Source organism: Excalfactoria chinensis, chromosome 7 (genome assembly GCF_039878825.1).
Source record: "Excalfactoria chinensis isolate bCotChi1 chromosome 7, bCotChi1.hap2, whole genome shotgun sequence".
Classification (NCBI taxonomy): Eukaryota; Metazoa; Chordata; class Aves; order Galliformes; family Phasianidae; genus Excalfactoria; species Excalfactoria chinensis.
In genome coordinates, this window is record NC_092831.1 from 13,178,977 (window position 1) to 13,251,065 (window position 72,089).

At 41.4% G+C, this 72,089-nt stretch overlaps 1 long non-coding RNA gene across 1 annotated transcript; it reads right to left on the minus strand.

The window, feature by feature from the left end:
- Positions 1–10,942: 10,942 nt before the first annotated feature.
- Positions 10,943–31,024, minus strand: LOC140255192 (uncharacterized). Its single transcript, XR_011904427.1, has 3 exons — positions 30,982–31,024; positions 12,354–12,400; positions 10,943–11,052 (listed from the first exon to the last, which is right to left on the minus strand). It is a non-coding gene; the product is annotated as an uncharacterized lncRNA (long non-coding RNA).
- Positions 31,025–72,089: the final 41,065 nt, after the last annotated feature.

The following is a 72,089-nucleotide window of genomic DNA, read 5'->3' on the forward strand; positions in this document are numbered from 1 at the left end:
CTGCACCACGTACCAGATAGACTGCAGCAAAGCAATGTGCCACGATACAAAGTCATCATCTTTTTGGCAGTTCCAAAGAAAAGAATTTCATCTCAACCATAACAAGAGAAAGGGAAGTGATCGAGGCAAGCCTGAAAAGTCCTGCACCATTACTGTTGTTGCCACAGGGCCACATATGACTGAGCTTAATATGAGGGTAGATAACACATTAGGGTCTCTATTAAGATTTTTCTTTTGCAGCATCACCAAACTAAGTTCTGTTCCATTATGCAGGGACACCTAGCCAAAGCATAGAGATAACCACTGTTTTTCCAGCTTATAAAAATAAGCTCATAATACTGCTAAAGTCCACATAAATGTCTGCTTAATAGGTAAAAGAGACAGTTTTTTTTCAGAGAGATAGAAGCAATCTCTCAGCGTTTCCAGATAATCTACCTGGAAACAATCTACACATTGCCACCATAAGAAGTCCTTATCTTGATGTAAAATAGGAGCTACACATTTCAAGGCACACACAGTTGCCCTAACTTTAAAATCATTGCAATATTCAGACACTTTGAGGGAAAAGTTGCTGAAGAAAAGATGAAGTTTACAACAGGAAAGTTGATTAGGTTGGTGCTGGTCTTTGTCCCCTAGTACCCAATTATTGCCTATGAGATACTGAAGACTTGTCATCGGCAGGGTGCAGATTAAATTATAATTATAGATATGTGTATTTTGTGACACACCAAGAAACTCCTCTGAGTTATGACTTTAGATATACAGTAGAATTATGGACTTTAACTTTCCAGCAAAGATTTCTAGGGTATTTTGTAAGTCTCTCTGGAGGATCAGGGCCAAGAAGCCAGACATGTAGCATCAGGAAGTAGTTATAGTTGGAAAATCTCCCCTTCTCCGGACAGATCTAGTCTCAGTGATCTCCTTTTGCCATCACATCCATAGCAACACTACTAGCAAAAGATGAAAGATGTCTGACAACTTTGTTCCCCTGGAACCACAGAGCTTTCTACCATAAGGATAACTTTCAGGCGAAAGAGACACAGAACTTTTTCCGGGAGTGGGTCCAACACTTTGAAACAAATCCTCACAAGACAGAAGAACCATCCCAAACCTCACCACCTTCAGGTCCATTTACACGTCAAGTGATTTCCTTCTTGCCTCCTGCAGTGTAAACATGAGGAAATGCATGCATATTTATTTAAGCCTTCCCCAGCTATGATGTTCCACTACTCCCATTCCTTCTGCTCTTTGCAATGTTTAATACATAACTGGAAAGCATGCCAGCACTTGCAGAATCAAGAGTATAAGAATAGAGAGTAGACAACAGAAATATGTTCTCTTAACTCAACTGATGGCAAGAGAATAGAGAGGGAGAGAGTAAGGAAAAGAAGGATGAAGGGAGACAGACTTCAAGGTGCACCAAGTCATGAATGAAAAAGTATAACCAATGTGAGTCTGAAGTTTGGTGCAACAGGTTCATACACAGATCAAGCACTCAGAATTGACCCTACCACAAAAGAAAGAGCAAGACTGATACTTTTTAGTAAACCACTGCACAAAAGCTGACAAGAGCCCCTTCTTGCTTTGACAAAGAAGAGAAACAAAAACCATAAGTTGGCAAAAACAGGCCCTTGAAAAAGGCACTGGGTTTGAGACCAGGTAAAATGAAGTTAGTAATTAATTCAGCTCCTACTCTTCTGCTGACCAAAGATACACAAATGTCTTCTGAAATTACTTACTCCGGTGAGTAGTTACATGGAGAAGGTCTGATTCTCCTTGTTTTTCTCCTTTCCTGTTTGTGGAGTGTTTGAGAGCTTGTTTTACCATTCAGAAAATAATCCAGACAGTTTGTGCATCTACAGTCCAGTCTCTGGATATCCAAAACCTGGTCACCGTAAGTACACTTCATTCACAATTTTCTCTCCTGAACAGTTTTAGAAGAGAATTCCTAGAGCATCAACAGCAGCAGCCTTTAAGGAAATACATGCACACAGACATATGAAACTCTTGCTAGCTACAACAGTCCTGGCTTGCAGTGGAGATTGCTAGAAGGAACCATTGGGAAACATCTGGAATGACCACCATTCAAAGAGGTTTTAATCCAGTCACACTTACTCAACATTGGAGTCAGGTTGGAAGAACCCCATTAGGACTTCTGCTATCTGTTCTTTCCCAACTCTGCTCATATCACAACCAGTTTGGTTATTCCTGGAGGTAGTTTTTCTTTCTTTTTTTTTTTCTTTTTCTTTTTTTCTTTTTTTTTTTTCTACCTGAGTGGGCACAGCTCCACCTCATGTCATCAAAACTTTTTTTCCCATTGGCAGCCCTTCCCTCTCTCATCACCGGTGCCAGCGCAAGGGTGATGTACATCAGCCCTATGATTTAAGCGAGCTGTAACTGACAACAGGGCAGGGATGAGTGTCTGGTACAGGCAGGAGATGTCTATGCTGCACTTATCCTAAGAAGCTGAGTGCTGGGACGCTGCAGATAGGAGCCGGGAAGTGCTGAGTGACTGTGCAGCTGAGAGAGAACAGGCCCTGCCTTATCCTGGAGGGGGAAGTTCAACCAAAAGGGATTTTGCTGTTTCAAATTACAAGCTGGTGGCTCCAGACAAATCTGGAGGGGGCTGCCACCTCCTGAAATAGCAGCAGCAGCGAGAGCTGCATGCTGAGATCAGGAGCAGTAGGATGACATTTGGGAGTGAGGGTTACTGCAAGATGGCCTTTGGGTGCCAAGGTCACAGCCCATCGGGATGCACCTCAACACAGTCTGACTGATTCCTTTATCCTCTTCCCACCTATGCCAGGACCTAGAGGACAGCATGCAGGGGTTGAGCCCCATTGCACTGAGAAATAAATCAAACCCTGTGGTCAGAAGCCATTCCCTCCCAGCCACCCCCTTTTTCCTCACTGAACACAAAGTCTTTGGCCATGCGGGAGATTAAATATTTTGTTGCCACCCTGATCACTTACAAGAATGCAGCCACTGACCCTAATGCTTTAATCCTCTCATTGTCTTTTAAGACTTTTTACATTGTCACCAATAAAGATCTCCTGTCTCAAAGATTTTCCTGCTTCTCTGGCTGGGTTATGGTGGTGTGGTGGGGGTAGAAGAAAGCGGGTAGAGGAAGGGGGGCATGGTGAAGGGAAGAGGCTGGAACATTGCCAGGCTTTAAAAGGCTGCTTAGGCATTTTTCTGTGGCTTGCAGGGTTTTACTCAGCAAAGTCTCCCAAGCCACAGAATGTGCCCTTACTTGTATAACATTACAAAGCCAAGATGATTACAGTACAAGCCTCAGCCCTCCAAACGCTGCCCTTTTGTCTCTGGGGTGTAATGATACATTATTTGTCCTTGTCTAGTTCTTATCTCATTAATGCACTGCATTATTTCTGCTCTCCCTCACTTCTCTGCTCCTGTACGTACATCTCCCTTCATCTCTACTTCAGTTAATGGAACCGGTGTGTGTCTTTAATCCTTCCCAAAGCTGAGGTCTGTAATAGGGCGTGTGGGTGCTCTGCACATGCACGTTGGAATTAAGCCTTCTCTCTTCTCGCCTTCCCCGCTCAACTTGGCACACTAGGACTTGCAGAATACCCCAGTACTCCAGTCTGTGCCCCCCTGGACAGTACCATATTAGCTCAGGGCTCAAACACTGCTTGTCCACAGCGCACAGATCTGCCAACAGCATATTTCATTTGCTCTTTCTTACCTTCACACCTCCATTTCAAAAGCATCATTCTGCTGCCCTTGGAGTTGCCTCCATCTTGCAGCATGTTCTTCTGATCCAGCAGAGAGGGTTTCCCTCCTACACCTGTGGCTACCAGAATGAACCATAAAGAACCAAGCTGAGGACAGCAGTAGGTGACCTTCCTGTGTTTTCATGCACATGAGAATGACTTGCAAAGGTTTGGAAAAAGATGTGTTGTCCAAATAGGAGTCACCAGGATAAGCCAGGAAAAGTCCACAGAGGCTGACCTGGAGAAATGGCTCCAGTTGGACTGAAAATGGGAATCTTCAAAGATTCATAGAATCTGAACACTGCAGTTAAAAGAAATCCCAGGATGTAAGAAAGGGAGGAAATTCACTTTGGAGTCAAAGCTAAGAGGAGTGAGGGTATCCAGACTCCACTTTTAGCTCTCCCAATGGCTTTTATTATATCTCTGTGAACATCACATCCTGCTCAGTACGATGTTGAGCAATGTCCAACATGTAGTTCCCTGGTTTGTACTTACTCCCCCCCATTTATCCATAGAATATCTTAACCCTTGCCTTCTACTTCAATCATAACTCCCTGAGACATGGTCTGTCTTCTTCCTTTGGCATTTCTTCAGCATCTGACACAGAATGGTTATCATTCCCCCAGGTGCTATATGAATTCAGACTAGCCACTGTGATAAATAACTCTGCAGTGAAACAATGGAGATTAGAATGTTAACTTTTTTTCACCATGCTTCAGGTCCCAGCAGCTAAACTAGAAAAGGAATATAGCAGCCTGGCTGCTAGTGGGCAGCAACGTGTGGATGTCTGCAGGGTTTGCTGACTGGGTGAAATGCTCCAGCATCACTTACTAGAAGCGCTGGGAGTCACAGCATTTGCAGACTACAAAGAGATACTAGATCATGCTGCTGTCCTCACTTCAGTCCCTCCCAGATGCTCCTTCTGATCTTTAGCGGTGGCTTCCCTATTATTTGACTCCCAGAATTTCCAGGGCTCAGTGTGGGGCCTGCAAACAAGGCTTTGATTGGTATCATTAACATTTCTGAGGAAGCACGGCTGATTCCTGGCAATATACCCCCCCAGAGCACCTCAGTGGGAAGAGTAAAAAGGATGGGATGGCGTTTCACTTTACAGGCATGCAAGAGAGGACAGAATGAGGCTGTTTGTAACAGCCTCGCTTTAAAGCACACCATAGGAACACACCATAGGAACACACTCCAGTGCAGGAAAGTGAAAAAAATTTGTCACCTGATGAAAAAGCGAAATTCAATCAGAGTTAACCAAAGGAATCCATCCCACAAAGTGCTTTCCTGGGGCTGCTCAGTGCTCTCTCTGTAGTAACTGAACACCATTGGCAGGGATCTCCTAGCAGTCTCTCTCTTCCTCTTCCAGGAACTATCACCCCCTTCCTGATTTCATTAGAAATTACAGTATTTATTTTGTCCTGACTGGGGAGGAGGGAGGAGAGGAAGAAGAAATGCTCTGATTTTACCCACTAAGCAAAAGATTCTTTTTTTTCTCTTTCCCCTTCCACTCCCCTAGAAGTTATCCCCCACAGTTTCCTCATTCCCCCCTCTCTTCCTCCAGTTAGTAACCGCAGTGGCTTGGAGCCTGGGCAAGGGGCATGCTGTAACCCCAGGCAGACACTGAAATCTGCTCAGTCAAAATCTCAAAGCCTGCTGTTTTACTGCAGAGTCTCCTTTAAGACCTTTGGGGTAGGTTATAAGAGCACACCAGTGTCACCAAGACTCAATAGAAAAGAAAAGAAAAGAAAAGAAAAGAAAAGAAAAGAAAAGAAAAGAAAAGAAAAGAAAAGAAAAGAAAAGAAAAGAAAAGAAAAGAAAAGAAAAGAAAAGAAAAGAAAAGAAAAGAAAAGGATAAACTTTATCTGGGTTCCTCCCTTTAGCTTCAATGGACAGACAATGTCTAACACGCCCATTTTTCTGAGACAATTTGCTGTCAGAATTTCAAATGGTAGCAACACACAATCTTGTTGCACAAAGCAAAATGGTGCAGAGAAGGAGGCAAGAGGAAAAGTAAAGCCTGAACGGACTGCCAGTACCAGCTTTAAGCTTACGTCAGGCAAAGATTTTTCTTCTCTTCCATAAAACGTCTGTAAGCTGATTTTTTGTACCATTCTGATATTTGTGAAGGTGAGAGTACACACAACCAAGAATAACTCTGGGTGATCACATCTGGTTTTGAAGGTCATTAAAGCTTTCAGACAGGCAATTAACACTGCAATTACTCTAACGTTTGCATGATGTGCAGTAAAAGTAGACAGCTTATGTCCAATTTTGTGGGCTTTTTTTTTTCTTCTTTCAGATGTCTGCAAAGTATCCATGGAAAAATAAGTCTTGCAATTTTCAAATATTTGACTTCTGAACATTTGTAAATGTTTGAGTTGCACACATCACTTGGTAGCAAAAATATTCCTGCTACCAACTTATGCTACAACACTTGCCGTTAGGGTTTATGGAAGGGGTGACAAACAAGATCCTGATTTCCCATATGGGAAAACTGAGGCCAGAAGGGACACGTGCACGATTATCCCAAGTGCACGTAGCCATAGGAAGAGTTAGGAACAGAGTCATGATTTTTGAAGGCTAGGTCTGTGTTTTACTCACGACCTCTGTATACTGTGGCTGTCCCCAGAGACTTTGCAATGAAAAGTAATTCCTCACCTGCAAGTCTCATTGAAATTCCCAGCATTTCCGCACTTCTCTCAAGAGAAACCCCTAAGTCTCAGTTACAGACCCCAACCCGCAAAACCATTCCTGCCAGCCACCCCTGGTTCCATGACTGAAAGCTATTTACGTCATCAATGGCTTAATACCATTAGCAGCTTTATCTGCTGAATTATTACATACATTTGCTATTGTTTAATCCATAATCTGAGCATCGAGAAGAAGGATAGAAGGATTTAAGCAACACAGCAGAAAATACAGCCTGACTGCTGAGTGCAAAAGGGATACTGGGACCTGAGCATGTAACAGGCTCATATTTGTCTGGACGTTGCCTACTGTGGTATGCAAACTGAAGGCAAGTGACTCGGGCCCGGACTAGCCTGTTTGCAAAAGGGAGCAGACTCACACAAAAGTGTGATGTAAGTGTGGGCTGACAGCACCTGCTTTTGCTCAAGGTAAGAAACTCCAAAGCTGTTCCATAAAAGTAAACAAACAAACATGTAAATAAGTATCTCAGAAGAGACCACAGAAGTCCACTGGGCACAAAAGCTTTTGCATCAAGCACTCAACCCTGTCATCAGCACAAGTCCTCCCAGAGACCTATTGTGTGTGTGTGTGTATTCGGTTGCTTAGACAATAAAGGACAGATTTCCTGGCACTCACAAAGAGGGGTGATGCTGAGCTATGCTAATAGGCATCATCTGGTGAGCCTGCCCTCCCTGGCTATTTGAATGAAATCCCAGTGGGTTTGCCAAGTGCCATACTCCATGTGGGACAGTCTGGTTTCAAACTGGTTGCCTTGCTGCAGCCTGAGTTCTGGTTGGCATCCAGTTGTGGATCTTGCCAAGAATTCTCTCTTCCTTTAGTGCATTTTTCCCCAGCTCCAAAATGAAAATCTCACAGAGGGAGAGTGGGGGGATCTTTTACACCAGGGCTGAGCAAAACGTTTCAGGCTGTCTGCTGTCAATGGCATAGAACTGCAGCTTGCACTTAGCAGTGCTTGAAGCATTCCTGATAGTTTCCCTGTCTTGAGGCAGGTATAGGAAGCAATTCTTGCCTGTTGCACAGGCAGGAGAGCAACCTACAACTTCCAGCTAGCTGTAAAATACATCTGTAGGCTGTGTTAAATACCACCCCTGCTTCTCAGTACCTATGAAAACCACTATCACAACCACATAATTCATTTATATTAATGGGAGAGATGGGTAATAAGGTACAAGGACTTAATTAACCGCTTGTCAAATGCTAAAATTAATTCTCCTGCAAGGCAGCTCTCTGTAATCCAGACCTTCTGGGATCAGTAAGCAACACTAAGTCCTTCTTTGCCAGAGGGAGAGATGTATTTTGCCAGCCTGGCCTGCTGACATCTGCTGCAGACCAAACTCCAGTTTCTGGGAAGGCCAAAATGGAGGGTATGTATAGGAGAGCCCATCTCCCTCTGAGCTGCCTGTGAGCAGCAATGCAGCATGTGCTGTGAGGGCTCAACACAGCATGCCTGAGAGGAACCAGCAAATGCACATGGACAGCATCTGCTCCCTCCCCTTTCTGCCTTTGTGTTCTTTCCTCCTCACTTTGGGCAGACTTTTGTCTCTATTCCCTTCCATCTTCCTGCTGGAAGCTGCTGGCTTATGTGCAAGGAGTGAGGATGGCTGCCTGGCTGCCAGGACAGTGGGAGCTGACTTCACAGACGAGGCTGCTGAGCTCCATGCTGATCTAAATCCCAGTGATAAATAACACTATCATGCCTCCAAAAGACAAAGAATGAAGCAAACCAAGGCTACACAAATACCACACCTAATGAGAAACATCATCCTAAAATCCATTAGCAACAGGTAACAAGGACTGGACTGCAGACATGCAAAAGTTACATCCCTTGCAGATGCATTGACAAACTGTGTAAGACTGATGGAAAATCTGATTATATTTGACTGTATTTTGAGTACACCTTTGTCATTTCCCTAATTAGAAATGTTTCATGCACGGCAATGCAAGAAAACCTTGTGTAATTACACACAGTACTGGGAGTTATCAAGCCTCTCTGTGACACACAAACGTGTGAGTACAGACTGAGTTTGCTGTTGCTTTGTCTCTTGTAAAAAGGGATGGCAAATTGCAAAGGCAGAATCCAACTGTAAGACAACACTTGTCTGCTTTGGGGAAGGATGAGTGATAGGACAGAGTGGGTGAAAATCTTCTGTTACTTGGGCTGGCTCCTTCTGGAGGAAATCACCTGTGATCAGCTGAAGGCCCAGGAAGGGATGGATGCCTGACAGTTCTGTCAGCAGAAGAGACAAGAAGAGCAGATGGGGCCACACAAGCACTGTAAATTCTCTTGGCTTTCCTGGAATGTGGGGCTCAGATCTGGAGCACCTAGTGGAGGTGCAGGTGCTCTCACTCCCCCACATCCTGGGGTAGGATTCAGGGTTGTACCCATGACTCTCTCTTGTGCTGCTTGATGAAACAGATTGGTTTGAGGCAGTGAGTGAACCACCACACTGGCACAAGAGACACATCAGGACATCGGATGGTTGCAAGCTACAGTCCTGGGCTGACCTAAGAGTCTGGAAATAGCCTTCATGCTTCAAGAGCTGCCTTGAGGCAACAGGTCACCTTCACAAGTGCTAAAACCGCTTCGAGCTCCAGCATGCAGCCAGGCCAAGCCAGCTTTGAAACAAATGAGCCACAGAGACAAACATTTCCCGCTCAGTCCCAGAGATAAACTCTTCTTAGCCATCAAGTGGAAAAACACTGGCTTGCCTTTCACCTGAATCTCAGAAATCAATTTGGGAGTTGCAGCAGAAATGGGTGTATCCCTTTGTTTTCCTTTTTTAACTTGGGTCACTGGATAATGCCAACTTTTCCCTCAGGGGAGGGAACCCTTCAAATCAAAACATGGGATGCAAATCTCCTGGCAATGGGTGCCAAGCTCTTCTTTCCAGAATCCTTCCAAGGGGTGGCACAAGGGGGAAAATAAATGAGAAGCAGATGGCAGGAGACGTGTCCCAGAGGAACGATGGATATTTCTGCTGTGACCCACCAGGGAAAGGTTTGGAAGCGCTGACACTTTTATGGCATTCTGTTTTATTGTGCAGAGCATTTTTTTCTTGTTAGTTATATTTTGGCTTCTCTGGATAACATATTTTTAAATGGCAAGAGACGCGTACCCTACGTACCCATCTGCAGCAACAGACACACAGCTAGCTGGCAAGGACTGAGCTGGGCATTACCTGGCCTAGATCACTACCAACACAGAAAGTATCAGTCTTATGCTAGGAAAAAATCTTTCCCACCACAACAAAGTCCCAAGATTCTCCATTTTCACTGCACGGGCTTATCTATGATAAAAGACAGGCAAGCCCACATGCTACCAGCTTCTTGCTCTTCTAATAGCAAAACAAAATGGGGAAGTTTGTTCTTACTAAACACTGGCAGATTCTCCTATCTTCATTAGATGTGGAGTATACCTCAGTTTCCTCTCTAACTGGCTAGATGGCCTTTTGTGAACCAAGTCATCTACTTGTAAATTTGTGACTTTCCCAGGGACTTGCTTCTAATTTCTTCTCTCAGCCTGCTGCAAGAAGCCATTTATCTGAAGACATCCAACAAGCAGCCATCCTCTTCATCTAATTTCAGATTGTCACAGAATAAGAAAGAACTCAGATATACCCTTGGCCTCTCTTCCCTTAATCTCTTTTAGTGCAACCTACAACCTTTACATCTGGACTAGGAGTCCCAGGACTGTTCAGATCAGGAAAAACGATAAAGCAGGGCAGGGGTACCCTTTACTTGAAGTTACAAATGCTATTAAAACCCAGCACAGGATATAGATGTCATGAGACATCTGCAGAAATGAGAAGAGAGATGTACAAAAAAGCCCTGAAATTTAGGGTGTGGAACACCTGTGGAACAAAGCACAACAGTAAAGAGCTCAGGGCAGGGGAAGAGTCCTAACATACACCCCACAGCCAGCATATGCCAATGACTTGGTTAATTCATCAAAACAGCCAGATGAAAGCCAGGGACTAGCTTCACTGTACACGGTGATTTAGCAGCTATCTGAAGAGAACAGAATAAACATAACCACTACCTTTCAAAGCTGTTCTGGCTTTTCTCCTTACAAAAATGATAAGGCCTGCAGGATACCAGCAGAGATTCATGCCTTCCCATTTCTTTTAAATAAAAATTATATGCCCATAACATGAACTACTGGATAGAGGGAGTAAGAACAGATTAACGTTTTCATCTTCCCTTTTTCCCCACAGGATATTTTGCTTTGCTGCAGCAGGATCCTGCACAGTTTCCAAAGTAGATGAATTTGGAGATACTAGCTTAGAACTCACCCTTTCTCTACCATCACCAGCAGCACTTGAGCTCTAGCAATGTGGATGCTATTATAGATGCCCATCTATTCTGGTGCTGTACAGAAGACAAAGTCTCCAGAAGGTACCCTTCAGGATGCTTGGTGTTGTAGTGAGATGCTAGAAATCTTGATGGCCATCACTTTCACAGAGGAAAAGCTTAAAAAGACTAAGGCACCGAACAAATGCATGAAGGCCTAGTGCAAGTGTGTCTATCAGCTGCTTTTCTCAGCAGCCAAGGGATAAGCCTGGACTTCATGAAAGTCAAAGTCATTCTCTCTTCTTCAATGCTGATTCACATGGTTTAGAGCAGCATTTTAACAAAGTTATGCAAAAGAAAAAGAGAAGAAAAAAAAAAATCAACATTTTCCCACTACAGAATAGCAAAATGCTCCCAATACTTAGGTTTCAACTTTGGAATTCAGGTTTCTTTGGTTTTAAAACTAAACTGACTCTAGAATAAAGCTGAGCCAGTTACCAAGGCTTCCTGTGAGTAGCTGATGACCCACAATAGCCTTTTGGAGACACTCTCCAGCATGCAGTACATATTCCTTTTCTCCTAAATCACTGAAAGCTGTTCTAAATCTGACAATGCAGAGGCTTTCTAAAATAAAGTTCTTTTCACCAAGGATGGGGAATAATTACAGTCACTGGTACTTGCTTTCCATTTCTGCAGGATCTTGTTCTTGTTGAAGGCCTTCCCATAGCTATCAGAAAGGCACCTTGATATTTTTTGTGCACAAACATAACAAATAAGATCAGTAAATAAACAATCTTAAGGGCTGCACTGTGACTACCAGTCAGTTACTGTAGGGTTGACCAGTCATAACTTCCGTTATTATCTCTGACAAAGGACACAACAGTGAACATGTCGCTTTTGTGTTGGATTATTGTGTATGTGCTTTAGCATTTTCTGACGAAGAACAACAAGAACTTTACAAAGAGATACAGCTATAGCAAAACAAGCTTGTTGGATACAGTCTGAACCTTTCCAATCTCACCATCATTCCTTTCTGGAGAACCAGAGCTTCAGCCCTGATTGAGTGCTAAATCCAGCCCCCAACAGCCAAATATGACAGAGCAAACACTGAACTTGCACTTGAAAAATACCGAATTATACAGCAATCAGGATGTGAACACAGGGGGAAATGTGCCAGAGGATATGTATCCCTAGTCCATTAGTTTATTTGAAAGTATTTTACATTTTATTAAAGTAAAGCAGACAGGATATAAGCACTATAAACTTTCCCCTGTAAGTGAGCATTGCTGGCATTCCACTTGCTTAAATTATTACCTTTTCAAGGGCTGGTTAATCCTTGCCCCTCTTAGTTAACAGAGGAAATAGTATGTTGGGTGTTTCACTTCCCGGGCCAAAGCATAACGGTGCTTCTGCAAGACTAGCTCTGTCTTTCACTATTTTTTTTTTCCCCTTTGGGAATCTATCTCTGTGTTCCTGGCACACAACTACATTTTCTTCCATGGGTAATATCTCTTGCTTGAAATCTCTTCTGACAACAGTCACATTTTCTGAGATGCATGATTAAAGAGACTAGCTTAAGCTTTTTACTAGAGAAATTGAAATGCAACTTACTTGTTTCCAATGAACTGGAGGGGAAAATAGTCTCCTTACAGAGGAATCTGCAATTTTATACAAAAAATGAACAGGTCAATAATCAGAAAAGATGAAGTGGAAAGGAATATGAGTATTTTTTCATTTGCAAATGCCATCTTGTCAAAACAGACTTGTTTTGCAGGAATATGTTTTTAGCAAGAGTAAATCATTCTGAAACTAGACTTGGACTACCTTGGACCATTTCATTGAGCTTGTCATTGAGCTGAATAATTTTCATACACGTTAAAGCATCCAGATACTGTTAAAACTACTTCTTAAATCATTTACATGTCCTTATATGGAATGTATAGATTGTTGCTCAGACTACAACAAAATGTTAAGTCCCACTCACATAGTCATTTTGGTATTTCAGAAGTCAATATCTTGAAGTAGTTTCATTCTAAGTATCAGATGAGTTTTTAATTATTTGTATCAATCTATGATGATCTATTTTAATCCTCTCTGAATATCTGACAGAACATGAAATTCTTTCTTGATAGCCTTACCATTAATGTTCAGCTCGAGATTGATTCCAAACCAAAGCACTGCAGCAGACTATCAGTTTGGTCTTTCATTCAATGTCATTGCTGAAAAGCTCTTCAGCTTAGTTCTTTTCAGAAGCAAAAACCTGCCCAAAGTCACTGCTATGCTGCTAAGTCTTTTCTCCCATAGTTTGAAAGTTTGGGCCCATTTTCCTCTTTGCCAGGAGACCTATCCAATTGAAAGTTATTGGAGACAGAAATCTACCTTTGCAACCTTTCCCAGTTGGCAAAGACACTGAGGCTTGGATACAGGTGCAAATATGGGGACAGGCAGAAGAAGAGAGGTGCAGAAGGAGGTATGGAGAGACAGGGCAATCTCTCCTACAGATCTGAGCAATGTTTTTGAGGCTAGAAGTATTAAGGCACCACAGAAAAATTAGTCATTACTAGTAAATTGTACTCCTGCCCTACACATCAGCTACACACAAGGTCAGCCCAAGACAAAGGCAGAAGAACACATGCTAGCTACTGTATCTCAGCATAGTCACCACAGTTTTAAAACTGGGCCTTTTAATATTGTGGGGGGGCTAACAGAATGACTTCTATTGAATAACTCTGAGTTTAGAATAAGAGACATCCTCTTCCCCATCTCCTTTGCTGCTTGCAGTGCAGGTGCAAGCTGACAGCTCCATGACTACAAATTGCTGCTGGAGCCATTGAAGCCTTCTCTTCAAAGCAGATGCTCGCCTTTTCTGCATGAGTAGCAAAACATGTGCCCTGACCGTCACCAGCTATTTTTAAAGGATGGATTTCTTCATTGCTTGTTTATAGCTTTATGTGTTGGAAAAAAAGAAATAAAAGAGGAAAAAAATGTCTGTGAGGCAACATGCATCCTTTGGAGGCACTGGTGAGATCTGGAATTAGAAATTATCTGTTTTACAGTATGAAACTAGAAAGCCAAAGTGCTAAAAGCATAGAATATTACAGAGACCTTTGAGTTAAAAGTAAAGAAGTACGCCAACAGAAAAGAAGCTTCCCCATTAAAAAGTTTCAGGCCATTATCCTGCAGCTGCAAGTTTCCTGACAGCAGTCAACGTCACATGCTTTCCAGCTATGAAGGAGCTCACTCCTTCCCAGGTCACTCAAGGATAACATCCTGAGACTCTGGACTCTGTTTTAAGTAATAATTTCACAGGCACTGTCCTTTCTACCGCAGACTCATTCCTCCAGATTGCTTGTGAAGACTCCCCAAGTTTTACATCTGTAAGGAACAAAATGAAAACCAGAGAATGCCCCCATCAATGGCCTGTCATGAAACAGGAAGCTGATGCAAATAGCAGCTCTGCAATGAAAGAATGACAAAAATACAGTTGGAGTTGGATAAATTCATGTTGCTTTTCAGCTCACTCACTGAAGAGGGAGGAAATATGTGACAGTGCAGTATAATTATTCTTTTTCCACTGTCAGAGACGCAGGACAACCACATTACTCATGCAGAGCCATGAGCAAAGCTGCACGGATCCTCCCAAAACAAGTGGCAATAGAAGGTTTTTCCTAATCATGCCATCCACAGAGTTGATGACACATTTTTACTTGCTTCCCTTCAGACTCACATAGGTTCCTAGGCCTCTCTTCCCTTTCTTTGATGTTGATCATAGAAAAAATGATGTTACTCTTGACCAAAGGTTGGCACCAGGCACAAGCGCAATATCAAGTGAATTTCATCAGTAATTAATGACATGCTTGCAGTGCATGCTTCAAGAGTGCAAGAACTAGTGCCCAGAACAATTGCATTTGATTCATTTATTCTCTTTCCTAATCAGTCCCATGTTGCCACCTGTCCCCTTGATCAATCTTGTTCAGTTCTATTCCCATCTGACATATAAGAGGACAAAAGTCCTCTACACATCCACTGTTTCACAGTGTCAGATAGATGAAAGAAATCTTGTCTCTAGGTTCCTGCTTATCTGTCCAGATAGTAAAGTAAAAAGAGATTATCATAGAATCGTTGAGGTTGCATAGACCAGTAAGATCATCCTGTTCAACCATCAACTCATGCCTGTGAACTCCCTAGACCATGGTACCACTTCTACTCTTTTCTTGAACACTCTAGGGATGGTGACTCCACCACCTCCCTGGGCAGCCTGTTCCAATGCCTCACCACCCTTTCTGAGAATAAGTTTTTCCTAATATCCAACCGGGATCTCCCCTGAAGCAACTTAAGACCATTCCCTCCTGTTCTACCGCTGTTACCCAGGAGAAGTGGCCAACCTCCACATTGTTAAAACCTCCTTTCAGGCAGTTGTAGAGAGTAATAAGGCCTCCCCTGAGCCTCCTCTTCTTCAGTCCCAGACAATCCCAGTTCCCTCAGACACTCCTTGTAAGACTTAAACTCCAGACCCTTTACCAGCTTTGTTGTCTTTCTCTGGACATGCTCCAGAGCCTCACTGTCCCAAAACTGAACAAAGGATCCAAGCTGAGTCCTTACCAGTGCCAAGCACAGGGGAAAGATCACCTCCTTGGTCCCGCTGACTGCACTATTTCCAATACAGACAGAATGCCACTGGTTTTCTTGGCCACCTGGGGCAAGATTTGGAAATATTCTTGATGTTCAGACCATTTGAATGCAACCATCAATATATAACTCTGCTCCTACTGCCAGCTTCTGTATTAAGGTTCATTATGTCACAATTTACTAGGAAAACCATTATAGTACCTAATACAAACCTTTTGAAAAGCTGTGAGCTCCCCTCTACCAAAGGTATAGAGATCTCAGCATTACTGTAGCATAAAGGAACTTTAATTGATCACTGCCCCTGCATCCCCCTAGCACTGATTGTCTGGGCACTTGCCCAGAAGTTTGCCCTTAAAGCAAAAGAAAAGAAAGATGAGTTCTGGGTGAATCCTGGTGTTACCAGGATGGCCAAAAGCACAGAGGAGAGGTCCCAAGGCAACATCCAAGCAGCAGTGCACACACCTGCATCCCCTCAGCGCCCCGAACGCACTGCCTGCACCCAATAGCCACTGCCCAGCAGCTCCAGGCCTCAGTCACTTCAGCTCTCTGGATGGGGGCCAAGGGGTTGTCACACCACCACAACTCTGCTGTGCAAGACATGTTTCTTTCCCTGTGCCAGCTTTATCTCACAGCTTTCTTTTATTTTTCCCCTGTATATATTTGCAGTGATTTAAGGAGTCAAATGACAAGAAGGTGCAGGAGCTGGAGTACTCCTGCATCCTGCATGCAAGGATCAGTGGATAAGAACTGCATGAAGGAAGTGAGCTATCCACCCACACACAATTTGATTTCATGGCTTTTATCTTTTCTTTTTGCCATTGCAATGAGACATTTTTGCCCTGATCCCTCTCCCCTCCACTGTGTGTGTGTATCCATGTGGCCGGTTCCCTCCAGTGTTTATTCGGCTGCAGAGAAGTGAAACGATTTCTGGGCAGGATGTCCAAAGATAAATCTGGCTTGTGGTGAGAGTTAAAAAGATTACAGTAAGGCCTTGTTTACAAAAGAGAAGGATCAGCTGCTGTTCTTGGAGTTTGTTTAAAAATTCTTTTTTTAACCATCCCTTTTTGTGTTTAGGTTTGTTTCTCTTGTTAAATAAATAGCCTCTAAAGTCTCCATTGATCACCTCTGTGTTGTGTGCAAGGAGAGGAGAGAGATTTTCATATTGGGTCATCAGCTTCCTAGAAAAGATTACTAAGCATCAGAGAGGGGCAGCATCAAATGCAACCTGGGGCTGAACCATGTGTCCTAGCTGTGACCAGGCATCAGCTGCAATATCAAGGCTCTGAAAGATGGGGTGGGGTCACTTATGATAACATGAGGATTTTCACACTCAATACACAACTGAGCACATCACTGTGATGCTCTGGATTCCTATAGCACAGCACCTAACAACCTGAACTGCCCGTTTCCACCTCAGCAGCAGTAATACCGGACAACCAGAGCAGCAGCAAGGCCTCTGGCACATAAAACAGCTCATCCAAACACATGCATTTTCCAGCCTCTTCAGCCTTGTCACCCTGAAGGGCTGGTGAAACTTCATGCAGAAAAAGTGGATGAAGAGGAAGCTAATGCTGACCTCTGTTGACAAATTAATAGAAGAAAAAGTCAGCTTCTTGCTCACTAAGTCCATACTCTGTGGAGTCCATACACTTCACAGTGTAGCTTTCTAATCTCCAGCATGGAAGATCACAGAAAAGACCTAGAAGATCATCCAGTCCAACCATTACCAATACTTCTTAGCTAAATCATATCCCTGCTTCTCCTTCCCTAAGTTCACACACTGCCGAGGCTGACACCGTGACTAGTGTTTCTCTGGCTCACACTGAGCATTTATCAGAGTTCCCTCCATGAGCACAGCTCTCCCATTCATTGCTTTTGGCTGGCTGGGGAAGACAGAGTCACAGACTGGTGTTCAGTCCAGGTTCAGAGGGCTACTTCAAAATGCAGTTCATTGGACTCTATTTCCCTCCCCAGTGCAGAAAGCCTTATTTCTTATAACACACAAAGGAGGTGCACGTGAATTCAGACAATTAGATCTACAAACTTATATGGGAGAGAAGAAACTGAATCTCAGTGCACCCTCCTTGAAAGAAAACAGTACTTTGCTTAGCTTGGACTTCCCAAAATAAAATAAAAGCAGACAACAAGGGAGAAGATGAGTAGAACTCATTTTAGGAGAAGAGCAATAATGCATTTGAAGTTGATACTGTTTTTCAAGAAAGCAATGATGTGTTTCAGGTTCTTGAAGGCTGGTTCATTGTTAAAGCCACAATTAACTGCAGAGACCTGAATGTATTCATCAGTATATATTACCTCTTCACAAATGTTTACGAGGAATTACTAAGAACCAGGGTGCAGGTCCTAAATAAAACAAAAGCTGCCAACATTCAGATTTCTCTCTGGAACAAGAACTCCACCTTCAACAGAGGGCCTCATTTTGCAATGTCTCTTAAAAAATAGCAAGGCAAAATATACACTAATCTATACAGAGCTGCCATGCAGCACTCTTTTTGCAAGCTAAGATAAAAATCTGGGAAGACTGGGAAAATCTTATACAAAATTATCATGTCTCATATCGAGACACAATCTGTATGACTGACAGTTTAAGTTATGAGCGTTAACATACTTCAGCCAAGAGCTTCTGTCATTTTCAGTTAATATATTTGTTCAATCAACCAACCAATTTGTTCAATTATTCAAGTATTCAGCGACTGCAGCAGTTATATGCTATGTAAATTTATGCAAATGATTGTGTTAACTAACAGTTTCTGGCTGAGGATGTAGAGGAATGGTCAAATACCCAAATATCACCCATTCCTCATGTGGCCTACAGATATTTCTTTTTCTGTTCTACCACATCCTTGTCTTTTCCACAGTGGTCAAATCAAGACATCCTAAATTGCTCATTTAAAGTCACAACACAAGACTTAGGAACAACAACAACAAAAAAACACTTTCTCAGTTAGCCTAACTGAAGCTTAATTCCATTTTTATTTCCCAAGCTGCCAGATCTGAATTCATGCAGAGGTTTTAGAAATACCGATGCAATTTGTTTGCCTGATGCCAGCTCTTTACCCAAGGATAACATCAATCCCTAGATTTCCTCATTCAGTGCCAACAGTGACCAATCAATCCTCTACTTATGATCTTTCAAAGTATTGCCAAACAGTTCTTGCACAACTACGAATGAGGCCAGTTAAAAATATGGTCACTTAGTTGTTGTTTTTTTACCTCTCTTCCTCCATTCTTTCTCCCCACTGGTTGGAACAAGCATGGGAGGGAGGCAGAGAAGTTTTGAGCACTTTCTAGTTTCCTATCACTAATGACACTATAATGAAGCTGACAGAACCGTTAGGATTAGTTTGATGGTGGAATTAAGCATCTGGACAAAAATTGGATATGACGGATTTTCCCCATTAAGGTTTTTGGTCTAAGCTCAAGATAAAATGATTACCAATGCAATTACAAGGCAATTATGCTAAGTTAATTAATGGTATGTAGATTTATTTACAACATATTCCCTTTCCCCAAAGATTCAGAGCTCCTTCCCCTCCCTATCCTCTCCTTCCTTAAGCATTATATTTCTGCTGAAACACTGACAAGATCTGGAGGATTTAATCAGCCGCTTACTCTCAGAAGCTACATGCAGATGTATTGATTTGAGGACTCACTACTTTAGCTTCTGATCTAGAAACCAGTGGTTCTATATCAGCTCAGAGCACCTGAGGATATCACCTTGAAGTATTTCTCATGATTTGGAGCTGGTCAGCATGTGAAGCTTAATGCAGCTGCAATGGTGATGTCGACAGAGATGTCATGACCCAGTCTCCCATTCCCTTTCATATGAAAGAGCTTGAATAGCCCAAGGCCAAGAGAAGAGATCTGAATGTATCACAAAATGAAGGCACCCTGCTCCTCAGGAAGCCTGTCATTAGTATTAAATATGAAGGGAATAAAACAGATGTGTAAACCAAGGTGCCCAAGAGGGAATGAAAAGAAAAAAAAAAAAAAAAAAAAAAAAAAAAGTAAAACAAAATGAGAAATCCATGAATAAAACCCTGCTGAGGTCACGTTTCAAAACTCTCTGGATAATGAGGCCAGTACTGTCATGCAAATTAAGTCTGAAGGACAGTTTCTTGCTTGTGTCATCTCTGTCCACCAGGACATCTTGCACAAAAGAAGGGAACATCTTTCACAGATGAGGAGGCTAAAGGTATGTGTGCTTCTGACCTTGGAGAGCCATATCCCAAATGAATACACTCAGAGGAGGTAACAAGAATCCTGTATGCACCGTGTCACTGAGGGGTGACAGGAAACCTGGTAGTTCTGAGTGACTACGGATGAGATCAGAGCCTGGGCTGTGGAGGTAACCTCTTAATCATGCAATAGTCTTCACACTCCTTATATCAGGACAGATAATGTTAAAAGACACAAATTAAAAAGGCCATTCTCACAAAAAAAATGCTTCTTCTCCCTATATTTTGACAGCACAGGTTGCACTTTCAGGCTCTGCCATGTGTGAACAGGAGATCTGAGTTTGATGTTCTCTAGACACTGACTTCATCCCTCTGCAGGTCTTGGTGGACCTCCTGCCTCTTTTCAGTTCCTAAAGGCTAAAAGCAATCATACATTTTCATACACCACAGATATAAATCTTTGCCTAGTTTTGCTAAGGAAACAGTGCTTACGTGATTAAATTTTGCCCCCTTTGGTCAGTTACTAGAGACATGAAAAAGCTAAAACTCATAAGCAGAGGTCTCAAAACACTTTAAACTGAATACAAATAGATGACCCATTAGAAAAGAGTTACTTAGTCAATGCTAAAAAATGTAAGCGTTACGCTGTATTGGGCACCAGAAAAGCCACTTGCACAGTGTTCAAGTTTGCAAAAGAGATTATATCATGAGTCATGACTTCTTCACCATGCATATTTCCTAGTATCTAATAAGGGAGGTTGGCAGCATATCACTGCTTAGTTCTTAAGGGAAAACAAGCATCAGATAAAAAGTATTAAAAAATAAGCCTTGCTGGAGGTTCATCAAAAGATCCTGTCTTATAAAAGTCACTGAGGTGACTTCAGGCCTTCAGTCAGGTCAGTCTATCGTGCTTCCCTTGCAAAGGTGTCAAGCTTCCTCCTTTGTTTAGAAAGTCTCATCTTATGGCCTTTGGGCTTCTATTTTGCAAATCCTTTCCATCAGCTGTCCACAAAGCAAGCCAGTTCCCACTTTAAATGGGTGGGGACACTGCCATTTTGAGCTATGCTCCATCTTTCTTTATTAAATGCTTCTGAAAGTCTTGGCCTAAATGACTTGCCTGCATCTGTGGCAAAATGAGGAGTCCCAGGAGTCCTATCTGAATGCCTGCCCTTTAAAATCATCCTTCCTCTATGAAGGTCAGCAAATCCCTTTCCTATGCTCCAGAAATGATGGTATATTCCATTAGCCTTTGCATTACCCAGCAACCATCAGAAAAAAAAAAGAAGAAATCATTAAAAATCATAATCTTGATTCCAGTTCAAACATGAAGATGCAGTGCCTGCATCATCCCCAGTCATTCTACCACAATTACGCTATCTCACTTCCCTGTTAGAGTACTGTTCACACTCCAGCCTGCAGACATTCACCTATATGATTCCTTCTGTCTTTGGGGAGAAACCTGGATGTTTCCACAGAGCAAAAGGAAAGCACAGCCCAAAGGCAAAGGAGAAATGATGTACCATACTGCACACCCTTTCCAGGATGCAAAGACCCTGAAGGCCTCTAGCTTCTGGGAACACGCAGGGGGAATTATACCTCTTGTCACCTTGTGTTAGGAAAACCTCAAGCATGCGGTTCTTCCAGAGATTACTGGAAATTGTGCTCAGTGGCGCTGAACACAAGGAAGGAGCACAAATCTCTGAGCCAGGAATTGTGGCATTAAAGCTGAGGGAATTAATGTGTGAAGAAAGGAAGAGACATTCACAAACATATCCCAGACAGTGCAAATCCTGTATCTTAAGTGTCCTTAAGCCTGGGCAGGGGGAGGAAAAAAAAAAGAAAAAAAAGAAAAAAAAGCATTTATCCTTTTAGAATAAAAAGCAGAGCTTTATGTCAGTCAGAGGAACTAACTCATTTCCAGCATATGAGTATCTGGCTTGATTTTTTTATGTTCGATTCATTCTATTCATACTCCTGGGTTGAGATCTGTTGTTCTGTATCATTCCTGTCTCACACAGAGCATCTAGAAACTATTAAAGCTAGATGAAAGAGGGGCATAACACAAAGGCAGACGAAGAGCTGGATGGGTGTGGGCAGGTAAATTGGAACACAGGAGAAGTGAGAGCCCTCAGGGCTTGGGCTTTGACTGGATAACCATGATTCATGGAATATTTATTTGGATACATCAGATTCCTGCAGGGTAGATGATGGAAACTTTGGGAAAAAAAAAAGAAGAATCTGTGTCAGTTCAAGGGCTACAGGAGATGCTTCACCTCTCTGGATATCTACATACATACCCAGTATCAAACATAACTCTTGGATGATATTAAGCTAGAGCAAATGGCAAAGTCTCTCATGATCAGAGGATGAAAGTAGACTTCTTTCTCTATAAATGTGAAACACAGAAAAGTAACCTGTTTCTACCTGACTTTTTCACTGCCTAACTTCATCCTCACCCTTAACTACTTTTCTGTCTCAGCCATATAGGTGGGAGATGTTTGAAAGAAAAGGACTGGTTCATATCATGTGTATGCTTCAGATTTTGTCTTCAAAAAACTCAGGTGAAATAAATTTGTCTTTACAGAATTAAGTTGCAAAAAGGTTAAAAAAGCCAAACATTTCTTAAGAGCTTTGATAGGTGTCTCTAGAAGAGGCTATAAAAGTTTTAATGGTACACAATATTCTGATCTGTATTCACCTGGATGTTCTTACTAATCAGAAGTGCTACTTCAAACCTTTAAAAACTTGAAGAATCTGGCTAGATAAGTGCATAAGAAAGTATAAGTGATAAGTAAACCAATTTTAACTATGCCTTTTCCTATGTTCAATGAATGATTCCTTAATTCATTGCAGGTGGCATACAGTATCTTAGATATTCTCTTTCGTCCTTGAGCAGGACTAGCACTTGAATTCAGAGGCTGAAAAGACAAGGCTATCTAACCTCAGTGCATGTCAGCCTCTAAGAATGCACCTGAAAGTTTGGACCTGAAAGACTTGCAAGCACTACAACAACAGGTTTACCAAAGAGTTGGGATTTTATGTTATTTGTCACATGTCCAGAGCTGTCTTTCTTCCTCCCAGGACTCAGGAGAATAATTATCAAAGCTCATATGTTAATAGAGCCATGATGATGGACCACAGTAGAGCTGCTAGGATCAGAGAAATCATGGCCCCAATGAACCTCGGGAGGTCACTACCACTAGCACTCTTCAGCCTGTGGCCCACAGTCTGGCAGGCATCAGGCAGTAGCCCAGAAACATCACAACTTAATTTGCCAGCACACGCACTCATTTCCATTTGTGGGACTAAGTAAGGAAGCTAGGGAAAGGGCTGACATTGGTTCAGTTTGCAGCAGGCTGGAAGTGCAATCTATTGTAGAATACTGTACTAGGTGGACTGTGGTTCCTCCCAGATCAGCAAGGTGAAGTCATCCTTGGAAGAACCGAGAGAGGGTAAATAGGGGCTGAGGAACCAGTTGAGTCTGATCCTCTGTCCTAAGGCAGGATTAAGCTCTATTGAAGCATTTCTGCCAAATACTTCTCTAACTTCTTCTTAAAAATCTCTAATAACACAGATTACACCCCTTCCCTAGGCAATGTATTCCAGTATTTAACTATTGTGACTGAGAAAAAGCATTTCCTAATGCCTAATCTGATTCTCTTAGTGCAATTTAATCCTTTTACTTCTTACGGAACTTATAGGAGAGCCAGAAGACAGTTTATTCCCTTTCTTAGCCTCAGGCAGCACAAGGTAAAACACATTAGAATATACTTCACTAACAGTGTACAGTATAGAGAAGCCGAGTCTTCAGCCCATGGAAAGCTGTTCTGTGGGGAACAGAGAACAACATGCTTCTCCTCCTCAGCAATGAGAATATACAAGATCAGAATTAATAGGGGTAAACTACAAATCCCAAGGCTTCCTTGATTTATCCTACACAACCTTCCTTGGGGAAAACAACAATGCCTACTTGTCCCCAGACAAGCTCATATTATAACAAACAAACAAAAACTGAAAGCAAAGTTTTCCCAAGAGGATCCCACTGTCTCTAGAGTTCTCTTCCCCCTTTGCTGTGCCAAGGTATCAGAAGGCCCAATAAAAAGAGGGGAGAGGAAAAAAAAAAAAAAAAAAGCATTAAGGCATTAAGAAAGGAATCTTTGTGAGCAGCTGTTAAAAGAAGGCTGGGCACTTTTATTTATTTATTTTTCTTTGGGTAGTATTGATGGGAAGAGAGAACAACAAAGAATTGCTTTTGGAGTAGCCCAAAAGCTCCCTGCTGACAGGTCAGTCCCACCCCCCTACCTCCCTAGCACACAAGGACCCTTTTCAAAGAGAATCACCTGGCCCATAAATTCCAATTTATGTTAATTTAAGAAAACAAATGACCAACTCCAACCTTTGAGAGTGTTTAGGAATGGCAGGATTAAGCAGGGTGATTAAAACTGAAAGGCCTCTCCTTGGCACACTACTTTGCAGGTGGGGTTTCCTCCAGTCCTCATTTTGTGGCTTCACTGTCCAAAGCCTCCAAGAGGTTAAACTGGAATAGCCCAGGCATTTGAAACAACTATGTAGACTGGAGAAAGGATAAGAGGAAATTCAGCGACTTCTTTCTTTTTCACCTTCCTTTCTCCAGTTATCTGTACAAAACCCTCAGAGCACCTATATTTAGACTAGGATATATAAAGAGACACAGATGCACACTTGACCCAGGATCATTTCCCATTTTCTATTAAATTGAATCATTTTTAGCTTCTGTGGTGCTTTCTTCAATGATCTGGGATCTGGCCAAGGACAAGGATGAAGAAGAAAGAAAGGCTTTTTAGGACCACTTTCTGAATAAAGATCTTGCCTGAGACTTAATTACAAATGTGGCGTACCAATTTAAATAGGCAGCATTACTGGATTCAGCAGGGAGATGGTTCAGAAGTCAAGGCCAAACACTTCGGCTTTGTGAAGCAGAGGAAAAGAAAGTATGGATTCATTATATCCCTTTAGCCCAAACAAACTGAACTGCAGCACTCCTGGGCCAGCAAGTCTCCTGCTAACAAGCTTGTTCTCTTTGCATAGAGAGGAAAGTTCCACTTGAGGGCAAGCTGGGATACTTACCCCTACTCCTCTTTATGGGAGGTCAGAAATCTCTTTGCAAGTATACTGAACAACCCCTTCCTTGCCAGTTTTAGTTTGTTCCTCCCCACGTTTATCTTTGTGTGTTCCAGTATGAAACTTTTCCATCTTAAATAGCTCTCTCCCCTCTTCTGGCATCTTAACTCTCTTCAACCTCAGCACTGACAGTTGGACCAGATGATCTTAGAGAACTTTTCCTACCTTAATGATTCTATGATTCTGCAGTAGTCATGAAAACTTACGCCATTCTTTCTTGATCTCCTTCTTCCTAGAAAAAGCCAAGTTCCCTCCCTTCCCTTATGAAACAAGGTCTCCTATGCCATTTTCCTTCTTGAGACATACTTTTTTATTCCTGTGCTAACCTCAGTGCCTAATGTATATAGAAATAGGCTGCAAGTCTAATCATAAAGCAGAAAGTTCTGGCTACAAGTACACATGCGACAGCATAAAGGCAGAATTCACCAGGATTTGGTGTGGGGATGATTAGACAGAGAGACCTGAAGGGCAAAAGCTCAGAAAAGATTCCTCCTGGCTATGCCAGAAGTACTTTTCATGTTTCTACAGAAAAGAACAGTACTCTGAGATTGTCAGCTCTCAGATGTATGTCCATGCCTCTCTTTCAAGCCTCCATGATGTGGAACCCTATGAAATCCCTGCCTCATCCTTTCATGTTAACAGCAAAAAGACTCCTCAAGTAAGGAAATCCCATGGCAGATGCTCAACAGATGTGCACAGGACAGGTGCAAGGCTGCTTTCTCCGCAAATGGAAATGACAAAAGCTTCTCACATTATCCAGCCTGATTTTTGGGCCATGCAATCTCCACATCTCAGAAGGGTTCACTGAACGCACTTAGCAAGCAGTAGGTTGGGCAGAACAGAGGTAACAAGATCAGTGCTTCTGGGTGCTGCTGTAACTATGGTGACAAGGGAAGTGTCTATTTCTCTGAGTTTAGAAACCTAGCAAATGGTGAGGACGGACAGCACTGTTTGTACACCGATGGCTAACTAAGCTCCAACACATCACACTCATTTTCCCCTCCTCAAAGGAACGAGGAGAAAATATGATAAGGTTAGAGATAAGGACAGGAATATCACTCTCCAGTTATCATCAGAGTCAAAACAGATTCAGCATAGGAAGATAAAATTAATTTATTTCATACTAGAAGAGAAAACATAACTAGAAAAACCCTTCTTCCTCTTGCACCTGAGCATCAGGGGAACAAGGAATGGGGGCTGTGGTAAGTTCATTATGTTTTCTTTTAGTCACTCCTCCATACTCACTCTCTGCCCCTGCTCTAGTGTGGAGTCTCTCCCATGGGATGCTGTCCTTCACAAAGTGATCCTACATGGGCTTCCCACAGGCTGCAGCTCCTGAAGAGCTGCTCCAATGTGGGTCCATACCATAGGGCCCATCCTACAGGAGCTGCTCCAGCACAGGAGTTTTTCCCTTTCTTAAATTTGCTCTCACAGAAGTGCATCCAGTGTAGCTCATTGGCTCAGCTTTGGCCAGCATCGGGTTGCTTTTGGAATAGCTGGAGCTGGCTATTATCTAACATGGAGCAGCTTCTAGATTCACAAAGGTCAGCCTTGAAGCCTTCCCATTACCAAAACCTTGCCACATAAATCTGACACAGTATGATGGAAAGCACAATCCAGCCAAAGCTTAGCTTGGTGATAGAAAAACCCTAACATCATTTCCATTACATTCCCATTATCATTTCCAAATACAATTCTCTTTCTCTGGAAGAAAGAGTTAAACACATAATATTTTAATTTCCCATCTGAAATTTCTCTGGGTTTTCCTAGAAACTGAAGAGATGAGAGATCTGATTGCTTGATTGATTACTACATTCATTTCTTTGTTTTTCTTCTCTTTAAATTTCCTTCCTTCAACCCCAAAAAATGGATGACTTTTTCCTTTCTTTCCTCTTTCCCCACCCAGCTCTGTTTGAACTCTATTTCCTGAGGCTTTGGTAAGGATTCCAGATGCCCAACTAAGCTGATATGAATTGAGTCTCTTTTCCAGAAGAGAAATATACAGCATTTCTTGAAAACTAGTTCTTTCCTCTCAAAGATCTCCTATATTTATGCTTCCATAACAGAAAGAGCCAAAAGCTTCAGTAACTTCAGAAAATATTGGTCATTATCTTTGCATGGTGAAGACAGCAATTTGAGCTTTCAAACAAAAAAAGTCATTCTTTTAAAAAAAAAAAAAAGTGGGAAATGCCAGCATATTTATTCCTAAACAAAACTTTTCTAGCACAACCCTGGGCTTCCCAACAAGCAGTTCTGTGAGTGAACTTCATAGTATGACATCAGTGAACAGATGGCAGGCAAAGCTGTTGGCAGGGTGATGAGAAAGCTGGCCATTTATAATGGAAAATGTCCTGATAAAAAGGAATGTGCTTATTTTATTCCATGCTAATGTTTATAAAATTCCTTTCCTGAGGCTTCCTCGAGGATCTTTTCATCATTATTGTATTATTATTAATAATAAAGGAAATAAAGGGAAAAAATGTGCACAGCAAATGACATTTTAAGTGCCCCAGAAAGGTTTTCAGCACTGGTGGCGTTGATTACGCTGTGATGATTTGTTACAAGCTTTACAGTTACAAGCCACAATGGTGCGGACACTTCTCCCAACAGGGTTAATTGTATAATAATACTCAGTAACTGGCAGCCCTTCACCTTTCAATGGGAGGACTTTGGAGTGTGAAGACATGCACTGATGCTGCCAAATTTCTGCACCTTGAGAATCTCTGAATGCTAATGTGCCTCCAATCTTTCAAAGGCTGACTTTCAGCTGGATGCAATTCAGGGTGGATCCATTATGTAAGAGGTGAGGAACAAAGCTGGGCTTTTGAGAAAAAAAGATATCATGAGGAGTAGTTTATGCCTTGAAAAGTCAAATCCAGGTGTTTTAAGAACTATTTCTTAATTTAAGTAACATTCACCCTAATAATACTTTCTGGAAAATGTAGAGATGGGGCAGGACACAAAAGCAAGCAGGAAGAGGTTCCTCTAATGGATTACCACTGGAAATTCTGCACTGGCACAGGACAGGAGGAAACACATCATGAATTGCCTCTTCCACCAGAGAGAGTTCAAAACGTGGGATGAAAACAGCATCCCAGAAGGACTCATCAGGCCCGACCTCCCTCAGGGAGGTATGTGCACCACAAATCACTGGTGAATGAGGTAGCAACAACATTTCTCAGCTGGGTCCTAAGCAGTCACCTTCCTGAACAAACAGAAGATGCTAACCATAGACGTCAGGAGATATAAAAGAGCTCAAACTCTCCTGGGTCCAGGCCGTCCTGCAGAATCACCAGCAGCTGGAGGCAAAGGCAGTCTCCTAGATGAGGGCTAAGTCTGGGGCATCTTATTTTGTGTTGAACTCCTCAACATGTTGCACTGCCAAGTCACAGCATGGAGAAAGGATACATTTCCTCACACTCTTCCATTTTCCCCGTACTTCCCTTATTTCCAGGGACTCAAAACCAACCGTGCCCTGCTGAGCTGGTAACTTCTTACAAAAATCACTTTACTTTGATAAAGCAGTAGGAAGACTTGTACTTTGGATTAGTCCCAGCACAATCACTTCACACAGAGCCCCACTGAAGAGAGGGAAAAAAAAGTGACTAGAGACAGCTGAAAAGCAAATAAAGTAGGAGAGCAATTAATAATAATTGAAAGATTATTATCAGATAGTCCTTATCTCCCTGCTGCTTATAAAGGCAGCTGATATCAGTATTGCCATTACAGGGACAGTGAAACTGAAGTCTAGGGAGGTCAAACCATTCACCTCTGGTTGGCTAGCCAGACAGCCACATAAGTAAAGAGAAATCCTAGCCGTTCAGTCTTTACCTGATGCATTGTGTCCACCAGAACAAAAATCTGACAAAACAGAATCTGTCTCAGAAAGAAGGAATCAATATTTCTATCTTTCAGAACAACAACAACAACAACAACAACAAAAGAACTGAGTAGCCAGACTGTCTTTCTGATGTATTTAGCAATAAAAAGATGGAGAGGGCAGCTGTGGTCCCCTGGTATCCACCCACAACCAACAGGCAGTGACCTCCTGCCACGCTACAGCAACATAGCTAAACAAACAATTTGCTGTTCCCTTGGGACAAATTCCTTGGTGGGGACAGTCTGTTTTCAACATTTCCATATCTGGATGCTATTACATCCACCTATGCCTACATTCAGCCACCATAAGCATATCTAAAGCCTCTATCTCATCCTGAACACCATGCCAGAGACCAAAAGTGCTGGAGAGAACTTGTTTTCTCATAGAATCACAGGCTAAAACTTCATAGATGAAGAAGACTGGGTCAATCTCAACTAGATGCTGAATTCAGAACAAATTCCAGGGTGACGCTTGAAATCCAGCATCTTTTGCATTTCTTCCCACTTCCCCCTTTCCTTGGTTATGAGATGTCCTCAATTTACCCAATGATACATTAAGAAAACTCTTATCTTTTAGGCAAAAATCTCAACTTGGAAAAGCTACAGGAGTTATAAACTATACATCATCAAACTGCCTTAAGCTCTCCAGCTCACTGTGGTTTGATAGCCTGCCTAGTGGACCATTCCTAGCCCTTAAATTAATTTACAAAATATACTTTTTTTTTTTTTTTAGTTTCTTTCCATCTGCAGCATATTCTGTTCCATCTTCCCTGTACAGTTTTGCTGCCCTGGAACAACAATTGTAACAAAAACAATAAAAACTAACAGCAACAACAGTGTGTTTAATTTCAGGCTCCACTGTGGTCACTTCCCTGCCGAACATAGTAGGGAGACATGGATGAAGGCACTGGGTTCCATCTCTCTCCTGCCGAGGATCCAATATCCTGTCCTCAGCTCATACATTTCAGATCTGCCACTGTTTCTGCCAAGAAAGCTTCATTTTACGGGAGGGGAATGAGAAAAAAAAAATAAGAAAGGAAGAAGATGAGAAAGGAAGATTTTTAAAGGGCAGCCAAGATAATTCCTTCTGGATGTTTTGATCTTTTTAAATAACTTATTTTTCCTGAAAAAAGAAAAAAGAAAAAAAACCAACAACTATATTCTGGTGGCCCTCTGCAGGAGATTGCCTACTGGAACAAAATCCCTTCACCACGGGAAGGAAGAAGGTGCAAGATAATATTATTCTTTTCTAACTCTAAGGACAAAAGAACTGTTGGATGAGAAATTGCCACTAGGAACAAGAGGAGATGAATCCTCTTTCAGGTTTGTTGCAGTGTTATTGTTCCCTCTCAGATACAGACAAATGTATAGGCCATGATTTCACACATCAAAAACTGGCTCTAGTGAAACAAATCACAGCTGAATCCAGAACCAAACACTGAAAGTCATTCTCCAAGCAGTTTCCAGATGCTTTTATTCCCCACTACTGGAAGTCATGCCTTTAGTTCAAGGTGCTGCAGGGACCTTGCCTCTTTTGTCTACTAGCTCAGATCCAGTACCAAAGAGCCCATACTCATGTCTAAAAACACCCTTGCACATTGCCTAGATACAGCTAATGGTTCTTCAGCAGCACAGCCCTCTTCTCCTGTCTCCTTTTTGCTGGTGTGGGTGTGAAGCTTTAGTGCTCAATCAATAAAGTCTACACTTTCAACAAGGAAGACCATTCAAGGCCACAGCTGTCATTTAGCTCAAAGTATTCCCAGGCCCTCCTAATTTGTGTCAGTGTTAGGGTGCTACCCTGGGATGCATAGTGAGTGCTTTGAGATGCATCATTCTGAGATCCAACTAAAAATCACCACAAAGTCTCTTTAAGAACAAGACACTCATGCAATAGGCCCAGGTTTCCACTAGGGCTAATAGGCGCAGAATTAGACTATTTGATTCCTGCATTTGCTTCAAGTTCAAGCTCCTGAGTTTGTATCCTACAAAAGCCTTGGGCTTCTCAGTGCTGTTTTCTGTACAGCTCTGTTATTGTCTCCACTTTGGTAGGACTGTTCTCTAGAAGACAGTTTCTGTCTGAATTGGTTTGTTACTGTTCTCCTCGCTCTGTTTTTGGTGTGGGTTTTTTGTTTTTTGGTCTTGTTTCTTTGTTGACTTTTTTTTTTTCCAAAGCACACTGTCTCAAACTGTGAAATTCATTTTGGGTTTTGTAAAACTCAATACATTCTAGGAGAGTAACAGGCCTTTATGATGCTATAACACAACTGAAAGCACAACAATGGCAACACAGTAGCAAAGCCCCAGACTGCAGCAAGTGAGAATATATGCAAACATGACAGCTGTAGATACAGAGACAAAGAAAACAAGCTGCTTACCTTTGGAAAGCCTCAGGTAGACAGGGTTCCCCATTGAGATCCCCTCACCTCCAACTGCCAACCATTAAATGAGGTCTGGGAAGGGATAGATTCTGGCTCCACCTTTTCTGATCACTCAATGCATTGCATGCACCTGAGCTCTCCTGGGTTGGCCCTGCCATCCCACCAGGTGCTCATTGATTGCTTCAAGCTGTGACTCAGCATTTCCACTATCACCTTCTATCCACATTTCCACCTGAAGTGATTATGCTGAGGCTTAAATATGGATTTGACTTCCACTGCAATGACGGGAGGCTTGGAATGAAATATCAGGTGTGAAACACAAGGATTTTTTACCTTTGCTGAAACAGGGAAATAAAGCTCTGTTCAGTAAAGTGCTTGGATAGAATTCTGCAGCAGCCTCCATATCCACAGGCTCTCAGCCCTGGTTACCAATCAGTTATCTTTCAAAGATCCCCACTTTTACATAGGATTGGAGTACATTGACTAAAAACCTTTATCATTTTAAGGTTGCCTTTTCTTTCTTCCTTTCTTTCTTTTTTTTGGCATCAGATTTAAGAATGCTCATTCAGAAAATTAATCTAATCTTCAGAGATTATTATTTTATTTTTTTTTTTTTTTTTAAATCAAAACAGCAGCTCAAGAGCTTCTAATCTGGCCATCAAATCCTGAAACTGAAAAAGAAGCAGAGGTGTGATTTGATCACGTTACTGTGACAACTAAGCCAGTAACCAGAAATGCAGGAATTGGTATAAAATGATGCCACTCAACTATGAAATTCAACTGCTCTGCTTTTGACATTACATGCAATTTTGATCTGAAAAGAAATAAAATGCCTTCAGTCACTTAGAATGTACTTTACATCCCTGTTATCATTCCAGTGGTGTTGATATCTGTACATGCATCTTTCTTGTCAATAATATTAAGAAAAAAAAATCTATTTACAGATTTCCCCTATTAAAAAACAAAGCACAAAGACTGAGTTGTTTGGTTAGGATGATAATACACGCAGCTCTACAGATGCTTTTTTTGCAAGCAAAAACATGATTTATCACATCTCATTTCCTCCAGTTTTCCTCCATCTTCTACCTAGACCTAATTCGTTCCCAGCTCCTGTGGTAAGGTGATTCACTGAGATTGCATTTAGGCATTGCGTGACTCAGCCAGGTGTTTATGTCCACATTAAAGAAACACTGGAAAAGAGAGAAATCTCTGCTTTTCCAGTGAATACTTTTTTGCCTTCTTCCACCAAATCAGCACTGGTAGAAAGGCAAAGGTGAGGGCAGTAACATACTCCATTATGCTGCTCTTCACTAAACAAGTATGTCTAAATCCTCATTAAGGGGTTAGCACAGCTCAATCCAGTTCTAAAAAGCTTGTGTAGCTGAAACGAATAAATTATTCAGTCCAAACAGAGCCATTTTCTAGCAGAGTCTGTCCAGGCAGTATTTTACCTAGTCCATGAGTTCTTAGTAGGCTTTAGGAAGTCAGGCCCAAAAAGGTAAATCCACCACTGAAGTGTGGGGCTCAGCTGAAACTGGAATGCTGTAAGGTCCCGAAGCTTACTAACAGAGCCTCCCAGCAGCATTCTTCATCCTAGCTGGATGCTCTTGATGCTACTTCACTATCTTACTTGTTCCCCTTCCTGCTTCTGTCTATAAAGACAGCTTCAAGCAACACAGCCTTCATTTCCCAGGGGGACCCTTCTTTCCATATCTGACTCCAAAACTGCATTCTCCTCAGTTCTATACCAGCCTGTCAGACAAGTGCAGTAGAACTTTTATTGGAACCCAGTGAGTTTGAGTCCACTGTCACCTCCAAGCAATGTTTTTCAGCCCCATATGTGCCTTTTAAGTTTATGCAAACAAGAAAGCAGAGGCTGATAATTTGAAACTTCCACAGAATGGCTTGCACAGCAAGTCTAAGAGCAGAACCCCAATAATTTCTTATTATCAGTTCTCAAGGTAAAGCTGGGCCAAAATCTAGCTTTTTCCCCTTTAAATGAATTGGAATAAAATTGAGTAGTCTGTTCCATTGTTCTTGCTAATACTTCGAGTGTTCCTCCATCCCTCAAACAGCTTTGATGTCATCTAGCTCCACTTAAAGGGGAAAGAATGTGTGATTGGGAATAATTAACAAGCTAAAAATGACTGTGTCAGAACATTTGTGTTATTGAATTACTTGCAGCTACCAGCTTTAGTGAGCTGAGGCAATGTTTAGGCACTATTAGAGCCCTTTAAAGGGAAAAAAAGGAATAGAGATTTGATGAAGTACACAAAGTTGGACTTAAGAAGCGTAAGTTAATCTCCTGATTCTGCCTCAAAATTCTCATGTGACATTTGGCACATCACTTAGTCCACTTGCACTTCAGCCTCTCCCACATGATCCTCAGCTCCAACCCCCCTCCCATCCCCATGACTTGTCTCATTACAGCATAAGCAAATATTAACATTACAACAGAGCTATCTCTTATCCTGCATTCCTACCTCACTCAGCAGAAAAGAGTCCTGGATTTTGTCAGTGCCTGTGGGAATTACTTTAATACAAATAATATTCAAGTCAGAAGTCTTTCTTATGTAGAGCATTGTTATTTTGAGGAGATGCAACAATAAAACTGCCAGTCTTTATAACAAGGACTGTAAGCAATCAATGCAGAAAAAAAGTCAACCAACATATGTCTCTTTCTTCTGCCACTACAAAGCAAAAATAAAGACATTTCTGTTGTTCCTCCACAACTGATTTAGTAACACAGATAGCTGTCTCCTGTTTCACCAGGAAAACCAGCACACGTTACTTGGAAGAACTACCCTTTAGCATAGGATAACATAAAAGCAGAAGTTCAGGCCTTAATAAATTGCATTTCATACCTATATTTCTAAGCATTTGAGCCATCTCAACCTCATCACTAAGACAGCTGTTCTACCAGTTGTGCTGTGATCTAGCCCAGGGCTCTTACAGATTTAACCTTTTCAAGGCACAGCAAACAATTTAAGATATGCTTAGACATCCCATTTACCTTCAATCTAATTAGATGTAAACTCCAGAAAAATAGCCTGGCTGTTCTATATCTAAGCAGTTTTATAACGGAGAAACCATATATACGGTTAGACATACACCATGCAAAGTTGGGCTTGATAGCAAAAGAGCAAATTCCTGGGGGTTAAAAGAATAAATGAAATAGCAGAATACCATGCGCGTTCAAAGCACAACTCGTTGTCTAGTACCACAAGTTTCTAGAGCCCCCCATTTTCTTTTCAAGCCTATTTCTCCCATATGAAAGCTCCCTTCCCCCTGCTTCATCACTATTAAATCAGAGCTGGGCCTAGCAACATCTGTAGATCATTAATGTTATCTTCAGTGTCTGCAGCTCATTGCTGTTATATTAACCCTCAGCACAGATCAGCTTGGAGCTTACAGGATGCCTTACTAAGTAAAGAGCTTGGTAGTACGAGGGGGAGGGGCGTAAAGAAGAAAAGAAAGTGCTTAACTTGGAGGAGAAGTTTGGAAAAACAATTTCTCTTTTCTGTAGAGCTATTGCTAGTGGTCTGCTGTAACAAAATGGAATCTTCCTTTAAGAGAATGGAGGAAAATTGGCAGGTGTCATAAGGATATCAGCCCCTTTGTAGGCAAGCTTTTTTACTGGCTGTAGCCATCTTGAGGTCTATGCTGTATGAATTTGAAGGGAGGCGGGGAAGGACCAAGTTACCAGTAAGAGGCTGCCAATTTACTACTAAGAATGCTGCTTCAGGCTAAGCTCTTATTTCTTCTCTAGCAAATCTTATCTCAAGGAAAAAATAAACTTTTTAAAATGTGCGTGTGCATCTCCTGCTGTTTTGATGTCCTCATATTTTGAGTTGAGGGGTGAAGGGCAGAGCACCCAAAGTGAAGGAGTTACAAAGGTTAAACCCACGTGAGGTGGCACTGAAGGAACCTCTCATTGCAGCGAGTGGGGAAGGTTAGGTTGCCTGTAACAACGAATGTAGCCCGGCTTGGTATGCACAAAAGCTATTTGCCTGTCCTGAGTGCTCCAAAGGAAATAACTGGGAAAGGAAATAACTTTTTTTTTTGGAACAGAGAAGTCACCCAAAGCAAGGCTCAATGACTCAGCACCCCTTTTTTTTTTCCTATTTAATCTGTCCCTGCAAAGAACCGCAGGCTCTGAATACAGCTCACACTGCTAAATGAGCTTCCTCTCACGGTATTAAATCCTGCAGGGAAAACACTTGTACTACAGTCACCTGTGTTGTATTTATTCTGCTGGGGGGGGGGGGGGGGGGGAATAGAACAACAAAGGAATGTAGTGCCTTCCTAAGAAGCTAACCCACTGCCTGCGACCCTGTGGTCCTATCAGAAGCTATGGTTAAATGCTCTGCCTTTAACCACATCCTCTGTGTGATGTGTGTGCAGTTTGTATTGCTTTTTGTTTCTTTCCGTCCTGATTGTGGAGAAAATAAAAGGTGAGAGGGGAAGCTGTCGGGAAGTGTGGCTAAGGGAGAGAAAACACAAAGGACCAGCCAGACCACCCAGCTGCCACCAACTTGGAAGGTGTCAAAACATTAAGTATGGGATGCTGCCACTGCGCAGGCTTAAAAAGCTTCAGAAACGCAATCGAGTATACAGGGAGAAAACAGTCCCGATGATGTTTGATGGGATCTGAAAATTTGGAAGTCCAGACATGGTAGCAGGATAAATAAACGTGGACTTCTAAAAAAGCCTCTGACAAGTGCTAATGTCCCAGTTTGAATCCCTCATGCTAGCTGAGGAAGCAGCACAAGATGTTTGCTATGCACCCCCTGACCAGCATGTGTGCACACCTCCCACTGCTGTGTATGGTTGTTCTCTCTTTACTTCAGTTTAGATTTCTTCTTTGAACTTTAGTTCTCATTATTTTTGGACTTGTCACTTTGTTTAGAAAGATTTATTTCCACTGTTCCTTCTCTGTTCTTCCCTTGCCTCTTCTCTTCTGGATGCTTTTTGGCACGACCCATTGCTATTTTTTTTTTTTATGACTTTGTGTACTATTTCAAAACAGTAAAATGTTTTTGAAGCAAGATGATCCTGCGTTGCTATGCTCATGCAGTAGCTCCTCTACCTCTCCTCCTTTCTTAAGGGTTCATGCTGTACTTCTGGTTTTCACTGTTCATTAAGAAAACAAGTGACTCGGAATAGGAGAGCTCAAAAAATACACTAAAAATCCCTTCTTTTGTGTGGATAGCTTGATTTTCTTCAGGTTGACTTACCACCACGAGGGCAAGCCAGGTGTCTGCCTGATCACAATGGCTTTCAAATACAAGTAAAATGATATTTTTGTCAAGTAAAGCTAAAACTGGCTGAAATTGGCAGGGAAAGGGGAACAGCTGGCCGATGTGACCACTGAACTGACACTTCCTTCGGACATAAGGGTTAAGATCAAAAAATGTTTGTCCCTGTATATTTCAGATCACGTTGTACCAAGTCCTAGCAACTTCCAAGTTGGAGGCTTGATCTAGATCTAAATTTAGTAGCTCAAAAATCATGCCAGTTTATAAATACATGCACAAATAGATTTGATTGGCTGAAATAGTTTTCCTTTGATGTTATGGGGTGAGGCTCCCCTATGTAAGGTCTGCGGGGGCAGAGTTGGCAGAGGTGCACTACTCTGATTTAAATTTAAAAGCCTCTACAATCAGCTTTTGAAAGCTCTTCACTTTATTCAATACAGTAAATGATAGCTATGGATTTTGGATATTCAGAGCATTTGGATACTGGGTAAATTGATCAGCATAGATTGAGTGTTAGTTCTATACTGGGTAAGGCACAGAGCCTATACAGTTCTATGCTTATATAAGCAACGATAAGAAGATTCATCTGGTTTCTAGTCCAAACGTTTGTGCTTATAAATTTATTTATTTATTTTTCTGAATTAAAGTTTCTTAAAAAAAAACCAAAAAACTCTCACTCTTTTTTTTTTCCCTCCCCCCAAGGACTTCCTGAGGCACTGAAGCAGCAGCACAATGCTGGACCACAGTACAGGTTTGTGCCCACTTGCAGTAAATACAAGGGATCTGTCCTGATGAAACTTCTGTTGACTTGAGGCTCAGCTTTTCCATCATAAGAAGAGCAAGATCCTTAGCCTGCACTGCAATGCCCTTCATGAACACTAGGTCTCTGTACTTCGTTTAGTGCTCTGAACACTTGGCAGAAAGTTTCCTTCCTGTTGAACTTCTATAAGATTAGAAATGAACTTTGTATTGGGGTTGTGTGCCTGGTATCCAAAAGATATCTCCTGTTAAGCATCCTCCAAGGAGCCCAAATTTAAATGAAAACATTCTGAAGTGGTGGAGACTTCAGTTTCAGCCAAGAACACACCTGTCAATAGACCTGAGTGCAGCCTGCCATCCAGTAGACTGGCAGCACATTGGAGACAAACACCTACATCTTTACAGATACGTGGAACTGAGAGACAAATGTGAATCTCCAGGGAGAATTTAAACAGCACTGCCCAGAAGAGCAACTCCTTTATGTGGACCTGGAATGGATGTCACTGGAAGACAGCTGAAAATTACATTTAGAACCAAAAAAGACCTTAAGCCATCAGGTGTAGATCTCTGCTAAGAGTGTCAGACATGTCTGGGAAGTCCCAACTCTTCCAATTGCAACCATTTCTTGCACTTTCTTCTGCTAGATGAGTTTACAAGGACCTTATTCCTGTTACTTTAAAATATTCTCCACATTTTCCACCTGACACTCTCCTATGAGTAAATTTATCCCTACACATTTTTTAGCAAGCATTTCACTTTAGCTGTAATACCCCTTTTCTCCTCCTGATGAATGACTTCAGTCTAGTACTAAATAAAAGCTTAACTCCACTTTTAGTAAGCTGTCTCCTGCATCTGCTCCATCATTCTTGAACAGCAGCAGCTGTAATTATACCTTAAGTGTGCAGGGTTAGAAGGGGAAAACATAGCCAATTCAGAGGGAAAAAAATGGTGGATTCATCCTCTACTGGTGGAAAGAGATCCCACAATCCTAGTGGTTCTATCAACATTTGTAGTGCCGTCGCAATTTGAAACAGACCCGCATACATCTGCAAAAATAATCTGTGCAGCAGCCACCGGAGGGGTAATAAAGACTTTCTTTTTTTTTTTTTTTTTTTTAATCCAGTCATTGGTAGAATGAATGGATATTGTCAAAAGAATCCCTTATCCTGTATTAAAAATAAGCACGTCTCACTTCAGCTTCTGCAAGACACAAATACTCCAATCGTTTCCCTTTCCTTTCTGGAGCTCAGAGCAGGCTTTCAAGGGCAAAACAAGGAAGGCCAAATTCTAGTGAGACCTGTGGAATGCAGCATGCAGAGGGTTTTATACAGAGGGTCTTCAGGAATTTCCTCTGAAAAGTGAAAAACTCTTCACTGAAGAAATAAATTAAAAGCTGAAGGTGGAAGTGTTGGAGTTTAGAGTGGGCTGTGTTAGTGGTCTACAGGGACAGAAGCTGTGAATGGAGAGGAACTGCTGTCCATCACTGCTGTTAAGGCAGTCTTTTGTTACTTGTGGTATGGAGTTTGCAATTCAATCAGTTCCAAATCCAAGGGAATGGTTCTATACCCTGTGCCAAGAAGAGCTAGCTCTGGCTTTGGAGAAACTCCTCTCTGTATATCCCAAAAGAGAATGAGGAGGGAGTTGACATGGCACACTGTGGAACCTGACATTATCAGTCCCAGCTCTTCTAACAGGTTCGCACTTCACGTGCATTTGCAGCACAGGAATTTGGCATATAAAAACTTTTAATATAATAATCTCCATGACACCAGAACAGCAGGAATACACCTCTCAGTGCTGCACCTTGAGCTCTGTAGATGATGTGTGCTCGCCTCATTATCTTCATCTGCATGGTTACTCTCCCTGTCCACCCAGTGTTCAGAGCAGCATCTGGCACTCATCTGGGCACAGATTCTGCTGTAGATGCCCTGTCCTTAGTTTAGTTCTAATTGGATGCAGGAAGAGGGGAATCCTGTCCATTAGCCCGTGCTTGGTAGAACTTGTTTCAATTTTATATGATTTTGCTTAGATCTCGTAAAGTTGATCCCAAAGGGCCCTGTCCATTGCATCAGCTTGCTGCTTGCTTCCATGCTTTTGCTTGCAGGCAATTACCCAAGAGCAAAGCCAAACAAACTAGGCTACCAGAAGGGCAGCCAGAGGCTGTTCTTGCAAAAGAAGCTTCACCCATCTTACCCAGAAAAGGGTGGGGAAAAAGACAAATTCTCCATTAAAGTGCTGGCAGTGGGACACCCTGAATACTCCCATCTCCCTTCTGAAAACAAACAAAAATCATTTCTGTGGGTGTTGGGGACCTGTTACAAATACAAAGGTTTTCCTCCTTGTTTCAGTCTAGGTTTCAGCCTTTAGTGTTTCAGGGACCTGTTACAGCCAAAGCAAGAGGGGAAAAAAAATTCACAGGAAAGCTGCAAAATGAAGCATTCATAAATTCAGAAAAGCCAGATGTAAAGGTAGCCTGATCAAGCTTTGCTCAGCTTTTTTTCCATCCCCCTTTTTCCATGCTTTATCACAGCCTTCACACACGCTTACTTGTGTACACCTAATGCATGATCTACACAGTTGCTGATAGAAGAGATGGGTGCACAGATGATGACATTCTCCTGCCGTGAAGTGCCACAGTTTGATGTTTATGAGCCAAGTGCCCTCTTTGAGTGCAGAGCAGTTATTCTGTCCAATGTTATAGTCCTTTTTTAAGTAAAGTCATTTACAAAGTTTTTCCTGTGGAACTATTAGGTTTATTTCTCTTCCCTCCCTCTCCCCCCAACTTGAGCAAAAAAGATGCCTTCTACACTTGGGAATTGAACTGTTCTAGCTGAAACTTCAAAGGAAACTGTCTTGAAGCAGATGTTCCGCAAAGGAAAATTTCACATTGAGCCACTTCAGTGGTAGCTTTAAAAGCAATAGTAAAGCAAAGACTTTTGTGCAAGGGGAGAAAAAAGTTAATGGTGTTGCATTGCCTGAACTTTCAAAACATGGATTGATGGACCTTTCTAGGGAACTGTGATCAAACATCTTCCCCTGTGCCCAAATCCTAACACTGACCCATATAGAGGGTTGGGAACTCAAAGACCTTCCGCTTCCTGAAGGCTCCTCACCACATTCAAATGAAGACAATCTTGCTATTGCCTGCAAATGTAGGAAAAACACAGGTCCTGTATGCACCCTCAACTCCTGGAAGGCACCAAAGGATGACAAGAAGACCCAAAGGCTCTATTCCCAGCTCAGCTGTGGTTCAGTGACCACTGGCAAATCCCATAAAAGCAGTGTGCCTGAGCACACACACCCCCACACCAGCAACTTGCAGCTCTGCTTCATCCTGTCATCTCTGCTTGGGAAATCATGGACTCTGCTTCCTCAGCAACATTAAAAGCTCCACAGAGACTGTAACTTCAACAGCTCAAGTCAGCAAACCCCAGTACTCCTCTGGCTTCCCAAACACATGGCTGACCAAGGCAACAAATGGAGTTAAGGGCTTTCCCTATATACAGAATATTAAATGTGAATTTATAAATATTCTTTTTATAATAAGAAAAATGAAGGACATAGGCATTTGAGACAAGCTGAAGATGTTTCTTGCCTTTTACTGCCTCTGACTGCTTGAATTAAACCATTTAGACTAACATTATTCTTTCCAGTATATTTATGAGTATGCTACTGTCATGACTCATTTATGACACAGGAAGCCTGTGAAGGCCACGTGTGTCAGAGCCTTTCACTGGTTGGTTCCCTGCTGTCTGACCCAAAGAAATGCCCAACAGCCATTATATTCTTTGCCTTTATTTTCATGGAAACAGAAAGTGGATTTGAGGTGAAACATCTGGTTTGCTTTGGGTAAACATTATTTATCTCTTCTTTTGTTTTGGCTTTTTAATGCTTTGTTCCCCCTCCCCCAAACTTTCTTTCCTTTTTGGAATAAAGGCCTTATTTGAAGTCCATTGGATTTTTCCATGGACTCTAGCAAGACCCAGGATCAAGCCCTAAATAAAGATAAGGATTTAGTTCCACAAGGTTTTATCTGCCCTCCTGTGATCCCCATGCCTTCTGCATCTGCTGAAGAGATTGACATATCCCTGCATACTATGTTTGAAGGTGTTTCCTGTTTCATTGTTAATGTGTTCCACTCACACCAACAGCATCCTACGTATTGGAGAAGCAGGGAAGGGAGGTACTCTTTTCCATCATAGACAAAGATCAAAGATAGTAATGGACTTAGGGAAGAGAGCTATGGTGTTGATTCAAACACATTTCAGCAATGCCAGGGACTTGTCAGTTGCATGCAGAAATACAAGCGAGCCTGCATTTTATTAAAGTCTCTACTAGACCATTCAGAGTTCAAAGTATGTGAGAAATTCTCTTCCAAGCCTGCATGTGATCTACTGCTTGAACAAGTTCCCAAAGGAAGCGCTATTGGTCCAAGTGACCAGGACACCAGCATTACAGGCTGAGCATCTTCCTTCCTAAACAGCAGGCTTTGGACTGAAATTTAGGGCTTATTACCAGAACTGGCTGACAGTCCCTGGCACATATTGTGGCTGTAAACCTAGGGCTGAAGAGGTTTTTCTCTTGCTGCAAGCAATAACATCCTATGTGCATTAGCAAAAATAAATAAATCATGCACATCTTCTGTTCAGGAAGGATTGTGGCATCCATTAATTCCACTGGAAGATTCTGGTTCTATTCAGACACTAGCTTCTAACCAAACTTAGTTTAAGGTAGCATTCAGTAGGCAAGTCAATGATATTTAAAGAGTCTCATTATTTTAATTATTCTATTTCTTTTACTACCATAACGAAACTGAAAGCACAGCAATAACAGCAGAGTAGCAAGGACCCAGGCTACAGAGAGCCAATATATATACCCAAATGCAACAGCTATAACAAAAGAAATAAAAGAAAGAAAGAAGCTACTTACCCTCAGAAGACCTCAAGTACACAGGAATCTCCAGAAAGACACCCTCACCTCCACTGCCAACCAATAAATGAGGTCTGGAATGACCTTCTGGTCACTCAAGGCATTGCATGCACCTGAGCTCCCCTGGGTTGGCCCTGCCTTCCCACCAGGTGCTCAATCACTGCTTCAGGACATGACTCAGCATTTCTGTTACAACTACCTAAGACCTGAGATTAAGCTGTAACCTAGTATTTACACACATTCTTATTCTGTTTTCATTTCATCTAAGTAAGCTTTCTTTTGTGTTCTTCCATTAGTCTGAACTTTATCGTCTCCTCTACTGAGCACTAAAACAAAGTATCCATATAGTTTCCGATTTCTCCTTACTACCATCAGAACTGACCTGGGAGAAATTAATCTAGTAGAACTGTCTGTCTAAATCAGATGTTGTCTAAATTGGTTGTTAGAATTCACTTCCAGGAGATTATGCTTCCTCTGCTGGTTCATTCATGTAGTCTCCCTTCCTACTTATTTAGGATTAGCTCCGAAGCTTTGATCTCCACTCTTCCAGCTTTTAGCCTTGCACCAGTATCCCACCTACTCCTTGTGAGTGAGTAGGTGATCCTTGTGCCAACATCAGGTTGTTCTAATGAGGGATTCTCTCTCCCCTTATTTGTGCAGTGCCTCCCTTTTCCACTTTACATACCTAAGGAACCTTTTATTTCCTATTCCAGCTTTCTTTCAGAGGTCCACCTTACACAGCTCCTCTGGAGATTCAGCTGTAATCAGAACAGCCCTTTGTAGCCTTTAAGGAAATTTGCTGATCTTAGAATTATTCCTTGTTTCACACATACATTCCTCAAAGCCACAATGGGACAAATAGCAGGAATTACTCCAGTTTGTGCTACTGTTCTCTATTGCAAGGCTACTGGTGTTCAAATAAACAAAACTATCAATGGAAGTCTGAAGAAAATGTCTAAAGTGCACGGAAATCAAGCCATAGTGTCTATGTGGAACTTTCAGTTACAATTTCACACCAGTCTTTGGTTTATTCACTAATTTAGTTGTGCTGACTGTAGGGTTTCCCTGCCTTTCTTGGTTTGGACCAAAGATGTAGATTAGATGGCAGTAATTGAGGCTGCGGAAGTTCACAAGCTATTGTGGAAGGTCATGATCAGAAAGCAATGGTTGGAGCTGTCTTCACAGCTATAATGACACAAAACCCCCTTTCCCGGGGCAGTGCTAATTGATTGCCTAGAACAGGGCACTGTACCCCTACAGCCCCTCCAAGAATGCTTGTCAGTATCTGTGTTTTCATCTTGTTTTCGTCAACAGTGACACATAGTTAAAATAACTTGTTTCTTGGCTTTCAGTCTCTCTGTTTTTGTTTCCTTTATTCATAGGATCTTACAGGAGGAAGTGGATGGTCATCCAGCTTGAAATACTAACATGTTCATACACCATCTGGCTGTTGCTTCAGATCCTCCTGAGCATCTTGCCCAGAAGTGACCTCCAGAATGCCTGTGTGCTAGTACAGATTAAATGTTCAGACAAAACGTGTGAGCAACAGAGGAAACTGTGCTGTATGAAGCTGTTCTCCAAGGACATTCTTCCACTTGTCCCTTCAACAAGATCTGAAGAAACATCTGGACAAGGATTCATCACGTGACTTTAAATATGCTGATATTTGACTTCAGTGACATGTTCTGATGCCCCTTCAAAATGAAGCACCTACCAAATGAGGATCTAATTTAGATTTATGAGTGTGTTTATCGTCTATTAATGAAGTACTACATAATAACTCAAACCACATTTATTGAGGCTGTTGTGATTATGTAACAGGGTATTATGTTTCTAATAATTAGCTGGCACCATTCAATTACATATGAATTAAAGCAGTTGCTGAGTTTACTGGGGAGCCAGGAGTTGTTCTTAGCATGATTTTGGTGTTGGCAACCTCATGATTGGGAGCTGAGGTTTATGCTAGGTGACAGCTGCCTCCACATTTGCCTTATGTCTTCATACTTGGCATGCAAAGGTCACCCTGAAAACGGGAGACCAAGAAATCTGAATATCATATTCAGGAACAGGGAGGTGGGGAGACAGTCCCAGCTTAATGCAGCAGGAAGTCAGGTGGGCCAGCATGTCTTCTGAATTTTGTCTCTTGTTTCATGTAGAACTGCAGGTGGAAACTCTATTCCATAGCCCAGGAGAATCTCTTAACCACTGTGTCAGCATCCCCCCTGTGGTGTGGGAGTTTGTTTTTACAAAAGAAATCTAAACCTTTGAAAGATCTTTTCATCATAATGTAGAAAAGGAACATTTATGAAATCTCAATTTCATGGGGTGGGAAAATTGTTTCCCTCTTTGCTCTAGAGCAGATTGATAAAAGGCTCATGATAGCAATTGAACGCTGGGGGAATTTTTGATCTGTGCAGCTGTACATAATCCTTATTATTTTTACAAGTCACTGGAGGCATTTAGTAGGGTCAACATGGTAAGAAATCTGGACGTGAAAGTGAAACAAAGTGTCTGTCAGAGGGGCCAGATTTTAATTGGAAACCAAATTTAATTTTAGAGAAAGAGGAAAATACCACACTTCTAATGAGATCCAGGGCACTTCAGAGTGCAGCCTGCAAAGAATATTTAAATAGAAAAGTCCTGTTCAGAAGGACCTGTAGTAAATGACTTGGTACTGTAGGTTGATAAGTAAAGCTCATACCTGACAAATGAGAAACCATATATGAAACATGCTGGTGACTTAAAGTAAGATTTTGAGTCTAATCTTAACTTTGACCAGGAAACATTCATTGTCACTTTTTGGAGCTGTTCAAATAAGTTGTGTTTTATTCTATAAAATGTTTGGAAGGGTTGTTTTTTGTTTTGTTTTTATGTGAAAGTAGCAAACAATAATTGGAAAATTTCACCTAAAAGAGATGCTTTTAACTAAGAAATAAAAAACAAATTAATGAGGTGGTGGGGAGGACTGTTGTTTTGTTTTCTATGTTGGATTCTGCACTTTGAAATTGGTCAGGATGTGCAAGACAGTGGAAATGCTGTTACTTACAAGTAATCTTTGAGAAGCCATAGCGATGTTTTTCAGGTAGTCTGCTCAAATGAGGTGAAAACTTGAGCTCAGATTTTGACCCTTAGACAGTCATTTGAGGAGGAGGGAGTTTCTGTGCGTCATGCATGGCCACAGCCAGCAGAAGGGGGGAGAGGAGTAAAGGATGGTGGCTTTCAGTCTCTGCCTCTTCCAGCATTCACAGTCCTGAGAACAGAGTGGAGAATGCAGTGACTTTGGGGATCAAAGCCAGTCTCTAATCTCTCAATGCCATTGAGAATCAGAGAAAAGAAGTTTTCCTTTCCTATTTCACCAAGTATACTTACACCCCTTAAGAAAGCTGAAAAATGTTTGGATGGAGTCAGAGGATAACGTGATCCTTCCCCCCTCAATCTCTTTTCTTCTTAACCAGTGGTTTCAACCTGTTTTATCAATGTAGCAGCATTTTGAGGTCAGACCCCTTACTTTTTCTTGTGTTGCAACAGTGAGGCTGAATAAATCAACCAAACCTGATGAAATCAAACATGTCAGGCTAGAGATCAACAGAAAATATAAGTAAAACCTGTCTCCATAACACACATCAGATCTCACTCAGTTTTGTTGTTTTTTTTTTCTAGCTGGAATGCCCTTGAATCTGATTTGGGTGGGTTATCTCCATATGAGGGAACACGGCACAACAAAAAGCAATGAACTATCAGATTAGCAGTCACTTTTTTGCAGCTGAGCTATCTTTCTCCCTGCTCTGGGTGTAGAGAGAGAAGGAAATGATACATGAAGAAACCTTTTTTGCCTTCCTTCCATCTTATATCAGTGGATAATGAAATTTTTCAACTGATTAGATGCCCCATTGGTTGGAAAATTTGGAAGCAATCATGCAATTATATCACAAAACCTCAGTCATGTATATTCAGCCAAGTAGAGAAACCAAACTATTAGCAAAAATAGAGAAAGAGAAGAAACAGGAAAGAAAAAAAAAAAGAAAAAAAAGAAAAAAAAAAAAGACTATTTATACTGCAATACTGGTCCTAAAAAACGGGGGAAAAAAACACAATGGAAAAATTTCTGCAAACAATTAAAGAAGGGGGAGAAAGGCTCAGGATGGGGCTGGTGTTGCAGGATAAATATAGAATTTATAGCATAGTAAGAGCTGTTTTTGTTGGGTCTTAATTGAAACTACGTTGGTTGCTCCTATGCTGCTGGGCCTCAGTGCTACAGTCCGTGAGAAAAAGAGGGACGGGGTGATTTTCCTAGGAAGGGACTGATGCATCTCACTGAAGAAAACAATGATTGGCAATGCTCATCGTGAGCATTTCGGGCACTTCTGTAAACAGGAATATGTACTTGTGCTCTGCTCCACGCCACAGTGTCTGTGCTCCTGACCGACCCTGTTCAGCCCCATCTGCTCCAAAAGTCATCAGATGCAGATGTATTTTTGCTAACTGAAGCCATTTTCTTGAACTAATACTTGTACCTTTTTCTAACAGGAGGGCTTTTTGCATCTGTTTGTGACAGCATAAGGACATTTTACTTTTATGCACCCATATGCCACTCAGATAAAGGCTCAGAAGCATGATGGTTTAATTGGTAGGAAGATGGAAAAATTTCATTGTGAAATCTCACCCCACTGAAACTTCGGTGGAGTCTTTTTTATCATAGTCCTTAATACCTGAGCTCAGAGTTAGCATCCTTTCTGCCAGCAGCCACCACCCTCTCCAGCTGCCGACACTCTTTCCAAGGTACAACCAAAATGTGGCACCTCAAGGGATGAGGACATTTTCAATGTGCTTTTCTCCCATTCAAATGAATTTCAAATGAATTTTAAATCCTGTTCCACTGAGGAAAAGTAAGAAGAAATAGGCCAAGATGAGATGGGGTAGAAGAGTTAAATATTAGTGCATTGCCAAAATATGTGAACAGGGGAAAAAGAAAACAACAAAAATCCACCACCTAACCTGCATCTGAGTTAGCCATTTACTTAACTGTTTCACTTTGTCCCCATCCTGGTTGTGACAATTGCTATCACTCCACAGAGGGACTCCATCCCACCCTTCCTGCTGGCATTTGAAATGCTCCACTAGTTTTCATGTCTCAGTACCTTGCTATTAATGGAAGCAAAGTATCCTTTCCCCTTGGCATCACAGATGTAAAATTCACTAAGAACTAGAAATGTCTTTATTATTATTTTTTTTTATTTTTTTTTTTTCCCAAGACAATAAGAAAATATTTGGCAATTTCATACTTGTTTGGTGCTGTGGTTTGATCTGGTTCCCCAGAAAAGTGGGGGCTGTTCTTTGGATTCTCTGAAGCCTCCCGGAGTGAGGGGAAATTGGTGGCTCTCTGGGAGCTTCCTGGAATGTAAAATGCCATTTAACTCTGGCTTTATGTCTTCAGATGCTTGGGATCTCTGGTGTTTCAAAGGCACAGGGAGTGCCAGCGTAGGATGGGCAATTAGAAGAGTTAAAAAGGGGAACTCGTTAAGAACATTTTCAGAGCAGAAGCTGCAAAGGAACAGTTACATTCTTTGCCTTATTCTTTACGTAAATTTTGAGAGACAGTGGAAAACAGACTGTCACGGGGCTGGATCCAGGCCTGGTAGGGACATGGTTATGTTTTTGTTTTGCTTTCCACCAAACACTCAACACCCCAATTTTCTGTTGCAGGGAAGAAAAAAAACAACAGGCTTCAACAAAGAGCTTTTCACCCACCAGCTCTCACCATCCCACTGAGTTGTTCACAAATCTTAGGTGCTGGCAGAAGCAAAGCTTTTTCATGAGAACTATCTGGCCTGGTCTCTGGCTGACTGTGGGACAAATCTGCCCCATAAAATGGAAAAAAAATCAATGGTGATCACTAATCTACTCATAATGAAAAATGTGATTCTTACTGGACAGGTGATTGGGATTTTTAATCCTTCATCTTTCTCATGAAAGCATACAATTTTTATAGAGTTGTATTTATATACATATATACACATTATATATATATAAATGTTCATCTTTTTCTTTCCTATAAAAAATTGTTTTCTGTTATGTCAGTCTTCCCCTGTATTTCTTTTGCTTTGGTCCCACTTGAATCAACTTAAGTCAAATTCAATTCAGGGAGCTTATGAAAGTTAGTGAAGTATATTCTCTACTTGCATCAGGAACTAAGAATAAACTTCAGCATTCTCTGTCTAGCAGTTTCATCCTTACTCAGTGAACTGTGAGCCACATTAGAAAAAAATTATAGCCTTGGTTATTGTCTTTTGCAAAATAACAAGTACCCCTCTAGATTTAGTCCTTATGTTTATCATTGAGAAGAATCATTTTTCAATGGAGATGGTTTTTTAATGCCTAGAAGGTGCATAAAATAAAGGGATGGAGGGACAGTGGTCTGAGTCTTCTATCATAACTGCATGCATATTACTTCACTCCTTTATCCTCAACTTCTTCTAAACTATGATTGTTATAACATCCAAAACCCAGACAGGCAAATGAAGAGTCCTGTGAGAGAACTGGCAATCTTTATAGTTTTATCTTACTGATCTTTCAATAGTATAATTCTGTTGGTATAATTTAAATGACTGATTTGAGACACAGAAGCAGAATTGCTCCCAAGGCTTTAAAAGTCCTTAAAGTTCACTTGAAGAAAAGGAATTTCCCAAGGGTAAATCATCTGCAGAGAACAAGTTTGCGCCCACTACTCATTTTGTGAAGGTCTGCAGAGGCCTGATCTGAAATCAAGGCTATTTCACATAAATCCATATCTGACAATAGAACAGATCAGCGCAGGGGACTTCAGACTAACATCAAGCAAGATGGGAGGTCATTCTTGAGGATGTTTGAAATTTCTGGGTTTTTCTGTTGATTAAAATAGTCACTTCTGCAATATGGAAACAGATCTGTTGGGGGAGGGAAACAAGACACAGAGCCCCACAGCAGTACATGCACAGAATGTACATTGTCTTTTCATACACAAAATCTAGCCATGAAACCAACATGAACTCACAGTTTTGCACAAGAAGCCAGTCCCACTAGTCACCTGCAGGATAAAGCTAGAAAGAAATGGTTCTGGAGGTGTCCAAACTTTGCTTTGTTACAAATTTCAGTGGTTGTTTCATTGGTTTTTGTTGCTTTTGGTGGGATCGCTTCAGTATGATTAAAATAAAAACTTCCTTTAACCTATACTACTCATATTGGAGAAAAAAAAAAAAGGTTATGAAACTGAACTGAGCACAATCCCACTTTTAAGAATTAAATCCTTCAATTACCCATGTACAAATCCTCAGTAAAGATTTTGGCTTTACTGCTCAAGCCTTTATAACTCACAGAGGAGAACCTGCACATAAAAAACCATGGAAATTAATGAATGTGGACTTGCAGCAGTGAGAAAGTTGGAATTCCTCCTCTTTGGGAGCTTCCAGCATGTCAAAACATATTCTAGGCTGAAAAAAAACTTCCAATGTAAGAAATTTGCACTAAAACTGAAATTCCTGCTTGGAATTTGCATTTTTATTATTCTTAAGTAAAAAGAAGAAAGAAGAATCACCTATATTGAAATGTTTTCTTCTGTTTGCATGGTTTGCCATGCATGCTCTATTTGCCTGAAATTCAGTTAATATTAATCTTCACTTTTTGTGATTCTCTCTATTCTGGCATTGCAGTTGAGCAGACAGAATACCCAGGTTTCCCTAATGCTTAAACTTGTCTGTTCCAGTTCCATTTCTAGACTCACATGAGTACCCAGCACAGCATATAATACAGGCCAAGCTGAATGCAATTTATATCTCAGGAGCTAGAGCCCTCCAAAGAACTACAGGTCTATAGCAGAGAACAGAGTTACAAATTCAAAGTCCTACAAAGCAACACGCAGATAATGAAATTAATGTAGCAATGAATTAAGACAAGAATTATTTTATATTAACAAAAGAAAACCAATCTTCTCTGAACATGGGTTGCATTACATTTAGATCGCATCATTTCCCTTTACACTATGAACAATGTGATTTTGACAGTTCTTCACTTTCGGAAATCAGTTTGGTGGGAAATGCCATTCCTCTTGGAAATCTGTACCACTGTAAATCTTCTGACCACCCCTGCCACTGCAGATACCTTACAACTCTGACAAGCACAAAACTCATCGATACTGGGGAAATAACACAGACAAGGGAAGTTAACCACTATAGTCAAACTTCAAGAACAAAAGTATTTAGGGCCTGTTATGTTGTTTTTGAAACACACCTACAATGACTTCTCTTTCTCACTGTCTACCCATCAACCTTGCACCCTTTTTTTTGTTTTTAACTGGGAAATAACTGCCCTCCTGCACATTATCATGAGATGCATTATCGTAAGGGAGAACAGAGACTGAAACCAAAGGGATTTCTGAGAAATAAGAACTCAGTTTCTCAGCATGCAGCTACAGTTGAGGTAGAAATTAATTCCTATTTTACCCAGAATTTAAGTTTCCTGGGTCCAGATTCTGAGCTGGTTGAAAACAGTGTAGCTCCTGCTGGCTGCACTGTTTGAAATTAGGTATGCGTTCCCCCTCCCAAGACATTTGCTGCACTTGTTCCTGTTATGCATTGTACCCCCAAAGGATCTGACGCTGTCCTAAACACCAACCGTGAGGCTTCTTGCCCTGAACCAGCCTGTGAAGTCAAAAGCTCGGGAAGTAAATAAAACCAACTGTGCAAATTGCATTTTGTCAGCTAAGGGGAAGAAAAAAATGCTTTCACAGAGCACATTTTGTTTTCCATTGGTGCTTCTGGCAACCTCCTTCTTCTACACATCATCATCATCAGAGAGACAAAACCCAGCCTCTCTGTCGCATACGCAAGAAAGGGAGACTTCCCTGTGCTCTGCTGTGAGCTGTAAATTTCAGAAGAGCTCTGCTATAATCTTTTACAGTCTTCAATCCCACCCTTCAGCTTAATGAAATGGAATGGTACAAATGCTCTCTGGACATTTCACTGCTGACAGTTACCCAAGGTTCGCTTCAGCTGTTACAATAAGGCTATTTTATTGTCTTTTCTTTATTCCTCTTGTACAATTTCATGACTAACTATGTGTAAAATGGAAGGAATTCGACTATCCTTTCTTCATCCAGTTGGACAGAAACTGGACTGGTTCCTTTAACTCACTTTTCAGCTGGCAGGAGCTTGCTTTCTGTTTTCTTTTAAATGTCAGAAAAGGTTAAATAGACTCTTCAAATGTGCAATAGATTTTGAAGACCTCTGGGGGTAAAACCTTCACAAGAGGAACAGTTTATATTAGTTCAAACAACGAACTTGGGTTCGAAACCTGGAAGGCAAAAAAAAAAACAACAAAAAAACAACAAAAAAACAAAAACAAAAAAAACACCCTACAATATGTCTTACATAAAAATAACAGGAGTTTTTTTTTAAACCTGATCTCTGAATCTAAGGGAAGATGGGTGTTTGGTACTCCCTGCCTTTCTTGGTTTTTATACAGTGAAAAAAATTTAGTTTCTATTGCTGTTATAGTTTGAAAATACATGTAAGGCATGCAGTGATAGAGTTAGATTCTAGCAAGTGATTCCCAATATTTTCCTGTGTTTCCTTAATATCCCGACTTGCTGCAGGACTTTCAAAGGGACTGAGATCCTAGCTAGGCGGCCACATCTCTCCCTACTCGAAACAGAAAGCAAATGCAAACACTGGGTCTAAAAAGCCTAAAGGAAAGTTGGCAAGGACTTTGGCTTTCACAGCTTGTTGAAAAATTCAGCATTCCTCATACAAGAAAACCAGCTACCATCTCAATTCAGGAGTTTGCTTGGCAGACATAATCTATAATTTAGGAGGGCAGGAGAGGAAGCTGTAAAGAAGTGCCTGAATCTATAGAGCTGCCTATAGAATCATCAAGGTAGGAAAAGATCTCTAGGATCATTCAGTCCAACAATCCATTTACCACCAATACTACCCATTAACCACATCCGTCAGTGCCACGTCTCCACGTTTCATGGACAGCACCAGGGATGGTAACTCCATAACTTCCCCAGGCAGCCCATTCCAGTGCTCAACCACTCTTTCAGAAAAGTTTTTCCTCACATCCAACCTGAAGCGAGATATTATCTCAAGTTGCTTATTCTTTGGGATCTGTAAGATTGGACCCTGCAAAGGGCTGGGTGAGTATATGTATAGATTTTGAAGAGTGGCACTGTGACACATAACTAAGGGTTTTGGCTTTCAAGCTCCAAAAATAGTCCACGCTATCATACAAATACACTAATATCAAGCGCTTGTTGATTCAAAAGTGGCCTGCCTCGTGTTACTGCTGGCTAGGTGCAAAGGCCTTGCAAATGCAAGGTGACCATGTTTTTAAGCTTTGAATGCATCTTCTCTTTCACACTGGCAGTGTGGTTCAAAAGGAAAATGAGAGTGAGGGAGCAACCAAGCATGGGGAGATTATCTTAAGACAGCAATAAGCCCTTCAGCCCCTCACCTCAGTACTGCTTCTGGAGCCAGGATCCTTCCACAGCTCTCCTGTTCACATTTTTCTTAAGGCAAAGTAGTTTAATTGGTCTCAGGCCTGTTATCACTTATGACAGCCATGATCAGAAACAGGGTCCATTAACAGCTGTGGTGTTTAACGCATGCATTCACTTATGAGTAGAGGTTCCCTGTCTGTATGATTAATGTCATCTCAACATATTCTATTAACAAAAAATATGAAGCACTTTGATTTTTTTTTTTTTCCTCCTTTGTGACTGACAACATAAACACGTTGTCAAAAGCACTGAACAGATGGTAAGGCACTTAGGAAAGTCTGCTCCATTTAAAGAAGTCACTGGCCTTCAGTAAGCACTTAAACCACCACAGGTACTAACTGGAAGAAGGCCACTCTTTGTTTCCACAGAGCACAATCAAGCAAAGCAGTCACACTTTGCATCTTCCATATAGCAGTAATTCCTGCATTCTCACAACAGACTCTGCAGAGCTATGCTGGAAGGGACCTTTAAAGGTAATCTAGGCCAACTCTCCTGCAGCAAACAGGGACACCTACCTACAGCTCAATCAAGTGCTTGGAGCCCCTTCAGCCCAACTGTAAGTGTCTCCAGGGTTGGGGCAACCACCAGCTCTCTGGGCAACCCGCAGTAGTGCCTCACCACCCTTACTGTAAAAAAACTTCTTTCTTATATCCTCTCTAATTTTTCCCTTTCAGTTTGAAACTATTTTCCATTATCATGTCAGAACAGGTCCTGCTAAAGAGTCGATCCCCTTCTTTCTTAGAGCCCCTCTTTAGTCATATGGCAACCTCTCATCTGAAGCTGACAGTCTACCCATAGAGAATGGCACAAGGAGCAGAGATGAGCAACTGCTGTAGCACAGCAGCTTGGAAGCAAACAGAGCTCTGTTACATACAGGTGGGATTCTTGCAGTGTCAGCATTTGTTCTTGGGTCACGTACAGCTGCCTTCCCCATTACTGTGCTTAGAAGGGTGCTCTGCTTGTGCCTTCTTTTGTCTACACAGTAAATGTTAAACTCTCACCTGCCACTCTGCAGGGCTGGCTGTCTTAGCAATCAAAACACTCTTTCTCATCATTTCCCAGAGACCATTACCAGTTTTACTCTCCCCAATGTCTTGTTTCACTCTGGGGCCTTTCAACAGTTTGAGTAATGAGTGATCAACATCAACTTCACTCCCACAACATGTATGAATTATTTCTGCAGAGATCTCTTACCACTATGACAAATCTGCAGAGGCCTTTGTCTTCCCTTCTGCTACCAAAGGGAGTTTCAGATCTTCTTGTTCTTAAATTCCTCAGGAATAGACCTGCTTGAGCTGATACGGGTTACATTATACGCACATCTAAAAATCTGAAGAGGAATAAAATACTGCAAGAAACCCAGATCCTCCTTTTTCCCCCTCCTCTGTTCTTAACCTTGAAAAGTGAACAGTCCTCATTCCTCAAGCACTACAGACACTTTATGAACTCATTAATCCAAAAGGCAGTTTGCTCATTTTATTCTAAATCATTTCTCACAAATATTCTTGTCACGTTCACATTCTATCACTATCAGAATTTAATTATGATGACTTTTTAATCCTAAATAGCAAACATCTGAGAGCTTTCTAGTGCTATTCCATTACCAACATTTGTTTCACTGTTTTTTTGTTGTTGTTTCAGTGGTCATTTCATCATTGATGGAAATGTGGTAACATCTCAAACTTGAATATTGCATCATCTTTCCAGGTCTGGGCACTGTCCTGATGGCTCTCTTCATTGGAGCCCAGATTTGATGAACCAATAGAACCTGTTTCAAACTTTCTGGCTGCCCACAAAGGCATATTAACCCACTAACTGGATATTGATACCCAAAAAAATGGTGTGCAAAGTAGCTCAATTAAAGAATTGTGAAAGAAACATCAAAAAACATCATTAAGTATTATCAAACAAACACGGTGTCATTTTGTAAGGTAACCTGCAGTTCAAGTCCAATGCTTAGGCATGAGACAAGTCAACAAAAAACCCATTGCTGTTGCCACCTACTTGACCTTTCATTGCTGTCCCACATCTTCTGTTGGAACATCATGACACAACTGAGAACCAGGAACGTCAACAAGGGGTAGAACGTGGGCCCCCTAAAACCATTGGTACTGATGCAAGAAACTTCCCATCTCAGAAAGCAGTCCCCAGTGAGTAGATCTCTATCTCCTAAAATCTTGGCAGAACTTCTAAGTACTACTTTTTGAAAACAGCAATCAGAATCCAGTTACTATTTAGCAGTGTTAATTAAACACAGCTCATTAGAGAGGTTATATGTTTGGATTACTGTCATTAGTTTTACTGAATTGTTAGATCCCCATATTTTGATTTAAAACAAATGAGCAATGAACGATATATACAGCAGGGATTAATTAAAAAATGACTGACAGATCTCAAGATTTCAGTCCAGGGGAAAAGAGCGAGTGACTGTATTTTTAGTGCTGCTGTTCTAGGGTGAGGTTCATTTTGGATATGTACTTCCATTACTGATTGAGTAATAGCCATAAAATTCTTGCTGATGAAGGGTGACACAAGCATTAATAGAACAATGATTTATAGCAAAAATCAATCACTTGGTAAATTAAGAAGAAAATACTTCAGTAAAAGTTTCTACCTAAGAGAAAGGCAGTAAGTACGTCATGTCTACAGCAAGGCTGCCCATCAGTACAAATGCCTTAGCTTAAAACACAATTTAGCAAGAGGCTGTTCATTCTGGTTAGGAAAATGAGCTAAACAGGACTGTTGAGGTCATAGAGTAAGATGAAAAAAGAAGTAGTACGGTAACAGATGATATCACCCCTTCAAATGACATACTGATGCCAGCTTGTTGTGTCCAGTTCTGCATCCACACCTGAGAGAGGTCACAAAACCCAAGACTTTGCAGAATTAAACCACATGATTATTTTGGGTCTGGAGAAATCCCTTCACCATGGGAGAGTAAAAGAAATCAATCTGTTTAACTAATCATGAAGGCAACTGGGGAGATGAGAGCTGGCTTGATTACTCTATAATTACCTTCCCAAGGAAAAAATAGCAGTTGCTAATGAAGTCTTTAATTCAGCAGAGAAATGCAGAACAAGAATCAGTAGCTTGGAGTTGAATTAAAAGTTGGCGTGTTATTTAACTGCGGGGGGGGGGGGGGGGTTAAGAGAAAAGAACCAGCTATTTGAAGTTATCTGCCTTCATAAGCAATGAACTCTCTCTCCTGCTTTGTCTTCTCTAAAATGACCCAAGCATCTGTCTAGAAATCACACTTTCACTGGGCAGTGTTAATGGGTTTTATTGGATGGAGACTGAGAGAAGAAAAAGCTGCATCTTGTATTAATGAAGTACATAGGCAGTCAAATCAAATAACCCTAATGGTCTGGCCCAGTTTCAGAGAATTTATAACTAAGAATGTCTGGTGCTGACCAGGGCTATGTGAGATGTTTCAGTTTCACAGTAGTACTGTAACCTCCTGAACAAGTTATACTGACCTTTGTATTCTGATTGTGGTTAATCCTCTTGGGAAAAATTCCTTGAAAGGAATGTATTGAAAGTCTAGCTGCCTGAGTATTGATTGACTTACTGATAGATAAATAATGAAATTTAGAAAAGGATCTAGCATGGCTAACATTTACTTTTATACACACACACACACACACACACACACTTTTGTTTTCCTACCAGGTGAAATTAAAAATCTGAAGTGAAAAAAAGCTCAGCTGGTTCTACTCAAAGAGTCTTAGTAGGGCTCTGGCATACGGAATTGCAGTTATTGCTTGATGCAAACTGAGGCTTTAATGACAGTAGTTAATAGTATCTTCATCTGCTGATAATAAGGCCAATCTCTCAGAAATTACTTCTTGTTCTGTTTATTTTTCCTTTTTTGTGTGTGTAAGTGTGTACTGGGCTGAGAAAAACCAAGAGCAAATAACTGGCTATTTCAGTGGCATCTATTCAGACCATATTCATTTGGCTATCTTCTTAGCAACATATTTTGGCCACATACACTGACAGTCTTGGATTTATCTCCAGTAGGAAAATCTGTAGAAAATGAATAGCCTTCTCAGTACTCTTGCAGTATCATGTGAGCTTTACCCGTGCTTTCTTGCCTTCCGCAGATTCCTCTCTTTCCCAACATGCTGCTCTCTTTGGAGAGGTCACATTTTAGATGCACTTAGCTTCGCCACTGAAAACTTTTCACATTCACTGGAAGTCCCTCATGCTCATACATGGACACATCTCATCCTTAAAATCTACAGAGCATTTTTCATGACCTACTAGTTTCCAAGGAATATGAGAAATAAAACAGCTAGTTTAACTGATGTTCCTTCCTAATCCATTCAGAACATTTTGAATTTTAACAAGGAGTTGTTTTCTTCAGCAATTTCATTTCTTCTGGTTGTCTTCCAGAAGCTTGGATAATCATCCATTTTCCAAACACACCAGTGCATGGTCAGACTGTGACCCATCTCCCTGGAATAACTTGCTGGATGTGTTTTACTGTTTTATCCAGCAGATGTGACACTGAGACAGGTCTTCCACTTGCACTTGTTTATCACCATAATACACAGATAAAACTAACTGAATTGATTTGTTTTAACTAGTCATAACAGTCATGAATGGATGGGTATACTACTAATTGCTTTTTGCCTCAGGAAGTTTGGAACTAAGAACACTTTAGCGAAAAAGGAAAACAACCTGAGATTTTTGAAACTCTGATACCTTACAGCTAACGTGCATGCTCCTGAACATCCAATTCCTTTCATGACTCTCTGAACAGAGATGGACAAGATGAAGCCTGCTGATCCCTTCCTCTATGATATACAACTTGTCAAAGTTGTCTGAAACTACAGAACATTCTACCTACACTAGAAATGTACTCAACTCTTGCCTGCATTTGACACTGCTACCCCCACTCAGCTCTTCAAACTCGATCACCCAAATGGCTTAGAGGAATGCCAAGATCTACACAGGCCGCATCCATTTACATGTGAACTTCTTGCAATTAGCACCAGCTCTTTTGGTTTTGCTTTGGTACTTTAGATTGCTGGAGAAACGCATTTCCAAAGTAATGCATGGAACATTTTTAGCTTTATTTCTCTAGAAAGGTCAACGAGCCAAGGTAAAAATCAGCGCAGTTAGTTTGAGAAGCCACTGAGAGATTTTGGCCCTGAAAGAGGCCAAGCAGGACTGAAAACACCGCAGAAGTCTGCAGCCTCGAATTTGAAAAATAAGAGCAGTCAGTTGTGCTAGTAAAGAATTCAGTGCCATGCTTTAAAAGGTAAAAAATCAAAGAATTATGTGTGTTGTATAAAGTTGAAAGGGAAGCGGTATCCAAGAGGGTTGGGTGACCAGTTTTGAAACACTGTTTGAATAAGATGGATGGATTGGAGCTTGCCATACTTGGTATGAGGCCAGGAATAATCTTTTCAAAGCTTGAAGTGCTTTTGATCTCTGCCTACTCCTCCTCATCACTGTGAATCTCCAGGGATATAACCCTACTGTGCAATACAAGGGGAAAAAAAGTGCTTTAAAAGAGGGAGAGGAAAAAGGAGAAGGAAGCCAATGAAATACTATCTGAGAACAACACCACTGCCTGTAATGACACTGACCCGCTGGTGCCAGTGGAAGAGTTTTGTAATATTTTTCCAGGTCTGCTCTTGTTTTTGATACTGGACCATGGAGTTGGCTCAGTGATGGTATACCACCCTCCTCACACTTCCAAGGGTTTTGAGAATTGTTTCTGTTCTTAAGGACCTGTGACTTGGAAATAGGCCCAAAATGTTTTATGGGCCAAAAGTCACATCCGGCAAAACTGAACCAAAATGATGGGAGAACTGGCTCTATAGACACATTGAGGAGTGGGGTCTTTGTGTCACTGCCTTTATCCCAGCTGCCTTGGAGATAGAATGCAATGGGTTTGTAGAGTGCAACAATTCCTGGGAATCACATGGTAAGAAATCACAGAATTATCTATAAAATTAGTACAATAGAGGGCTCAAGAAGCACATGGTATCATTTATAATGAATTTATGCAGCTTAGCTGGGATGACATCTTGTCTCTAGTTTTTTGTTGTTTTTTTTTTTTTTTTAAATAAACATCCTGTCTTCCAAGGGCCATCAAACCTCTTAGAGGCACAGTGCTTCCAAAACCACCTTAGCATTAATTTGGGGTCAGACTTAACTTGGAGAAAAGGCTGTGATCATGGAGTTACTGAGTCCACATCCGTAAAGACAACTTCTCCCTTCAGGTCTGTTGTTGTAGCATCTAAAAGCTAGGAAATTAGAAGGCCCTGCTGGGAGCACACAGTCACATCTGGACATCTCTACAACTCAGATGCCACTGAGGCAGAATCACCACCTCCTGTTGGGTGGCATATCTTATGATGCATGGGAGATTTTAATAAGCTTTTTCTGTGAGTAATATAATCTCCTGGGACTGTGGATACAGGCTTCAGCCATGGAATAAATGTGGCTTTTTGGGCTTACAGTTGTCCTGAGCAACATTCTCCACTCAAAACTCCACCCTGCGCTTACTGGCTAGATCATATAAACAGTCAGTTGGAAACTTCCTCTGGTTTCTTCCCATCCAGTTCAGAAATTCCCAGTATGGAGGTACTCAACAGCACCTCCGGTTGTTACCGCCACACAAACCATTGAGATTCCCACCAGGGAGTCTGGGCAAACTGCAGAAAGACTCAGATGATATGTGCTGACTGAGATGGCGCTCTGCCTCCTGAATGGCCCAGTGGTTGACCATGCCTCTCAGACCCCACCTGGCTATAAAATGGCTATACTATTTCATTCACCACCCACCTTCAGACATGCACTTACTCATGTTGCATATGTGCATCAACTAGTGTCCCTTCTCTACTCGTCTGCACACAACCCCTGTCAATTCATCTTCACCTGCTGATTGTTAGAATATTAATTCTCCAGAAATCATATGCTCTAGTGCTTTATCTTCCTTTTGCGCCCAGGAAAAAACTACACAAATTTTCTCTTAAAGAAATGAATAAGGGATTTGTTTAAAGAAAAAGAGAGGAGGAGGGTGAGAGAGAGAAGATGAAAGAAACCTTGTATTTGCTCTTGAAGGCTTTTCTTTTACATGTCTTATTAATTTGCTGACAATGTTAATTTACCAGCATCTCCATCAACGCCCCACCCGCTCCATGGATCCTTTGGCCAACTTTTAAAACCAAACTGAATTCTAAGGAAAACTCTCAAGATGTACAGAGAAGTAAACATCAGCTTGTCAAATTTTATACTCATCAGTGGCGGTATAAAACAAAATGTCAAAAAACAATCTTCCTTCTCACTCTTGTCGGAAAACACACCCTCCTGCCCTGTTCCCCCCACCACCATTCTCACCTTAAAAATAAATGCAATAAAAAGGAAAAGAAAATAAACCCCTTTCTGACCACTCTGGAGAATGAAAGCTTTGAAAGCAAAACAATTCCATAAAATGATCCAACTGCAATTCAAACTGAGCTGATCACACAGAATAAATTGGGTTACAGTATTTGGAAAAAAACCACTGCATACATTCCTACCCGAGGTCTGGTAAAGGGCAGCCGCAAATTGTCCGATCACAAAGAAAGAATTTTACCCTCATTGGTTTGTGGCAAGTGTACGTGAGGCTAAGAGTGATGTTCAAATGAGACAATCTGAGCACAAGCACAAATAAGTGATTCTGTTGCAGACTCCAGATTCACTGACAGTAAAAATGGAATATGGAGAGAGAAAGAGACAGCACTATACCTCAACTGAGACAGAAGCCAGCATAGACAAAGATGATCTGGGACAGCAGTTACTAGAGGGGAATTCTGTTATGCTTTCAAGATTTGAATAACGTCAAATAGGAACTGGATGCTGAGAGATTGGTGTGAAGAGGTTTCCCATCCCCTACAGCTCCGATGAACCAAGCCAACAGAAGAATTCACAGAGTGAGATCCCCTTTGGATAGCTATTTGAGCTCAGTTATAGAAGGCACTGAGTATCTTCAATCCCTGCTCATGATGCATCATGTCAAAGGGTTGCTCAGCAGCAAATAGGAGACTCTCATATTCTTGCTGAACTCACAGGTACTGGCAACATTCATTGTCTTTCAGGTTCATTCACCAAATGGAAAACAGTACCTAACATTCCATGCTATCTGACATCTATGCTATCATCTCCTAAAGCTTCCTTGAACTTGTGTAAGATCAGCCTATATAGCAGAAAAGGAATCAAGTGAAGCAAAAGCAGCATCATATGCATCCCATCTGGAATCCTCCACTGTTTTGATGGCTAAATGGGAGGTGCTGTGATTAATCTGTGATTATGTGACTCACCATAATTATGTCTTGTTGAAATTGAATTTATTGAAGCATGAATCATTCTACCCAAAGTAGAACCTAATTGCTCTAGTGCTGTGGCAGCCATTTAAAGTTTAGAGGAGAGGTTGTTGTGCTGAGTAAAGATTTCACCTCCATTCAAGCAATGAGAAATTCTGTCTTGTGACTTACAAGATGGTGACATTTGCCTCTGAAATGAGCAGAATGCACGCCTGGAAGTTCTGTCTGAATTGCTGGGAAACATTCGGCCAACCCAATGGCAAAAAGCTGCATTAGCCTGAGGAGGTACGTAAATATTGATTTGAGTCTGTGAGGCTGCTGTCACTATTTGAATGCTGTATCATTCCCCTCAGCCACAGACCTCCCACCGCTTTGCTGTTATTTCTGGGAACATGCACACCAGGGCTGGTATATGCCCACAGTAAGCCTGTAATTTCATCGGTAAGGGTAGTCTAGAGAAATACAGTGAAGATGAGTCTGGTGTTCCTGCTCTGGATGACACACGCAAGAGGTTGGAGTACGCGGTATGTCTGTGGGGTGTCTCTCAACCAACAACCCTCAATAACAGAGAGAAACTTAAGGACATCTTGGACTCTCTTCTCCCCGTCTAAGGAAGACATCCACCGTTTATATTCAGCTGTTTGAATTTCTGGATGGAAAATGAAATTTTTCAAATGGGAATTTTGATGGGTAGACTTTTTGTTCTTTCTTTTTAAAGCCAGAAAGCCACATTTAATGAAACAGTCTTTGTATTCAGTTTAGGAGGAAAAAAACTTACATTTTCTTTGCTAATGTAGAATGGATCTCTTTTCCTAACCAGACTTGAGTATAATTACTGCTAGCATACATGAAGGAGGATAAACAATGGCTCTCCAGGGTAAGGAGTTTTTTTGCAGTTGTTAAATTTCCTGCTCTATTTTTGAAATTCCTGTTTCTGCTGTTGTCTATTGCACAGCAGTAGCGACAACCCACAATAGCAGTTAACATTGAAACAGGGATGAAAATCGCTATTACAAAAACAAAACCAAAGCTAGGAAATACTTTGCACTCCATAATGGCCAACCAGGAAGAAGAATTACATAGGGAAAAAAAAAAAAAAAAAGAAAAAAAAAGAGGAAATACACTTTTAGTTTTCCCACTTCTTGCTCACACAGAGATCTGTCACTGGCTTCTGGAATGAAGGAAAGAATCTTTCCTCATATCACTCAACCTCAGTGTTCTGTGTTGGCACTATTGTTTCCCTCCAACTATATTTAGTCAATGGGAAAGTGATGAAGGAGTCCCATCTGGTACATCAGAGGATGCCTCTTTGTTGGGATCACATCTGGTTTATGTTCACACTGGATCTTGGAAGGGAGATGTGGAGCCAGGGTATTTGCTTGGCTATTACAAGATTGTTACTTATTTCTAGCAAAGCACCCTTGAAAGCAAATATTTAGTGAAAAAGATTTCAACTTTACAGACAATGAAAGGCAAAGAAATTTGCCCTTTCTTATGAGAAAGAGACTATGATTGCATCTGTCATATGTGATGAATTAGTTATCAAAAAGGTTTCCTCCTGTAAGAGGAGAGGCTGTGCGAGGTATTAGTGACAATCATTCTCTTCAGGAACAGCCTCTCCAGAGGCAGTTTTCATTGACTCTGTCAAACAGCCTTCCAGGTTTCAGCTTGTTACTGGAAATACTGCTTCTTGTGTTTGTCATACCAGATCCTTTCATTTTTATTTCTTAAATGGTTGACCTGTTGATATCAATGGCAATCATTTTTATTTCCAGACTTTCAGCAGCCTGGTGTAAGTCTGACTCTTTCCCTCATCACCGTTTCCTGAAGAAACTTTGCTGTAGTCTACTCTTGTTTTCTGGAGAGAGGGAGTCACTTCAGATGTTTTCATAACCAAAACTGTTTCTTAAGATAAAAACATATGGCACCAGTTGCTCTTTATGTATGCAGGGATGACAACAGAAAACCTTTTGTCTAGAACTTCAACCGCATTCAAACCACTATCTGTGTTTTATGAATTCCACCCATTCACAGCCAGAATGTTACAAAAGACTTCTGAAACAAATTTCTAGCATAACACTAGATCAGTCCTGTTCCCACCCATATGTGTCCATTTCTGATTTGACCTTACAGTATGCTTTATTTTTCAGAGAAGACATCCAAGCAACCATGATCCACAACAGTGCATGAATTCTGTTATAGGACTTATAAGCTAGTCCCTGTGTTTCCACGTCTATCAAGTGTCACACAGACCCTGCATGAATGGACAGTTAAGGCTTGCAATAGATAAGTCCCTGGGACTATCTTGGTGCTACTCTTTTTCTTTCTGGTTCTCTGCACTTGTTAAGTGCTGCTTAGAGCTGTGGAGAGGTTGTATGGATGCACAGAGTACAAGTACTGACAGCATAGTGGGCCAAAGAGCCAGAGAGACAAAAACAATAGTAAAGAAGCACTTCTAGAGTCATTGTACTACTTCATCATAAACAGATCAGTTCTACTTTCCAGAGTAGAAGGAGAGAACAATGGTATTTTAGATCAAAATAGCAGAACTTTTTCATACCTTTCAGGTACAGCTCTGACAACTTATCTAAGACTTCTGAAGCAAAAATCTTGTCCTTTACAAAAAGGAACAAACACCCTGGACACTCATGCACTCTAAAAAGCCTGAACAGCAGCAGAGCTGGCCAACCTTTGCCAGAACACGGTGTCAGCCTTGAACAGCTGGACAAATGCTTGACCTAAAGATGCCCACTAACTTCAACTCCACAGGAGCCAATACAGTTATTGGCAGGATTTCAGCCACTGGTATTACTTTCATCCTTCCTCTTCCCTATGTTAAAAATGTATCACCGAACACAATGCTATAATATAATGGAAAGCACAGCAGTAATAGAAGAGTAGCAAAATCCTAAGCCATAGCAAGTGAGAATGTGCTCTAAGACAGCAGCTATAGACACAGAAACAAAGGAAACAAACTGCCTACCTTCAGAAAGCCTCAAACATTCAGGGATCTCCACTGAGATCCCCTTACCTCCACTGCCCACCCTTAAATGAGGTCTGGAAAGGGATGGATCCTGACTCCACCCCTTCTGATCACTCAATGCATTGCATGCACCTGAGCTCCCCTGGGTTGGCCCTGCCTTCCCACCAGGTGCTCAATCAGTGCTTCAAGCCATGACTTAGCATTTCCACTACGCTGAATAAATGGTCTTCCAGAAAGCATGTAAGGATAAAAAAGGTAACGCTGTTGCCTATGTGCAAGTTGCTACTCTCCTCTCCAGCACTCCAGCAGATGCCTCTGCCAAAGCAAAACTTTTACTCCAGAGTGGTGTCCCCAGGAAACTGAATTTAATGTGATCATGTTGTTTATGTGTCAGCCCATACAACCTCCAGCTAACAGCTTTGTAACCTATCAGGGAGGGGGGAATACCTAAAAATATCGTGCCTATCATATTTCATCAAAATAAGCAAGTGGAGAAAGGACAGAGCCTCTCTTGCTTGGGGATCACACCTTTTATTGAGCACTGGAGAATCCATGGAGTTGAGAGCCTTTGGAAATGAACTTTCATTTCTTCCACTGCTTATGGAGCTACTTTGTTTGTGGGCTGCCACTGTTCTCCCTAATGACAGCCCCCTCCCATGGGCTGTATCACTTTTTTCAGCAAGTGTGAAATATTGCCTTGGAATCCATCATCTCACGATTCACCTTGGGTCTGGTCTGGAGGATTGTGCAATTTCTGCGGTCTGCTCCAGTGCAAACAGGAAAAAGAATCTGAGCCTCAGTTTTTACAATGTGCAGCTTGCGTGCAGGAAACGGATCGACTCAGCAGCATCTCTGGGACATTTACTGCTCTCTGCTCTCTCGCCAGCAAGGCCTGGGCCATTAGTTCTGCTGGCAGGCAGCTCAGAGACGTTGGTGTTTGGGGCCTCTGGTGGCCTGTCATCCTGCTGCAGGTCAGCCTGGAGGAGTCTGCAGGCACTGCTTGGGGAAGAGGGAAAGTCTTCTTCCTCTTCCAGAGAGACAACATGAACAAATGTGATGCTGCCACTTCCCGTTCACACTGTCCTGACCAAGAAAAGAGCCGGTTCCAAGTTACAAGCTCAATTCATTGTTTTTTAATGGCTGCCTGCAGTCATACACAGCTGAAGGAGTGTGCAGTGAATCCATCCCTGCTCAAGGGATCTGCTTTCTTCACCCACCTGCTGCAGATTGACCCAACCCGGGTCATTCTGTGATTCTGTGTGATTCTGTAATTTTCTGCTCAGCTCAGCTACTCCACACTACTTTGATGTTGGCACATTTTGAGGATGAAGTTTCCTCTGTTGGTAGAGATGGAACCCTGAATAAGTCACTTAGACTTTGTTTTTTCTGCCTTTTATCAACTGCACTGAGGTTCCTGGGTGAGAATGAAGACCCAGAAGAAATAGTATTATCAATATGACATAAGCTACTATGAGATATGCGTGTAACTTCAAGAGATTCTGACTTATGGAAAGAAATTTCATGGAATCATAGAGTCATTATGGTTGGAAAAGACCTCCAAGATGATTGAAGCCCAACCTTCAATCCATCATCACCATACCCACTAACAGACACATGGAACGATCAAGGCTTGAAAAGACCTCCAAATTCACCACGTCCATCCATCAACACAACCCCACCAAACCATGTCCCCAGTGACACATCTACATAGATATTCCTCCTTTGCATAATAACATTGTGATTTTTCTCTAAATCTGTGCAGCAACACAGGAATCCACATTTCTTTACCATATATTTCTTTGTGGTACAATGCAGAGGATCAGGTGCCCATGTTCTCTCTTAAGGGGTGCAGATTTCCTAGAAAACTACATATCCCACAAGGCAAGCAAATACTATTCTTTTTTTCTTTAGTTTCAGAGCATGATGCAACTCTGGTTTGGGTAGCTTAGTGGGAGGTACAGTCAGCCTGGTTACTGGCCCAAGGGAGAAAGCACAGGCTGGAACCACAAGTCCCAGAAGGCAATGAAAGCATCGCTGAAGAGTGAATTTGAGTCTTGTGATTACCTCAGAGGAAGGGATCCTCAGTGGGCTGTCCCAGCGATTAAGTGCTTTCACTGTTTACATTTTGAATGTCAAAACAAGGTGTTTTGACATTTACAAATAATAATAAGAAAGCCTTTGACATTTTATGCAGAAAAGGAATTAAGGATTTTTATTTTTTTTTCTCTTTTTTCTTTAACCTCATGTTTTGAAACTTAAAGCAAATTTTAAAATGTCAGAATTTCCCAAAGGATGGAGATTTGGAATTTTTTCTCAGCTGTAGTTGTGATGCCTGGAATTAACTCTGATAGCCAAGGGATCAACAGTCTAAACAGTGCAACATGCTGCAGGCTTAAGCAGAGAAGAAGAATTTCTTCTCTTTGTTCTGTATTTTGAAACAGAACTCCTTTTTAATTCCATTCCTCCATTATCTGATACAGTTTTGCAAACTAGGCAATTCCATCTATGAGCTTTCTTCTTTACTACAGAGTAATCTTCTTGTTGCTTAACCCTGCCTAAAAAGTGAGTGTAAAATTCTTAAGGAAGAAAAAAGCTCTTACTGCTCCAACTGGGACCAGCTGATGTGATATTTCTCCTTCTACAATTCATGGTGAGGTGTGTCTACCCTGTGACTACCTTCTGGTTAGGACACAAAGGTCTGAATTGTGAAAGACAGCAGCATTTTTCCTGGATATTTCATATACCATCCCAATAACAGACCAGTTTTTTTTTTTACCCTGAGTTCTACCCTGTCATCAGCAAGTTCATTGTATCCAGGAAAAACTGAAATGTGATGAGAATTGGAAGACTATTGGAAGCCAAGACATAGAAGACATGTCTTTATCCAGTGCCTGCTAATACAAACAGGTGGCAGAGTTTTGTTAAAAAAGACTTGGGTTTGATACTGTGGGCTCAGAGGTTACTATCTGACAAAGACATCTGCATTTCAAGAAGGGGAGAGGAGATGTGGGGAGCAGAAATGTTTCTGGAACAACTTAAGTAAGAGGCCGTGAGTAAAACTCAAAGTACATTCTTCTGTGCTAGCAAGCCAGAGCACTGAGCTGATTGCCTTTGGGCTTTATAGTGTGAGGCAGCTACATCTAAGAGTTCTGATGTGGACCTGTAGGGAATCATTTAAGTTCAATTGTGCATTTGCTAATGGACTGCACCTCCAAGATTTGACACATCAAATGTTAATGCACTTGATTAACATGCTTGTACTGAAAGGAAACTCACACCCACACCAAAATGCTCTTGATCCTAAGTCCTAGTCTGTCTGATCACGTTGACCAGTGGCAGATGCTCTAAGATAATTGCAAGAAACCTCATATGCAAAAGCCATAGTTTATGGAGGCTTTTAATAGTGAGAATGGTTTGTATCCCACAGCTGTAGGATGTATTTCATTTTCAATATTCCCTTTTGCAATTTTGCAATTCCAGATGCTCAAGTTCTTCCTGAGCACAATACTTCGGTTGACAACCATGGCTCTGTGCTGTTGAGCTCTAAGGACTCATGTTCTGCAGACAGCCTAAATAAAGCCAGCGCTATCTATCTATATATATCCCTGAGAAAATGTGAATAAAGTTAATGCAGTCTGACAGCATGACAGAGAAACAGCAGAAAATAATCAGAAAGAGGGAATAAAGACAAAAGGGTTGCCACCATCTACCCTCAAAGAAGAACAATGGCTGCAAACAAGAATTTTACATGATCTGGCCGACTACTTGATAATTTACTCGTGCTGACTTCAGACCACATTCTTTGCAGTGTATAAGCAAGCAGAAAAAGATATAGCATGTGGATGAGCTTCAGTAGACTGTCAGATGCTCCTGAAACAGTTTTGTTACACAGGAACATGCAGCTTGGTTCATCTTAATTTACCAGGGCAGTGAATTTAAAGCTCATCGTTAAACTACATTGAACCTCTGGACAACCTATTTCATTTGGAACTAACATGGCTTCCATCTGATTTACCTTAATCCTCTTTAGAGCTGAACTTGATGACTTAAATGTTAGAAAAAGCTGTCTGTAAGACGGTATTTTAATGACCTTGGGAACAAATGGACTCGTCAAAGTTATTTTCTAGTTAAATAATCTGTTCAAAAAAAGCTAGTTCAGATTCCTTTTCTTCTTGAACATCTCGTTGCAAATAAATCAGTGCAGATAATGGTTTTCTCATCCTGTGAAATTTTCTGAGACTTCAGAATTTTTTTTATGTCCCACCACAGGATAAATTAAGCCTTTTGTAGTGGTTTTGGTTCATTTAGTTAGGATTTTTGGGTTTTTTTGCTCTCTCTTCCCTCCCTCCCCTGAACAAACAAACAAAAACAATCTCTCTTCTTTGGAAAAGAGTCAGCTGACCAAAATAGCAAAGAGATCAGCTGGGGAGGGAGGCATTACCCCTGTGAAATTTCAACTACTGGTAATTATGAATAAAGTGGTAAGACCCCAAAACTTCATCCTAAGACCTGGTCACATTCATTCCATGACATACATTCTTTATGAGTAGCTGCTCTGTACTGAAAACATCAGAGATTTGATCAGAGATTCCATTATCAAACTGAGAAATCTGCTGTTATTGAATGGCTGGGTTTGTTGTATTTTACAGTGATGCCTTCTTTCAAAGAAACGTGTAGGTAAAAGGTTGAAAGAGCAACATTTTCTTATGACAAGGTATTTAGTCAGCAGTTTCTTGCTCAGTGACCTTTGTGTGTTTCTACTGGCTATTTCAAGGGCTATGCTTATGTCTACTTCTTTGGTCCCCTCTGGTTGCACAGCCTAAACAATCCCACTCTCTCAGAGGTTTAGAAATGAATATACCCACCATCCAGACTGATCCAAGTGGTTCTACTGTCACTCTTCAACTGACCTGGAAGAATGCAGTAAGAGTTAGGACACCTAACAGAAGAGAGTAAGTAATATGGAGTAAACAAAGTTCAACTGAAGATCAATTGGCTTATACCTGAAAGAATCTAACTCCCAAGTTATCAATAATTTCTTTAGGACAGATAGGCCTGAAAGCAGTAACTAATCATTGCTCTGAAAGTAGTTTAGAGACAGAGCTACAAATGGTCTCACCAAAGAAAACCAGTCAGAAATCTGATCAGCTCTCACTTCATCTTGTTTTGAGGAAGGTAACAATACCATGTATCCCACAACATCCCAACACTGTGGATCAGAGCTCTAACTTTTCAAGGAAGATAAGATATTTGCAGAACAACAAAGATTTAATGAGGCACCTTCATGCCGTTGCTCTAACAGAGTCCAGCTGCAGCCTTCCCAAGAAGTAACATCTGCACTCTGTATCTTTACATAGTATATGTTGGTACTTTGTGATAAAGTCTTTTCTGCATCCTGAGCTTCAGGAATATGGGTCCAAAAGAAGACCAAGAAAGCTATGCAAACGTTGCTTAACCAAAAAGCACACACATCCGTGATGAGAAGCTCACCCAGCCAATAACTACAGGAACACAAACCGATCTACTTTTTGTCACATCACACCATGTACTCACTCAGTCATCCTCTACATTAGCCTATGACTGCATCCAGATGTGTGTTTCTCCATGAATTTTCACTGGATGAGGAGTTTTTGGGTCACTGAAAACTCAACTAGAATAGTGCACATGAGCACCGGTACTTGGGGGACACTCACAAGCTCCAAGCATAGGTTGACAATATGGGAACTTGTTTGAATAGCTGGGGCAATTGCTTATTCAATACATTCCTCTGTATCCATGGCCAGTTTGTAGTACTCTCAAAGACTTCTGGTAAACTTGATGAAGAAGAAGGAATAGAAACAAGACTGCAATTCCCAAGTAGGTCAGGGAGGGTAAAATTTCAATCTGCCTATGCTATTGAAAAACACATGAAGGAACTGGTCAGCATTTGTGAAACAGAACTGGCAAATTAAAAGCCAAATTAATAAGCTTCCCCCCCCCCCCCCCCCTTTTTCTTCCCCCCCACCCCTCCCCCCCCTTTTTTTTAAAAGAAAAATAAATATTCATATTCAGAACCAAGCTTTAGGGAAGACCACAGAGAATTAGTCTTGCAATTCTACTAATAGGAATCTGTAGAGCCTTACATATGTACTCTCATCTTCACCCCCAGGTCTGTGCTGAAAACCTACTCTCTGAGGGTTATCTGAATACTGCTAACAGGAAGGCAGCTAAATATTTGTCCTGCAACGAGGACAGAAAGAAAAATGAACCAGGGTTTTTCTTCCCCTCCCCATAAAACTTGAGCACTCATATTCAGAGTGAATGTAGACAGCCCTGGGACTTATATAAAAGAGTAGCAATTGGCTGTAAGCACCATAACTTAGAGAACATCCCACACTAACATGGGGAGAGCTTGGGAATAACAAAAATAGACTAATAGAACAAGCCTGGTGTAGCAAATTCCCAGCACCCAGCTCAGGGAGAGGAGAAAAGTAAAGGGAATTAATTAAAGATGATGGAATGAGATCCCTGATGAGGGAAAGAAAATGTACAGGGAGAATGGGAGTGCATAAAAGCAGTTGATGTCTTCCAGTAAATCTTACAACATTTGCTCATCAGGAGCAGTTCTTTTTGACACAGACTGCTGTTGTCTGCAGCTTGCTCCTTTCTCTTGATGCTTCCTGCTAGAGATGTGCACTGAATGAGCTCTTTTGTTTTCCATTGGCTCATGCTCAGGGAGGAAAGAGAACATATCCTCCTTCTATTCAGTTGTTGTGGTGGGGAAGGAAAGCAAGACGAGTATTCGGAGCTGTGAGACAAATGTAGTACATTTAGAATTTTCTAACTGGCCCAGATAAGACTTCTCCTGGGTGTTATGTATTGCACAGGTTTACTTTACACCTCATGGGTTTTGCCAGTTCCCTGTCCAACTCTCTGTGCACTGAACAACCTTTGAGGTTCAGCCATGAATCTTCAATCCAAGCCCATGGAAGCTGAAACTCATCATCTGAAAATCTTACAGCTCAGATGTATCTTCCTGGGTGCCTAAATTGCAAGCTATTTTGCATACAGCTTTATGGCATCAGATCCAATCTTCTGTGAATTTCTATGAGGAATGCTGAGATGTCAGATCCTGGAAGAGTAACTATACCTTATAAACAGCATGTGCTTCCAGATCTCAAAGACACTGGTATCCTTTGTGTGAAGAAGGCTGGAAGAGAAACATTTTCTTATGACAAGGTATTTAGTCAACAGTTTCCTGCTCTGTGACCTTTGCGTGTTTCTACTGGCTTTTTTAAGGGCTATGCTTATGTCTACTTCTTTGGTCCCCTCTGGTTGCACAGCCTAAACAATCCCACTCTCTCAGAGGTTTAGAAACAAATATACCCACCATCCGGATTGATCCAAGTGGTTCTACTGTCACTCTTCAACTGTCCTGGAAGAATGTAACAAGATACCCCTAATACAGCACTGAATTTATGGTAGTACAAAGACTGAATTCCTAGATTCTATGTACTCCTAGGTATTCTCTCTCTAGTGATTGCACAGCCCTACAGAGGAGAACATCTATTCCTGCTGAATGCATTTTTCACAACACTGTTTTCCCAGCAATGTTTATGAGTCTCTTTCTTTACCCCCCCCAAAAAACACTGCAATTTGTTTAACAAAAGAAAGAACACCTTCTCAACCTCCCTTATTTGCTAAGTAGGAGCAATTAAAGATGTGCCTCTACAGATTGCTTGTTCCCTACCCCTGCAGAAATAAAAGTATTTCAAACCAGGATTCTATAGGAGAGTTAGAACAAAGACCACCGCACTCTACAGCCACAGACCATGCAAACAAATTTGATCCCTCAGGCTATCATCACCTCCAACTAAAGTTATAACAACAGAGTGATTTCCAATTTAATCAAAGGCAACGCTAGTTGGAAAGACAAAAAGAAAAGAGTTTACTTTTGTCATTTGCTTTCTTTTTTTTCTTCCTAATTTAAGCTTTTTCAAAGAATAAATCTTCATCTGAGGGGTGGAGATTCCTTCTGGCACTTGGTTCAGAAGACACAAAAGGGGAAAAAATACACCCTGTCTATTTTTATTTTTAAATAATTAACGTGGTTTAATTGGTCACTTCACAGGAATGCTTCGGCCCATTTGGTGCTGATGGAATTGTGGTGAGGTTAAAGAAAGGAGGAGGTTCGGCATGTACACAGACTGTCCAGTTTATGAGGCATCTGGTCCTGGTATGAGAAATAAAACATGGCTGTCATGCAGGATATGACCCAGCTTTACTGATGTGAATCCAGACTCTGTAAACCAGACATGTGAATGGTCCCAAAAGCTGATTTAGCA